The 72,089-nt window shown below is 36.1% G+C and overlaps 1 protein-coding gene across 1 annotated transcript; it reads right to left on the bottom strand.

Moving 5' to 3' along the window:
• Positions 1 to 42,093: 42,093 nt before the first annotated feature.
• Positions 42,094 to 44,856, bottom strand: gas1a (growth arrest-specific 1a). Its single transcript, XM_051110846.1, has one exon. The coding sequence runs from the start codon at positions 44,328 to 44,330 to the stop codon at positions 43,548 to 43,550; it is 783 nt and encodes a 260-aa protein (XP_050966803.1). The 5' UTR covers positions 44,331 to 44,856; the 3' UTR covers positions 42,094 to 43,547.
• Between the last annotated feature and the right edge of the window lie 27,233 nt (positions 44,857 to 72,089).

Here is a 72,089-nt window from a genome sequence, read left to right as displayed (position 1 = left end):
ACATCAACTTTACCTTATGCAGAAAGGCGTTGACTCGCATCTGCTTCCAGTTTAAATCAATGAGCTTTTTTTCTTTTTTTTTTTTTTTTGCACAGCATATATTGTGTATATGTTCAGGCCATATTAACAGAGTTCCCTGTGTTGCAGAGCCAGCAGATATAAACTGTAGTATGCTGGAAAACCTAATTTACCAAAAAGGAAAGTTGCAAGCGAATCCTCATTTTACTCAGCGGCACATAATGTAATAAAATAAAATGACACTGGAAAATATGTTACAGAGCATATTACATCATGCTTGGACATGAATAGAAGCATCATTTAACATTATAATAACACTTGATTTACAAGTCTAGCCCTGCAAATTGTGTGATAAGCAATTATTATTAATTTCGAAATGATAAAATTCTCTGAGCTACCACAACACAGATTGTGCACAACCAGAATCCATTTGGACATCAGTCAGCGCTGTGACCCATGTCAATGTGACATATGGCCCGGCATTAACCTTTGCCTGTAAAGGTGGGATAGTGTCCTGCGGGGTCTCTACGTGGCTCTCTGCCATTCTGAGATGAAGCCATCGATCCATGCCTTTTCAAAGCTTCTTCTTTCAGCCAGACCCTCAGGCCACAGTCTTTAACAGATGGGCCATTCTTCAGAGGCAGCCTTCCCTCAGATGGTGATACAGTCACATAGTTGGGTGTGAGCCCTTTGAGGCAACTGGCTATACCCTCTAATTAGGCAGCTTGATGGCTTCTTTCTCTCATTCTGCAAAGAGCTTGAGAAACCCAGTGGAGAAGACAATAGGAGCAGGTATTTCACAGTGACAATGATTGAAACTTAAGCCCTTTTAAGATGAACACCCAATATCCAGCTAACAAAAATACGTTTCAAGAACATTTTACAAATGTTCTCTTTAAGTGATGCAAACATTATTTTTTGAATGTTCTTATTTTTGAATAACTGTTTTAAAGCTCTAACTTGGTTATACACACACTGGAGAAAATATTAAGAGAATGTTTTATCATTTAGTATGGGAATGCTACTTTTGAATGTTCTCTGAACATTCTCTGAGCATTTTACCATGAGCCATGTTCTTAACAGGATTCTTAACCGGCAAGCTTGAAACATCCAGAAAGCGAAACATATGGAGCTGTAATCATAACTGTGTACGAAAACGATTACAAGTGCTCACTGTTTTACCACCACTGCAGTGATGTACTTATTGGTATTGGTATGTATTTCGTCTCTTGCAAAAAAGTTCCCAAAGGTACGTTTTCATCATGAGATCAGGTAGCAACAACAATGTAGAAATAACATTTTTGTGTTCTCATACATCATTACTAGAAGAACATTACTCAGAGAACCTTACGGAATGTTAACCAAAGTTCTGAGAATTGTTAGGTATGTGCTCAATACCTTTCATAAAATTCCCACAACTTTTTTCTCTTTTTAATTTTCCAAATTTATATGTTCTCACATTCCTTTTCTTTCTTTGCTATAGTTCTCCATTTTGTTTTGCAATCTAATTTGTTCTGCTACTTTTAATTCTACTATTACCATCTAAACTTATTTGAGGTAACAAGGTTCTGGGTTTAAAACAAGTTAAACTCAACTGACAGCATTTGTGCTAGCATATAATGTTAACGGACCAAAAATAAATAAATAATAATAATAATAATTGTGAAGCGCTTACAACAAAAGCTGTCATTTGAGTCATTTTTAGAGAATTTAAAAGCAGAAATGTTGAATTCTGCTTTTTTTGTACTTATTTGAACTTATTATAAACTTTTTTGAGTTGAAATGAAAATTATTAGCCCATTATTTACAGACGAATCCAATCAGAGTTATATTAAAAATTATACTGCCACTCCCAAGCTTTAGAATGGCATAGAAGGGTGCTACTTTTCATCAGTCCAAGGGAAAAAAATGAAGATCAGCCCATTATTTACTCATCTTCCAGGTATCCTTGGGTGTATATGACTTCCTTCTTTCAGACAAATCCGATTGGAGTTATATTAAAAATTATCCTGGCACTTCCAAGCTTTAGAATGGCATAGGTAGGTGTTTCTCTTCACCAGTCCAAAACAAGTCCAATAAAGTGCATCCACTCATAATAAAAAGTGCCTCACATGACTCCATGGGGTAAATAAAGGCCTCCTGTCGTGAATCGATGCATTCTTGAAAGAAAAATATCCATATTTAAAATGTAATAATCACTTTTAATCTAGCTTGCGCCAACTGGTTGTACACAGACGCCACTCTGAGCAGATGGCGTAAAACATTGACGCTGTACGACTAGTCGGTGCAAGCTAGATTAAAGTGACTCTTACGTTTTAAATATGGATATTTTTTTTTTGCTACAGGAGGCCTTTATTAACCCCCCCCCCCCCCCCAGAGCCGTGTGAAGCACTTTTGATTATGGATAGATGAACTTTATTGGACTTGTTTTGGACTGATGAAGAGAAACACCCATCTATGCCATTCTAAAGCTTGGAAGTAACTTCAATTGGATTCGTCTGAAAGAAGGAAGTCATATATACCCAGGACGCCTGAAAGGTGAGTAAATAATGGGCTGAATTTCATTTTTGAGTAAACTATCCCTTTAACAAAAAATATTCTGGGTTTAAAACAAGTTAAACTCAACTGACAACATTTGTGGCAGCATATGATGTTGATGGACTATTAAAAAAACTCTGAAGCATTTTTGGAGAATTTAAAACCAGAAATTATGAATTCTTCAATGTTTTTTTGTTTGTTTGTTTGGTTGGTTTTTTTAACTTATTTGAAATTATTATTATTATTATTATTATTTTTGAGTTAACAAGAAAAATTCCGGGTTTCAAACAAGTTAAACTTAACTAACAAAATTTGTGCAAGCATATGATGTTGATTAACCACAAAAAAAAAAAAAAAAAAAGAAACACTTACAACAAACGTTGTCATTTGAGTCATTTTAGAGAGTATTTGGGGAATTTAAAATGTTCTGAAATGAAGTCTGAAATGTTTACCATTGTTGTAGGCAATATGTTGTCATGACAATGGAAAAAAAAGATTATCAAGCAATTTTTCAAACTGAAATCATGTGGCTACACTATCATTACTGAGTATTTTGTTGTATTTTTTATTTATATATCGGTATCTATGTAAAAGGCCAGTGAACTTAATGAACTGTGCATTGCAATAACACAAATAAGAAAAGGGAGAAACTGAAGCCTGTACTTGTCTAAATGCTAAACGAAACTTGCATGACATCTTTATGACAGATAATTACTGGACAGTATGCATCAGTCAATGATAAGCATGTAGAAACAAAGTTTGTGCTTTTTAAACGATCAAGAGGAGACCAAACCAAGCCAGAGAGGAAAAACAAATCATTTTTCTTGAGCATTTTGAGTTTGTGCCAGCCAAGTGCTTCATTTCAGCTATCTCAAGACAGTTTTCCGACTTTCCAAATTCACTAGGCCCAAGAGATGCGGCGTACCCTGAAAAATATGTCTGAACAAAACCAACAACCTCAAGCAGCGATTGCATTCTAGCAATGTAACCTAAGGCCTACCCGACGCATGGCGGGCCAGCTGGCACTGCAGAAAAGTAACACCACTCAGAGTCGTGAGTAACTCCATCTCCACGCCGCTGCTCAGCAGCACTCCCGTACTCCAGATTCCATTTCAGTCAGCTGCGTGCTGGCTTCCCAGAACCGTATCTGCTTAAATTACTCCTCACAAGCCTCTGCAACATGGCACACGTACAAAATGATAGATCATCCCTCAAATCCTTGCGTCTTTTCTGTCATCCTATATCGCTCTTCCTTTCAGAGGTTTGAGACATACATTGTTCTACAGATCCCCACAGCAGTGATATGTCTGCAACCCCGGTGTCACCTTAAGGTTGTTACGTTGTTATACACAGGGTGAAAAGGTGGTTTGGCTGAAAGTGAGTGTTTGGGAATGGAAAACCTCAGTGCATACGGTATTAGACATCTTAACATGGCTCAGTCTCAATCCTTAAGAACAATAGAGAGCTTTGATTGTGAAATCCACTCTCTCGTAATGGATGCCGCAACCAGCGCCTTAACACTTCCCTTTTTGCTGCGTGGGGATTAGGGAGTGTGTTTTAGTGAGAGTGCTTGTTCTGTGTCAGTACACCTCATGAAGAGAGTCAATGGTGGGAACAGTCCCGCAGAGCAATATCACCTTCTGCTGTGCATTGCATTTACATTACATGGACCGCAAAGTTACACTTTTTTTCAAATGCACAAATTCACATGCATTTACGAAGGCCGGAGAGAATATCTGGATTGCCAGTACACTTACTTTTAACCCTCTATAGTACAGTATTGACTCTTGGCAACATGAACACATTTGGCTTCATGTAACCAAACAACAAATTCAAACTTACTTCACCAAGAAGAACGAAGCCAATAGGTCAAATCATCCACTTACAGGATTTTTGGCTGCTCTTTCAGGAGGTGAGGTAATGTGCTGCCGTGCCATATTTTCCCCTGTGACAGTTGTGTTTTTATAGCCAGTGTTCTTGAATGAAATGTTCATTCAGAATGTTCCAGTGTTCCTACTGGTAATTTGATTATTTATTGATCAATTAAAAGTGTATTCTGATTTGTTATGTTTAAGATGTAACCATTTGTTTGATTTAAAAATATTCACGCTACCTTGAGATCATTATTAATTTCTGTATAAATATAAAAATATGTGTGCGATTTGTAATGCATTCAAAATAGGCACATATATTTCAGTTATTGACTATCAAAATAATTTAAATATAACTAAAATATTGACTACCCAGTCCCATTTTCTTGGTTAAATTACTTTACTACATTACTTACACTATTAGAGAAAAAAAAAAAATCTATTTCATATTTCGACATTAACAATGTAATCAATGTTTATTACATTTATTAAAACCATGTATAAATCTTATCAAGTTAGTGTTTTAAGCATTTTACATTCCAAAATAATAAATCAAGGCAGTAACAATTTAAACAATATATATTATTTGTCAAGCTATTCTTTTTAATAGCTAGCTATTTTTGATTTTTTCAGGATCGTCACTAAGCTAGGTAAATATTGATCACAGACACACAGATTTACTTTCAATTTCACCAAGCTGATTAACTCCCACAGATCATGTTTTCAAGCCATTTTAAGTGTTATTTTGAAACGTGGTTATGTCTAAGTATGCGAGTTGTTTTCTTACTTTTTTAAGTCTTCCCATTAATGCCATTATATTGTTCATTCAGACTGATTTGGGAATGCGGAACATGCACAAACACAAGAGGCGGGATTTATCGCATGAACCAATCACAGCCGATCACAACCAGTCAAAACCAGTCACATTCTCCATTCATTCTCAATTAGTCTGTTAATACTCAATGGGCTCTGGGGAGGTGAGAAAGATGCGGACTCTGTAACTTTACCTGCCGGGGTCGCTGTTTGACAATGTTTTTTTAGAGATTTTTAGTGATTTATACACTTTTTAATGTTATGTTTTGTAATATTGGTGTTTTTATTTTTGTACTACAAAGTTTTTTTCTCTTCCAATATTTTTAGGAGACTGTCTCTGTTGCCTCCTCAGAGGAAAAGCCCCTATACAGTTGCAGCATAAATGAGTACACCCCATCTAAAACTTAAAGGGTTACTCCACCCCAAAATGAAAATTTTGTCATAAATCACTTACCCCCATGTCGTTCCAAACCCATAAAAGCTTTGTTCGTCTTTGGAACACAATTTAAGATATTTTGGATGAAAACCGGAAGGTTTGTGACTGTCCCATTGACTGCCAGGTAAATACCACTGTCAAGACACAGAAAAGTATTAAAGACATTGTCAAAACAGTCCATCTGCCATCAGTGGTTCAATCTGAATTTTATGAAGCGACGAGAATACTTTTTGTACACAAAGAAAAAAAAAAACAATTTGTCTCCTCCGCGTCAATGTGGCACCATTTTGGAGAATATCCGCTGGACGCAAATATATATAGCCTGCTGAATCATACTCAGACTTAATGCTGGCAACAATAGAACCACTTAAGAAAAACTGAGAAACCTGCCAGGAGATTTATTTCTTAACAAGAGGAATACCAAATTATTGTTTTGAGTGTAAAAATATAACAGAAGAAAACAATGGACTTGTGACAAAGCTCCTGAAATAATCAGATCTTCACTTTAAGTTTTCATTTAGTGATGAGTGAGTTTTTGCTAGAAAAAGAGCAGGAAAAATACCATGCAAGTGTCTCGAGCCGGCAAAGGGTATGAAAAGAGTGACACTTTATCTCACAGAGTATGACACAGCTTTCAAAAGTGACATGGATAGTTGTTGTCACCACTAGAATTGCCTATTGTCTCTTCCAAGGCCCATATTTAAGCCCCTGTAGAAACGGGGGGATCTGCACAGATCTGGTTGCGAACTATTGCGAACTACCTGTGAATGCCCAGGGGAGTATATGGGAAGAAGCTGCCAGTACAGTAAGTACATGTTCTTGTTTTTATGGATGCTTCCTTCCCTGTCCCATTTCTTCTCCCTCAGTCCATCAGGTGGGCTTTGCATTAAGTGAATTTCGTGACAGTTCAGAGCGTCTGTTTCACCGGGTCCATGGAGAAGCATGCAAGAACAGCTGAGAACAGACAGTTATACCCACACAAGACACACTGGGTCAGGGTGAACGGAGAAGAGCACAGTTGGTGTCAGACCTCAGAGAGGGAGTCATTTGAAATAAACCGTAAATAAACTTTTAAAATAGAAGGTGAAGTGTTTTGGGAATACTGCATGTAATGCAAGGGGGCGAGATGTTTCATGGGACCTGACAACTATAAAAAGATGAAGTGTTCATCGGAAACATGACCGCCAGTCTCTAAAATTACTGCTTACTCACTTCTTTCCTGGATGTGGAAGGATACCATCATGCATTCACGAGGGATGAGGCCAAAGCAGGCTTTGCAATTAAAGGAAATGTTTACTCATAAATGAACATTTATTCCCATTAGGCCATCTAAGATGTAGATTTGGAGAAATTTAGCATTTAGCATCAATGGATCTTATGCAGTCAATGGGTGCCGTCAGTGAGAGTTCAAACAGCTGATAAAGACATCACAGAAATCCACAAGTAATCCAAATCACTCCATTAGCATCAAAAGTTGCGTGTTTGTAAGATAACAAATCCCTCATTAAGGCATTTTAACTATAAACCATATATATTCCATTATAACTCTTCATTCAATGAAAAGTCCATCTAATGTTGGAAAATTCAAAATCCATTAACATTGGTTTAGAATTGTTTTAGACATTTGTAAATGTGCTTGATCTATGCATATTTCTGTGCATACAGTGCACAGCATAAATGCATCCACCCCCTCTAAAACTTAAATTCAGCAATTACTCTTTACTTAGATAACATGTTAGGGTTCTTTGGAGATAAAATGTAAGAAGAATGTCAAAATTATTCAGGAAAATAAGATATTCTTATCAAAGTTGCAAAAATAAGTACACCCTCCTTAAAGTTACTAAATAAAAATGTTCAGGTTTAAGACCATTTTTGATCAACATGTAAGTAACCAAAATTTTTAAAGACATGTCCTTTCCTGACAATTAAAAGTGTTATATAGCCTACTGAATCATACTCAGACTTAATGCTAGCAACAATGAAACCACTTGGGAGAGAACTGCCAGGTGACTTATTTCTTAGCATAAAAGAGGACAGTAGTACAAGAGGAATGCCAAATTATTGTTTCAAGTGTGAAAATATAGCAGAAGTAACACCGATATTCAAAAACAATGCATTTGTGACAAGGCTCCTGAAATAATCAGGTCTTCACTTTAAGTTTTAATTTAGTGATGAGTGAATTTTTGCTAGAAAAAGCAGGAGAAATACCATGTAAATGTCTCAGAGACAGCAAAAGCTATGAAAAGAGTGACACTTTATCTCACAGAGTACGACACAGCCTGCAGAAGTGACATGCATGGTTGTTGTCACCTCTAGATTTACCCACTGTAGCCAAAGCACAATAAATTTAATTAACCTTTTCAAAGGCCCATATTTACAAAATATAGACTTCTGGGAATCCATAATCTGTCATACTCTACCAAGTCAATCATTTCAGATCCAAAAGCATCCAAAATGTTCTGGTGTTTCTAGAGGAGGAGTACAGTGACAAGTGTCTGGTTCCCACAGTGATGTTCAGTGGTAATAAAGCCCTTATATAGGGATGTGTGAGTGCTGAAGGTGTAAGGAAGTTGTGCTTTATCAATGCTGTCATGAATTTACATACCGCTGTGTGATGTAATACAAAAACTTGAAACAGAAGATGCTACCCTCCCCTCATTCCCTGCGTTGTTGGGCATTTTTTCAACATGACAAGGAAGATATTCATTCTCCCAAGGTGAAAATCATTCAGTGGACATGTATGGACACACAGTGGACACACAGTCTTAACACTCTTGAGCAGTTGTGGGGGATTCTGTAGAGATGATCTGAGCAACACTCCCCATTAAGGATCAGGGCATTTAAGGAGGTCATCCTCCAGGAGTTAAACAGGACAGATGTGGCATTTTGTCATGAACTTGTACTCTCAGTGCCAAGAAGGGTCAGAGCAGTGTACTTGAAGTTCTGGAGGACATACTAAGTACTAGAATATTATACATTTGCTGAATTAAATCAAGGGTGCACTCATTTCTGCAATCCTTCATTTAAACAAAATTGGCTAATTTACTTATTTTACAGAAAATATTGGCGTAATTTTTGTTTGTTTTTATTAATTATATGTTTAATACATTTCAAATTTGCCATCTTTCCATAAATTATATTAGTGATCATTAAGAAAATACATCTTTTATATTTATTCAGAGGGGGTGTACTCATTTATGCTGTGCACTCTATATACACTCTATATATTTTTAAGTGTTACATTTTTAGTTATTTACATTTTAAATAAAACTTTTTTTTCTTTCCCAGTGGTGGTAATGTAAACCACAGAGAGTTTACAGGTCCATTACACAGTTTTTACCGTAGAGTAGACCAGTAAGTGGCTTAGGTAAACAAACCCAGACTTACTGTGGCCCGACTCTTTGCAATGCCACTCATTTTGCCAAGAAAGTAGAGCAGAAAGTGTTTACATCACGGCCTAATGGACTTACATGCATATCTACTCATCTCTTCATTTTTAACTTTATATACTCCACTTGACACTTGAGCCGTCATGGAAATGTTGGCATTTCTCACACTTGATATTGCATGGCTGCTATCATTCATTATCCAAAACTGCTGGAAGGCCTGTAACCAAGGAACAACAGAACATTATTACTCTGAACTGTCAGAAAGACGTGGTCTTGGTGTAGATCTTAATCCTGAAGATCACAAATAGGGAAAATGTGACATGAATTTTAATTCATATGTTAACCTTTCTTTTCAGTACAGCTGTTCATTAAACAATAAATGCAAAAAATGAGCACAACCAGGAAAAGCATGTGAATCAGTGACCAATGAAATGAATCACTCATACCTGTAGCAAAACATCTGATATACATTAAGGTAAAATAGTATTGAGTCTAGAAAAAAAGCAACAGGAGCTTGTAAATGTGAAGGGAAGGATTACCCTCAGGAAAGAAGGACTCCACTTTAATGGCACCTATAAATGACTCAACAACAGTCATCCAGCTGCATGGACATGCATCATATTTTCTCTCTTATTTTCCCCTGGGAGTTTTTTCCTTAGTGTTCCTCAGGGGGTCATGGGGGAAAAAAAACTTTAAGCAAGACGCAAAAAGGATTTGACATTTGGGCAAACCTGAAAAAGGCCTAGCCTGCCAGTTGTCAAGATAAATAAAGCACACATGCACTAAAACCTGGCCATGTCAAGCAGAGTAGATTAGTTTTAAGGAATCAGGTCATAATTTTAACACATGACATCTTACCACTTTCCACAGCCCAGGCAACTTCAAAGGCAGAATATGGTATTTATTGATGGGCCCATAACTCTAGATCTTTTAAAAACGGTCAGGTTTCATTAGACAACGCAAGGAAAATGAAAACCAGATGAGAGTTAGTCCACTGGACTCAACTAAGCCCTAAGGCAGATAGCATAAAGGTAAAGAGATAGTAGATTTAAAAAGCAAATATATAAAGAAGCTATGAGCTAGCTATCAACCAAACAACTTTTAATATTACAATTTGTATATGTAATTATGAGGCAAAAGCAGAAACACTACCTTTTGTAGCAGAGCACATATTTGGTTTCATTTTGACCCTTATAAATAGCTCGGAAAAGATGAGAGTTTACTTTGTGGCAACATAAAACGTCATTGGAGTAGAATACACATAAAAGACTTTTAGAAAATAAATGATCTTAAAACATACTTTTCACACTCTCGCTTTTGTTCAACAATGTCTAACAACTATGTAAACAAGAATTCTGTTATTTTTCTACATGAAAGGCATGAACATTTCCACTTTGAGGTGAAAAATATTTTACACATTAAAAAAAATAACCTTTTATCTTTGTAAGATTAATATTTTAGCTAGCATTACACACACACAGACACACAGGTTCAGGCTGTTATTGATTGGATGGACTGCAATTAGCAGACGGGAGACTAAATGATGGGAGAAATCCAACATACGTCACCAAATAAAAGCCTGTTGTTTCCCCAGAAGGTCAGAGACATTTTGATTGAAAATCATGAGCTCAAATAAATAAATAAAAGTAATAAATAAGAAATAATTAATTAAATAAAAAAACTTATGCACAGATTAACCATTCACAAAAATGCAACACTCCCATTCAAAAGTTTGGGATCAGTAAGATTCAGGGGTCATCAGATGCCCATTTTCCACAAGTTGATATGATTTTTTAGGGTCTTAATGAAAAGTCTGTAATATACTTTGGTTAAAAAATTTTAATGGTTGTGTAAAACTCCCTTTTTACCTTGTCAAAATGAGCTCTGCAAAAATCATCCCATTCTAATGGATTGTTCCTTTAAATGCAAATGAGCTCTACTCACTTCGCCCCCTCTTCTCTCTGTGGAGTGACGAGCTGCTCTAAGAGATTGTTTACTTTAGCCACGCGTTTAGGTGCGAAACTCGCTAATTAGCACGTTATTAGGAAAGGTGATTGCAGAGATTCATAAAAAACCCATATACTCACTTCTGCTGTAAGTGAAGCTGGATCACGAATGATTTGCACGAACATAGACAGATATATATAGATCGGGAGACGCATTCCCTTCACAAACAAATGTAATCCGTCGCATCTTCAGCGGCTCAGATGTCGGGAGTAAATGACAACCACTATGTTCATTATTACATCCAGCAACACAACAGCTCAATCGGAGATATTCTTGTCTAACTTACATCCCTGCTCCGGCATCGAAACAATGGAGGTTGGACTGTTACAGCTGATCAGAGGTAAGACGCTCAGGTCAATCAACTATCGTGGGAGCGGCCTCTGTGGATGTGACGCAACAACGACAGTCATCTGAGAATGGCTTGATTTTTAAAAGGGGATATTATTTTTACAGATTAATTAAAAACCACTGCATGGATTTTTATCATTATAGGGTAGATTTGTACATACACTGCTAACACACATTAATGTTCAATCTTCTTATGCTCAAGGCTACATTTATTTAATCAAAAATACAAAAAAATATTATAAATATATATATATATATATTTATATATAATAACAATTATTATTATATACAATAACAATAATAATTATTATTGTTATTGTAATTATATGATTACAATGTAAAACATTTTTCTTTTTTGTTATACATTAAAATCTAATTTATTCCTGTGATCAAAGCTGAATTTTCAGCATCATTACTCCAGTTTTCAATGTCACATGATCCTTCAGAAACCATTCTAATATGCTGATTATTATCATTGTTGGAAAAAGTTGTGCTGATTAATATTTTTTTTGGAACCTGTAATACTTTTTGTCAGAATACTTTGATGAATAAAAAATTAAAACGAACAGCATTTATTTAAAATTGAAATTTTTTTAACAATATACACCACTGTTCAAAAGTTTGGGGTCAGTACATTTTTATTCTTTCTTTTTTTGAAAGAAAAATTAATACTTTTAGTCAGCGAGGATGTGTTAAATTGATACGTGAACGTGAAAGCAAAAACGTTTATTTTTTATTTTATTGTTAGAATTGATTTATTCATATATTCATAAAAGAATCCTGGATTTAAAAAAGTGTTGCCAAAATAGGTAATTCTAATAATAAATCAGCATATTAGAATTATTTCTGAAGGTGACACTTAAGACTGAAGTAATGGCTGATGTTCAGCATCACAAGAATAAATTATATTTTAAAGTATATTAAAATAGAAACCATTATATTGTAACAACATTTTGCAATATTACCGTTTTGTTTTTTTGTTTTGTTTTTTTGTTTTTTCATCAAATAAATGCAGCTTTAATGAGCATAAGTCATACTGATCCCAAATATTTGAATGGCCAGTTTAAGGTGAATTTTCCTTTTTCCTAATAAAAATCAACAGCAGGACATAAAAGTGCTCAAAGTTGGAGAAACAGCTGAGAATATTTAAAGATGTGAAAAATCAGCAAATATGTATGGCTTGTTTGCGTAAGTACATTAAACAATGGATTTTTTCCCCCCTTCTTTAAAACATATTTGCCCTCATCCCTGTGGAGGCCATGAGTGAGACATGAGTGCAGATCATTATCTTCTTCACCCTTATACATTCCACACACACACAGCGACCATGAGACCGATCCATTCCATCTTACTCTACATGCCAAGAGGATTTTCACAAAACAAACATTGCTGGGAGCTGCTGTTGCCAGAGCTCTGGTTACAGTGTGTATGTAGTAGTACATGTGTATTGCATTCATTTGTCTGTGTCTGTGAGTATTTCCTCCATGTGATCCTCTTTTAGGACCACAGGTTCAGATAGTTGAGGTGTTGGGTCATATTTTGACAGGGCCTCAAAAATGCTTTGGGGGAGATAACAAGATGTTCTTCTAATATCACAACTTGTGTCTCTGGGTTCTGTTATATGCAAGTAAAAACAGACAGAGAGATATCTCACTCTGTCCATCTGTCCTACCCTTTGTTTGTCTGTCCATCTGTCTATTTGTCCATCTATCTGTGCTTCCATCCATCCGTTCATCTGTCCTTCCGTCCATCTGTCTGTCTCTCTGCCCATCTATCCATCTGTCTGTTAGTCCTTCCATCTGTCTGTCGGTCCATCCATCCACCCATTCATTCAACCATCCATCCTCTATACGAGCACAATCTTTATATAAATATTTATAAATTATAACATCTGGAAATTTGTTGATGACAAAATTATTCAGGATTTGTTCAGGAAGTAGAGATGCCCGGCCCAGTGCTCTGAAAGGTGTGGTTGTGCAAATGTTTGCATACACATGCTTTTCTTTATGTATTGTCCTGCTCTCCGTTGCTTTCCCTGGGTGAGACACTTAATGTGTCAAGGCCCTGAGAGGTCCGTTTGAAGTCCAAAGTCCAGCCATATGGACGCAGTTATGAAAATGACTACAGGAGAGGAACTTAAGCACATGATCATCACGTCACAGACATATACAGAGAATGCTGCAGGCCATGATTTCCACCCAAAATTGTTCCTGAATGACTAAGTATTAGCACTTTGACTTCTGAAAAAAAGATTTTCTTTTGATGCTACAAAACATTCAAGCCTGTGTTTTGTTTTGCTTTGTTCATGGTAATAAAATTTGAAAATTCAGTACCTCAGACATCTTGGACGCATTAGATCTAGGATTTTCAGCTTATTATTCACTCACATAGGATGACATTTTAAGGTCATACTTTAAGGTCAGTGAAGTTCTATATGAATCTCATGATATTTAGCTGCTGTCAAAGATGATAATACATGCTCAAAACTAATATGCAGCATTTGAACAATAAAAGGTAGTTCTGTCAAAAAATAAAAATCGTGTCATTCTATCATCATTTCCTCATGTGGTTCTATACCCATAAGACTTTCTTTTGTGGAACACAAAAGTGACCATTCTTGGTCCCCATCCATTTTAAATGTGAAAAAAGAGCAGCTTGCACATCTTTTAGACTTCACACTAGAAAGTAAAGCACATCTGTTTGAAATATGAGGGTGAAAACTCATTTTTGCAAGTCAAAAGTTTACATAAACCTTGCAGAATCTGCAAAATGTTAATTATTTTACCAAAATAAGAGGGATCATGCAAAATGCACATAATTTTCTATTTAGTACTGAACCCTTTCCAACAATGACTATGATTTTGAGAGCCATCTTTTCACACTGAGAAAAAGAAAGGATTTACTTATTTTCTCTTCTAGGAAAACATGTAAGTATCTTCTGTAGCTTCTGAAGGGCAGTACTAAATGAAAAAAAATATATACATGATATTTGGGCAAAATAAGAAAAATGTACACATCTCCATTCTGTTCAAATGTTTTCACCCCCAGCTCTAAATGCAGCGTTTTTCCTTCTGAAGCATCAGTGAGTGTTTGAACCTTCTGTAATAGTTGCATATGAGTCCCTCAGTTGTCCTCAGTGTGAAAAGATGGATTTCAAAATCATACAATTATTGTTGGAAAGGGTTCAAATACACAAAACCCAATGAATTTGTGGGACCTGAAGGATTTTTCTGAAGAACAGCGGGCAGTTTAACTGTTCAGGACAAACAAGGAACTTATGAACAACTATGTATTGTACAGTATTAAGAATCAAGTGTATGTAAACTTTTGAAAGGGGTCATTTTTATAAATTCAATTATTATTTCTTTTGTGGACTATATGTAAACATCTTTTATGTGAAATATCTTATCTAGGTCAGTACTAAATAAAAAATACCATGCATTTAGTATGATCCCTTTTAGTTTGGTAAAATAATAAACATTTTGCAGATTCTACAAGGTGTATGTAAACTTTTGACCTCAACTGTATTTTCTAGTTCAGTTTTAATACATCGACTTAATATCATCAATCAATTATTTTATTTCAGTTATAGATTATATAGATAAGGTATAGATTAGGCATAAATAAAAATCATGAATTGAGGATAAAGAGGAAGTTTGAAACACAGGAGTCACTGGCATTTCTGCATACAGTTAGTGTAGAAGACTAGTCTACTAGTTCCACAGTGTGCTTAAATAACTGCTCCTATGCATGTGAATTACTTGGCATGGCTGCTCTAAACCGCTGGTTTGGCACTGCAGAGATGCTACTAGCTGAATGGTTTATGTGCTTCTCTGTTTGTTTACTGTGGTTTTCAAGTCATAAAAATGAGAGGAGTGTAGCAGGACAGCCCTTCCCTTGCTCTGCCGCGCAATCCCAGTCCTCTCACTTTTTCTCTTTCCGCTCATGCTATCTTTTGCATTTCTTTCCGTCCCCCTTTCTCTTATATAGGATTTTCTTCCAAGCACACGTCCTATCCATATGTACTGGCGCAATCTCAAGCATGCAGTGTGAAATGATTTGACTCGTCTTTGGGCAAATTTGAATCAATTGCTGAGTAACATCAACCCTAGCAACCCTCTCTGTTGCTCAGCAAAACACATCAACAGGTCGTCACATGCGATTTCTGCTGGTCTGTTTCTCAGCAAATTAAACAGCAGACCCAGGCATGTGGACAAAGGAATGCTTACCATATCATATTTGGGTTAAATATGATATGGTATAAAACACTCACTAGTTAAGCACCTCTCATACTTTATTATATGTCGTAGGTGGAAATCTAGTTGTTTGCCTTGGGGAACATATGAAAATGAAAGGTTGTGGTTTCAATCACACTGGTGAAAAAATGAGGCATGGCTTTTCATTTCAGAGGGTTCCCGCTTTGAAAGGCCTCATATCTTCCTTAATAATAGTGAAATGTAAAAATAAGACCTGTCCTTAGGATCCTTCCAATCCAATCCAAAATGTAACGGATAAAGACACACATTCCAAAGTACTTTATCCAATGTCTGGGAAAGGAGTCATCTTTCGCCCTCACGGAATAGCACAGCACAACACACTCAATCTTTGCTCTACATTGTTTCACGTATGACTGTCCTTCTCCGTGTCTTTTTCCCAAACATTAATAAATGTCCAACGTCTGGAAAGCTCAGAACTGTGTCTGCTCTCCGTGATCCCTGGGCCTCCGCCAAGACTGTATATGAGAAGAGTCTTCTGCTCTGGAATGTGTAACGGAAATTGAAAATAGAGTTAGACATTCAAGTGGGAGAGAGGAAATTGAACTAATAAAATAAATGCCTTGCTTCATAAGGCTCAAGTCCAAACATTTTTATTAACTTGCTTAGCTAAAAACAAATCAACTGCAAACTGTTGTGAAGGCAAACTAAATATTCTTGGCCACTTGCAAACCTCTTATTTAATTTCTGATTCAAATGTTGCTTTTGTACTTAAAACTGTTGAATATTAATGTTTTAAAGGGTTAGTTCACCCAAAAAAGAAAATTCTGTTCCAAAGACCTTTGTTCATCTTCAGAACACAAATTAGGATATTTATGATGAAATCAGACATAGACAACAAAGCAGCTGACATTTTTAATGTCCAGAAAGGCAGCTGCAATTTTTCTCCTAGACTTACTTTTCTGAACCAGAATATACAGACAATGAACTAAGACAGATGGACGTGTTATGTCAAAATGCTGGCACCACATGCGTGGTACTCTCGTGAATGCACAAAATCATTGAATAAACTCGTTATTTTTATTTTCTTTGCACACAAAAAGTATTCTAATAGTTTCATAAAATGATGGTTGAACCACTGACTATTTTAAAAATGGACTATTTTAAAAATGTCCTTATTATCTTTCTGGGCCTTAAACATGGCAGTTGCATTGCTGTCTATGCAGGGTCAGAAAGCTCATGGATTTCATCAAAAATACTGAATGAATTGATGTATTAAAGTCTAACAGGTTTGGAACGGTATGAGGGTGAGTATTTGGCAAACTATCCCTTTAAAATCTTTACATTTTATCTTTTGACATTAATAATGTCAAAGCATGATTATTTATTATGTATAATCATAATGAGTCATAAATTTGCATTCCATATGCTTTTTAAACAATATGTATATATAGTATCATGTTTTGTGTTGTCCAATGGATGCTTCAGGAATGCTATGCCTCTTTGCCCCTGAGAAGTCAACATACAAGTTGCAACAACCAACTTCCTATCTCTATATCTCATTGGCATGAAAGTGTAAGCAGTGTCAGTGAATGTGTCAGAGAAGGACAATGGCAACAGGCAAACTCAGTAATGGTTTGGCACTAAATGAGCCTTATTCACATTCAGCTCCAAATAAACATTTTGTTCCAAATAAACACTTTCTTAAAGTCAGTCTGATAACGTCAAAGATAGAGATCACCAGAGAAAAGCTGGAAAAATAAACTGTGAACAGTGATATTAAAGAGAGAGAGAGAGAGAGAGATATTTTATATTTTAACTTTATTATATTATTGCAAAAATAAGAAAACATTAAAAGAAGAAAATTCACTAATAAACAGTGAATAATAACAATGATAATAATGATAATACTAATACTACTAATAATAGTTTACCCAAAAATGAACATTTTGTCATTAATTACTCGCCCTCATGTCATTCCAATCCTGTAAGACCTTAGTTCATCTTTGGAACACAAATTAAGATATTTTTGATGAAATCAAAAGTGTGAATGCGTGGCGGAGACTGACACGGAAGAGAACAAGTCTTTATTTTTGTTTTCTTCCCGCACAAAAAGTATTCTCGTAGCTTCATAACATTAAGGCTGAACCACTGATGTTACATGGACTATTTTAACAGTGTCCTTTCTAACTTTCTGTGCCTTGAACGTGTCAGTTGCGTTGCTGTCTATGCAGGGTCAGAAAGCTCTCAGATTCCATCAAAAATATGGGTTTGGAACGACATGAGGGTTAGTAATTATTGACAGGATTTTCATTTTTGGGTGAACTATCCTTTTAATTATTCAATATTAGAAAAATGAACGTTTAATGCTATATTTATCACGTTCCACTCTGATACTAATTCGACAAGACAGAAATGACTGACTGCTGATTAAGATTTAGTGGCCAAAATGTTGAAAATCACATCCAAAAGTCAGTGTCAGAAGCTTTTGCGGTCTGCAAAAGGACAGGAATGTCCATAAACACAGGGCCGGCCTTCTGCCTAAACTCGAGTGGGGATGCAGCCGGGCTGAATGGGTGTGTAAATCTTCCCTGGAACAGCACAGCACCGTGGGCTAAAGGCTAAAGTCAGCAATCTTGGCAAACATGTTTTCTCTGGAGCCCCTGTGGTGCACAATGACTTGGCTATTCCTCTAGAATGCCCTAAAGACAAACGCTTTGAACACTGTTATCCAATCAGGCACTGGCTAAGACATGCTTCCTGTTTGTTGAGCTTCCTGTTTGCTGCTTATTGCTTAGCCTGAGGTCTCATAGTTGCTAGTATCTTGTCATATCCTCTCTGAAGATAAACTCGGCGCAATTGTTCTAAGCAGCTGTTTCCACTCTTTCTCCACTCCTTGTCAACCTCTTCTTTTCTTTTCTAATCAGATGTTTCCTGATTGGTCAGCTGTGGTTATAATATTAATAGGGATAAGTGGCTTAAATAGTGAGCGGCAAGCCCAAAATAAACAGCTGTGTGGTTCTGGACCTGTCTCCACTGAAGCTCTTCCTATGTGTTGTGGCAGCCAACATAAACTTACTGTAATTATAAAAATTACTGTATATCCGCCTGCTGGAAAATTACATAATGCATGATTTGATTTACAGGTTTTGGTACTCCCTTGGGTTTACGGATGTGTCATATAAATGAAACTGTGATGGCACCATCTAATATTGCTGTTTAAAAGTATTAGTGGTCGTTCAAACACTAAACCGCACTTGAAATAATAAAGTATTTCAGTCATTTCACATGAGCAGCATCTTGTAATGTCTTAAATAATATAAATATAAAAAGTATTGTATTTAACAAACACAAGAAACTTCCACGTGGTGGAAAGGAAATAATGTGTACAGAACTCCTAAAGGGAACAAATAAATGCATTTCAGTGCTTTCTCTCGCAATCATATTGTTGAGTAATCATACTGTTTATAAACTGCCAGCATCAGAAAGCCGCTATTAATATGCAGGGCATTAAAATTGCTTTTGAATGTGCGCTAGGTTTTTGCTTTCAGTTTCATGTTCAGTATCTCAAATCATTCGCCATCGTCCTATCAGTCATCTCTCCTCACTATGTGGCATGTTAAATTTTATGTCCTCTAATAGGGCTAACCATGTCCCTTTAGTGGCTCCATAAGAATGCGTTACTCATTTTCCGTGTCATTCCGAATACGGATTCACTAGTCGGGCACATCCCTCACTGCACACATCTAAATAATAAACATTTTATTCGGTTTAAAATTAAATATTCGATTACAGTTTATAGGGATGTGGTATTTAAAACAGAAATGCGAAAGTGTAAGTGAACTATCCAAGGGCCTGGAGAAACTCTTAAATGAACAAACATATTTAAGAAATCATAATTTAAATGCCCAAAGTAGATTGAGCATACAGCTTGCGGTTAGACTGTTATGCATGACTCTGCATGAATCTAGTTTTAGACTCTGAATACACAATGGATGGACAACCACCAAAGAACTGAAGAAGGTCAGGAAAAAGAAACTCTTATTGTCACTGTTATTCTAGATCATTCTGAGACGGCTGATGTTTTGTCTTGGATGATGTTCAACATCTTTTAGAAGTCTGGGGAAGATGTGTGCCTCTAGTGTGCACTTGGAGAGGTTTAAGCTGTGGGTCAAACCAAAATGTCATCTTTGTGGATAGCTAGTACGAAATTCTAAGCCAGCTGACAACACAAACTGTCCCAACAAGAACATTCAGTGCTTCTAAAACTAACTATGGAAACATGATGACAATACATGAGAGACATGTTAGTGTAAAGTATAAATTTGTCTTCATTATAATGGTTTTTTTTTTTTTTTTGCATGTAAATCCCGAATTAAATCCTGAATTTTTTCAGAAATAGATGAAAAATGTAAACCACTTAAGCACAAAAGTGACAGTAATTAACCACGGCCTGGAAGGGAAATGTCAACAAAAGTGAGAAAATGAAAACTGACATTTTGAACAACTCACCAAACATCTGTAAAGAATTTCTTTGTTTTTAATGATCTGTTTGCTAGCATTTAACATATTTCATCATGGTTTATCTAGTGCAGGCACTACATCTGTATATGTTGAAAGGTGGAGTTAGTATGACGAAGAAAAAAAATATGCCTTTGTGTAAAAAAATCAAAAGAATTAAAATAATAATAATAAAAATTATTCATGACCCTGGCACACAATCTTTAATGGGATAGTTCACCCAAAATTGAAAATTCTGTCATTAATTACTCACCCACATGAAAGACCTTTGTTCATCTTTCAAACACAAATTAAGATATTTTTGATTAAATATGAGAGTTTTCTGACCCTGCCTAAACAGCAACACAACTACAACGTTCAAGGCCTAAAAAGTTAGTAAGGACATTGTTAAAACAGTCCATGTGACATCAGTCGTTCACCAGTAATTTTATGAAGTTACGAGAATACTTTTTGTGCGAAAAGAAAACAAGAAATAACGACTTAATTCATAAAACTTTATAAAATTATGGTTGAACCACTGACACATGGACTATTTTATCGATGTCCTTACTACCTTTCTGGGTCTTGAACATGTCAGTTGCGTTGCCTTCTATGCAGGGTAGAAAGCTCTCTGATCTCATCAAAAATATCTTTATTTGTCTTCTGAAGCAGGGCTGGGTTGATATGGCCAAAAAAAATATCACAGTATTTTTTTTTTCATATCAGTCGATATCGATAATTATCACGATGCCAAATTTTGCTACAATGTGAAAGTTGTAAAAACCAGATGGTTAATTGTGGCTTTAAACTATTCTTGATGGTCAGAACATGACAAACACTTCATGTTTTTATTCTTTACACTTTTTCCAGTCATTTTTCTTTAACAAAATAAATATCTTAATAGAAAGTATTAATGAGTAATATTGTTTCAAATCAAGAAACAGCTTTGTGTTGCCTGATAATGTTAATAATAATATAACATTTTTTGTCTCTACACATTTGATAGTATCTTAAGTTAGGATGCAGATGTAGATTTATGTTCATTATCTTAATCAGTAATATTTATATTTTTTAATTAACCATTGCTTTTCCATAGTATCATCCATAGATCATTATAATAGAAGTTAAAACCACAAATATAGCACCTCAATACCATGGTAAAATGTAATATGGTTCCTAGGTATTTGTATGAAGAACAGTATTTTAAATACATTTAGTATAAATGCATAAACGCTGTAGCTTAATCAATTAAAAAAATGTAATTATATTCCATTACTCCTCCTTCAATACATTTAATTCATGTCTACATTAATAATATAATAAAATTCAACACAAACCCACATTTCTGACACATCGCCCAGTCCTATTCTGAAGATGAACAAAGGTCTTACAGGTTTGGAACGACATGAGAGTGAGTAGTTAATGACAGAATTTTCATTTTTGGGTGAACTAACCCTTTAATAGAGAACATAGTTTACAGTGAAAATGCTCTTTTACATGCTCCTCCACATGTCCGCACAGCTGGCAGAGGCTGCCGCAGACACAAACAGAGGGAGAGCTCCCTAAGCCACTCAATGTTAACAATAATAAACCCAGCACACGGTGCTCACAGGCTGTGGCTACCCGATTACTCAAACATGTGGTCGAGAGTCGGTCTGTGTTAACCATGCAACTGTTGTAAAGTGTGAAAGTTTGTTTAGTACAGTTACTGAACCATAACATTAACACGTTCATTTGTGAATGGAGTTTTAATGCTTGTCAGGTCACTGATGTGACTACAATAAACAAACAGAAGGTAATAATCTCAATCATATTCAAATTGCCTTTTGCATTGCATTAGATGGGATTATTGTGATCAGAGAATTACCTGATTAGGGGATTTCGAAGGATTCCAGCTAAACAGGGCAGATATATGTCATTGACTTACTGTGTACAATGAGTTTAAACTGCATTCAGGCACACAGGGGTTTAGCATAAGATGTATGGGACTTTCATAGCTGTCAAAGCGTTTGGCTTGGGTTAATCTCTTGACTTGCTCCTTGTGCTTGTATTGACATGATTATGTCTTTGAATTTTCCAAGCTAAGTGAGAATTATCCAGTGAACCTGTGGGCTAAAACCACGCACATACTGTACCTGACACATAACATCACAATTATGTTTTACTTAAAAAAACCTGGCTATGTTGCAAAACCCCCTTACGTTCCCACACACCCAGTTCCTCTCCAGACCTCTTCATGAAAACTATTAAAGGACTGTTGACTTTTCTCTCAGCTGGATGTGCTAACACAGACTCCATGTCGAGGTTGAGGGGGAGTTTGGATTGCGCTCTCCATATGGACACAGAGAGATGAAAAGAGAGATGGAGGGATGACCTACTGTGAAGGTGTGAAAGCGAGGACCAAAAGGGAAATTCTCAGCGTGGTGGTTTTGATGGAGGTCGAAGTGACGACGCACACCGAGGCGGCTGAGAGAACTGGACGAAGCTGCATAAATCAGCTGGGTTGTGATATTAAACATGGGTTTGATTTCTACATGTTCTTGAGTTACTGGATCCTTCACTGGACTCTATTTGACTTCATTGTCCAGTAGGGTTGAAAATACATAAATACAGTTGAAACCAGAAGTTTACATACACCTTGCAGAATCTGTAAAATGTTAATTATTTTACCAAAATAAGAGGGATCATACAAAATGTATGTTATTTTTTATTTAGTACTGACCTAAATATATATATCACATAAAGTACATTTATATACGGTCCACAAGAGAAAATAATAGTTGAATTTATACAAATGACCCTGTTTACACGCTTGATTCTTAAAACTGTGTTGTTACCTGAATTAATCCAGAAGAATCCTTCAGGTCCCACAAATTATTTGGTTTTTCAGCTTTTTTTGTGTATTTCAACCCTTTCCTCCAATTACTGTATGATTTTCCATCTTCGCAGACTGAGGACAACTCATATGCAACTATTACAGTCATTGTTGAAAAGGATTTAAATACACAAAAATGCTGAAAAAACAAAGAAATTGTGGGACCTGAAAGATTTGTTTGTTTTTCCTGAAGAACAGCGGACAGTTTAACTGTTCAAGACAAACAAGGGACTCATGAACAACTATCACTAAAAAATAAAAACAGGTAACAACACAGTATTAAGAATCAAGCAAGTGTAAACTTTTTGACGGGTTCATTTTTATAAATTCAACTATTATTTTCTTCTGTGGACTATATGTAAATGTATTTAATGTGAAATATCATATTCAGGTCAGCACTAAATAAAAAATAACATGCATTTTGTATGATCCCTCTTATTTTGGTAAAATAATTAACATTTTGCAGATCCTGCAAGGACTATGTAAGACAAAATACATTCACTTCACACTATCAATATCAATATACCAATAGTAGATCATTGGTGGAGACATATTAAAGGTAAAGTTCAAGTAAATGTCATTTTTACTCACCCCATGGTTAAAACATTTTTCTAAATATGATCTTTTGTTGTGTATTGGATAAGAAAAAGCGATTTGGAACAACATGGATGCAGGCGTTTTCTCTAAAAGGCAAAGGAAGCAGTGCCACCTCAAAATATTGGATTAGAAAAAAATTTGCAGTACAAAAATAAAACAATGCCATTATTACAAAATATAACAATAAGAAGTGTATGAATTGCTCATTTTCGCAACATTGTCCAATAGTGAGACCTGCAGGTAAAGTTACAGCAGGAGTTTGTGTCCCTCTCGCCACCCCTGAGCCCATTGAGTTTTAACAGACCCCCTAAAGTGTGCGGTGAAAGTCACGTGAGAGGAGGCAATGATTGGATATGACTGCTATATTCGGCTGTGATTGGTTCATGTGATAAATCCCACCTCCTGTGTTTGTGCGAGTTCCGCGTTCTCAAATCACTTTGAATGAATATAAATAAACAACTCACACACTTAGATATAACCACTTTGTCATGTCAAAATAAGACTTAAAATGACATGAAAACATGAGAGTTTTTAGTGAGTAGTGAGCTTGGTAAAATTTACAGTAAATCCCTGTCTGTGACCAATATTTACTTTGATGATTATCCAAAAAAATTCAAAAATAGTTAAAAGTTATGTATTAAAAAAATAGCTGAACATAGGTTCACAAATATAATATATATTGTTTAAACTGTTACTGCCTTGAGTTATTATTTTGTAAAATGCTTAAAAACACTAAACTGATGGGATTCATACTTGGCTTCAGTAAATAGAATGTTGATTACATTGTTCATGTGAAACTTACATTTTTGAGTGAACTATCCCTTTAAGTAGTATGTTGTTCCTTTCTAAACAGTTTGTTTAAGGGGTGAGCTGTTTTGGTGCTCTGCACAACTGTTTCCTATCCAACGGCTCAGGGCAGAAGGGTTAAGCACCCCACAGATCTCACAGGCCATCTTAAAGCTTGAGCTGTGAAATGCCTGGAGCAAATGGATACATCCCAAAATAAACAAAAATTAGGAAAACCAAAAGGAGGGGTGAAAACAGGTGCTCCAGAAAGAGCGCTGAAATCAAAGGACGAAAAGGCAAATGTGAACAAATTTGACCCTTTAACCTCTTTATTGCCACCTTATTTGGATAAGCACATTCGAGTGGAGAGGGCTCAGCATCGGTCTGAAAAGCCTTTAAGAAGAAAATAGCCTTTCCTTTCTTCACAAAAAACATTGTTCTCTGCTCTGGATGCTTGTTTGAAATAAAAAGTGCATAGGAATTTTAGTTTTAAACAGCAGAGAGGAATTCTGATTTTATATCAACAACGTGCGTTCAAAGACATGCCTTTTTTACTGACTCACAAGATGGAGTTAAATCTAGTGCTACAGAAGTCTTGCGCTGTTCCTCTAAGCAGATGAACATGTTTTTTGAAGCATGACACATAGAAAAAACATAAGTGTAAAACCAGATGGCCGTGTATCCCCCGTTTGCACTGATCTAGAAACAACTTTCACTTTTCTGATCTTTTAAGCTTTACAGTTATGAGTGAAACACTAAACTGGTTTCAGATCAGTGGAAAAGGGCAACTTCTGAGAGGGTCGCAATGGGATATTGACCTGAGAATCTCATGAGGTTTATCTCTTTTTAAAACTCAGAGGTCATACTACAGTTGCAATAAATGGGAAATAATCCCCTGAGGAATTGTGGGTGCTTTTCACAGTTTTAGCAGGTCCTTGCTCGCTCTTTGGTCCATAACATAACAAAAGCAGCGCACCTTGAGAGGCGGCACGTTATTAAGATGTTTCAAAGAATTGACAGTCAGTAATTCAAAGCAGGTTGGAGGTGCCTCCAATTGAATCTGCTGTTGTGCCCTGGGAGATGAAAGAAAATGTTTTGAAACTTAACTGGAAACTCAAGGCATTTAGATTTTTGGGAATTTAATGTGCTTTAGCAGAAATGACATATTGTCTCAAAAAATGCAAATATTATTTTCCAGGAAATTCTAATAAGTTACAGAAAGTATGAGAGGGTGTGTGTTTGGCTCACAGTTTTAAAGAGAAAAAAAAAGTAAGAAAATGAAAGCAGGAATGACATGGCAGGGCTTACCGAAATCTGTCTCGTATATGCCATCTCTGCCCAAACATTTGTCAGCAGTAAAATGACAGCATGCCATCTGAATGTGTGCTGTGGTTTGTTCCACAACCAAACAAGGAAAGCCAGAAATACATGTAAATTAAAAATGATTTGCAGACTACTAATTGCCAAATGAAAACTTGATTACACTGTAATTAGTTCCCCAATGTAATATTACTTTCATGCCTCTGGCAAGAAATAATTGTTGAGAAAGATTTGTAGGATCTTGTGGTCTTTAATTCTTTCCAAAGATGAAAGGAAAACTTTATGATTAATAACTCTAACTTAGACTTACATATCACATCACAGGTTCATTACAACAAAAATGTCCCATCAGTGAACTCTATGAATTAAACATTTAATTAAAATCTAGTTTTTCAGCATTTCTTGTGCATAAGCACAATCCCCATGCACAAAAAAAGTGTTTAAAGTGTGCTGTGCAGGATTAGAATGGTCTGTTTTGGTGATGCACAGCATATTTCAAGATTTTGGGGGGGAAATGGTGCACTGTTGGTTCTGAATTTAAGCACAGTCATTTATTCTGACTGATTCATAAATCTTTGAATGATAGCTACTCACACATTTTTCATTCCTCTCTTGACCTCTAAATTCTCTTGGTACTTTATTCTCCCATTAAAACTAAAACAGTTAAAAATTAAAGGGATAGTTCACCCAAAAATGAAAATTGTATTATTACTCACCCTCATGTCGTTCCAAACCCATAAGACCTTCGTTCATCTTCAGAACACAAATTAAGATATTTTCAATGAAATCCAAAAGCTTTCTGACCCTGCTTAGACAGCAACATGTGAATGTGTTGCAGAGACTGACAGAGAAGAGAAAAACATTTTTAAAGGAGAAGTCCACTTCCAGAACTACAATTTACAGATAATGTGCTCACCTCCTTGTCATCCATGATGTTCATGTCTTTCTTTCTTCAGTCATAAAGAAATTGTGTTTCTTGAGGAAAACATTTCAGGATTTTTCTCCATTTAATGGACTGATATGGTACCCCGAGTTTGAACGTCCAAAAGGCAGTTTAAATGCAGCTTCAAATGATCCCAAATGCGGTTGTAAATGATCCCAGCCGAGGAAGAAGGGTCTTTTCTAGTGAAACGATCGGTTATTTTAATTTAAAAAATACAATTTATATACATTTAATGTCGAACGCTTGTCTTGTCTTATTCTCCCTGAACTGTGTATTCTGGTTCAAGACAGTTAGGGTATGTCGAAAAAGTCTGACCATATTTTCTCCCTCAACTTCAAAAATCATTTCAAAATCATCCTACATCACTGCAGAAGTACCGACCCAGTCTTTGCAAAGTGAACATGCAAAGAAGATCAAACACCCTTAAAGGAGAACTCCACTTCCAGAACAACAATTTACAAATAATTTACTCACCCCCTTGTCATCCAAAATGTTTATGTCTTTCTGTCTTCAGTCGTGAAGAAATTATGGTTTTTGATTAAAATATTTCAGGATTTTTCTTCATATAATGGACTTCACTGGTGCCCCGATTTTGAACTTCCAAAGGGCTCTAAACAATCCCAGCTGAGGAAAAAGGGTCTTATCCAGCGAAACGTTCAGTCATTTTTTTGGAAAATAAACATTTGTATACTTTTTAAGCACAAAAGCTTGTGTAGCACTAGCTCTGGCATGCGCGTCCACGACGCTACATACTATTGAATTACGTCGAAATGTCAAGCAGAACGTAGGCGGAACTACAGACCCAGTGTTTACAAAGTGAACGCGCAAAAACTAAGGAAGTGCAAGTAAGTCAAATGTTGTTTACAAAGGTATACTGTTTACAAGGTATAACAATGTCGGATGATTCTGAAGTTGTAGGAGAAAATGAGATTTTCGCCATACTCTACCTTTTTGAGCCGGAGTACACAAACAATGAACTTAGACGTGATTCATAGACACGCATCCCAGAGCTAGTGCTACACAAGCTATTGTGCTTAAAAAGTACACAAATTTTTATTTTTCGAAAAAAATGACAGATCGTTTCACTAGATAAGACCCTTCTTCCTTGGCTGGGATCATTTAGAGCCCTTTGAAGCTGCATTTAAACTACATTTTAGAAGTTCAAACTCGGGGCACCATAGAAGTCCATTATACGGAGAAAAATCCTGAAATGTTTTCTTCAAAAAACATAATTTCTTTACGACTGAAGAAAGAAACACATGAACATCTTGGATGACAAGGGGGTGAGTACATTATCTGTAAATTGTTGTTCTGGAAGTGGACTTCTTTAATAAAGTTATTATTTTTGTTTTCTTTGTGCACAAAAAGTATTCTCGTAGCTTCATAAAATTTTACTATTTTAACGATGTCCTTACTATTTTTATAGGCCTTGAGCGTGGTAGTTGTGTTGCTGTACCTTAATTTGTGTTCAGAAGACGAACAAAGGTCTCATGGGTTTGGAATGACATGAGAGTGAGCTCATTTGGGTGAACTATCCCTTTAAGGCCTGAAAGATCTCTAAGCCATAGAACCAGGTATGCTTAAAGCTGACCTATTTGTCTGGCAAATGGACAAAAGTAAAATTATTTTTCTTTTTTCCCCTCATTTGGAAGAGCATTCATCACATTGTGCTTGCACTTTTTCATACAGAGCTAACCTGCTGTAATCTGACTCAATCTAATAAAGCAGCATTGGCACTGGAAGATTTCCAGGGACACAAGACACACACCTGGCTCAAAACCGTGGCCCAGATGCAACAGAACCCCGAGCAGGATGTCAAGAATCTCTGATTAAAATTCCTCATTTTCCCCCCACTCGCTCATCAAGTGTGTTGAGAGAACGAGGTCAGAGTAGGAATAATTGTGTCGGATTCCTCCTTCGTCCTTCATCAAGGTGCCATAATGAAGGCTGAAGGATCCAGGCCAAAGATCTGCTCTCTCATAGCCCAGTATGGGCTGTAAACCAATACTCTTCCAAAAAAGAGAGAGACAGCGTGGGTGCATGGGGGATGGGAGGAGGGGTGAGGGTTGTTTCCTTGGTGACCGAGCCCTTTTAACTTTCAACGCTCTTTGGCAGAGCAGGGCAGTGAAAAAAGGTTTCTGTGAAAGCAACAGCTGTTGTTTCCTCCATTTTTGTTAGGCTCCAAAGTGCAAGAGCATTCTCTTAGTCTAGTCGATAGGGCTGGAAGATAACGGAAAGAAAACAAGTTGAAAGAGCACACTTCTGTTTAACTGATTCATACAAATTAGGGCTGTCAGGATATCAGATCTTCACTGGACAAAATTATTCACAATAACATTATTGCAATATCAGGCAGAGAGTAAGCTTGTAATCATGTACAAAAAGAACACACTGTTGATTGGCACATCCTGCAGAGTGTCTAACACTTCTTTTTTTTATGGAATCCAAAAAACTCCCACACTGATGAGTTAACTTTTCTTGGGTCCGGATAGTGTGTCTCGTTTTCGTCTGTCATCTCTTCCAACATGATACTGTTTGCCAGTAGTAGCTACACACTGTGTTGTCATCATCTTTTATCTGCTTGACAACAATTGGCAATCAGCATTAAAGGGATAGTTCACCCAAAAATGAACATTCTGTCATTAATTACTCACCCTTCTGTCGTTCCAAACCAAGACCTTTCCCATTCATCTTCGGAACACAAATTAAATATTTTTGATTGAATCCAAGAGCTTTCTGACCCTGCATAGACAGCAACTACGTTTAAGGCCCAGAAAGGTAGTAAGGACATTGTTAAAATAGTTCATGTGACATCAGTGATTCAATTGTAATTCTATAAAGCTAGAAGAATACTTTTTATGTATAGTTTTTATGTAATAATTACTTCTCCACACGCATGCATTGTGGTAGTCTCATGAACGTGCAGCAAAGACTGACACAGAAGAGAAGAAATTGTTGGATAAAGCCTCTATAAAGTTTTTCGTTAAAGTTGTCTTTGTACACAAAAAGTATTCTCGTAGGTTCAAAAAATGAAGGTTGAACCACTGATGTCACGTGGACTATTTTATCAATGTCCTTACTACCTTCTGGGCCATGAGCGTGGAGAAAACTCTCGAATTATTTAAAAATATTTTAATTTGTGTTCTGAAGATGAATGAAGGTCCCACGGGTCTGGAACGACATGAGGGTGAGTAAACTATCATTTTTGAGTGAACTATCCCTTTAAGGTCCAATACCACCACATGCACTCTAAAAATGCTGGGTTAAAAACAACCCAACTTGGGCTATTTGGCAACCCAGCACTGGGTAAATATTGGACAGAACACAAGGGTTACTTTACCCAGCTGGTTGGGTTAAATGTTTTTACCAAACATGCTGGGTTATTTTATTTAAGTCAACTATTGTTTAAAAATTGTTATATTGCTGGCTTAAACTGGACTGGAACTTATAAAAACACACAGAATTGCTAGAGGCAACAGCAATTATCAAAAGATGAACAGGTATTATTAAGCAAGAACACATGGACAAAATACAAGACAAATTGAATTTATTTGGGTAAGTACAGCATAGTTTACAATATTATATACATTAAGACTCGTTTAACAAGCATTTTAGACATAAAAAATGTAACATTTAAAAGTAGAATTTTAATAGTGTATTAAATTGTTCTCTGTAATCGCTTTTTACCAAACTATTGCTAATTCTCATGCCGGTGTGTTGCTGAAATCTGAGCCGTTGAAGGGCTGCTGTTTGCTGGGGTAACTGCAAATTTAAGACCATGGCCTCGCATTTCACTCATAGCTAAAAGATGCTGTGACTGATTCCAAAACCTGCCCATAAACAAACAGTACTGACATTAGAGAACATAATTTTATTTTAACATCAAATTAAATTAAATTCAGTACTATAATGAATAAAATCCATTTATTTTATGCAAGGCATAAAATAACTGACATCTCGTCCTTATGTTGCGTTGCGTAAAATAATATAATTTACATCACACTAAAAACTTTTGAAAATGTTTACAAACCTTTATTTCGCTGCAGAAGTGCACCAAATCGACAGTTTTAAGAACTGCTCTCTCCTGTAGAGGACTCAAAAAGCCTGCGCTCTGACTGTAACTCTGCAGCTGGGTTGTTTCATCAGAGACAGGCTTAACCCAGCGGTTAGGTAGAAAAAAATAACCCAGCGTTAATGACCCAGTAACCTGTGCAAAGAAATATTAAAAATAACCCAATAAAATGACCCAGTGGGCTGAGCCCAGCATTTTTTAGAGTTAATTCTGCTGAAAAACAGGAGGAGGCAATAAGCAGATAAGTTTCATATTTTATGAATTATTTCCATCAAAATGAAAACACATTACTTAAAGTATATCAGTACATTCCGATGATTCACTCACTCGCCTCCAACCAAAGAAATGTGTTAACAAATGACTCAGTTTGTAACTGTGAGGCAAATAAAAAACAGATCTAGGCTCAATTCATTTTTAGCAGAAACATAGTGTTGCACTGAATAATACTGATAAACAGGTTTTAGTTTCATCATCACTCCTGGCTTGTTTTGTAGATCCAGCATGAAGTCAACGCCGTTTTCCAAAACTTTTTTGGGACAAACAAAAAGGTTGCGGTTAGCACATTGTCTGGGAAAGAGCCAACTGGAGCAGGTTTATCAAGGAAAGTGATTATGAAAGAAAAATGGGAACTAGAGTCCAAACATTTTCTTTCCCAATCAGCTCTGTCCTGAGGGGATGTAGAGAGAGAGCACAAATAGGCTGTTATTTTGGCTCCTGCCTTGACAGGAGGGAGAGAGGGAGGGTGAAGGGGTCCATATATGTGTCCATGAGGAAGGATGGAGGGAATATTTGAGCCTCTCTGCTGCAGTTGTTGCCCGTTGGGAGCAGGTCTGATTCAAGGCAGCTGGCCCCAGAGCTATAGGTATCGCTCTTCTCATATTTGCTGTGGGTTTCTGGCGATTTTCATTGCCCACGGCAGCCAAAGCTCTTACGTCTTTCTTTTTTTTCTTCTCCAGACCGTTGATCTTTAACTTCCTGCCTTTCTTTCTGTCCACTATAAGAAGCCAAATGTACCCTTACTGTACAGAAGAACGCTTGTGCAGTTGGATCCAGAGAACAGTCAATCTGACATTTAACTGCTGTTCAGAAAACCTTAAATCTATTCATTAAATAAATAGTTAATGTATTAAATAATCTGTCAGATAGATAGATAGGTAGATTTAGTTTTAAAAAGGTACGTAGGTCAGTTTACAAATTAACATATTTAAAAAAAAGCACTTAAAATTTAAAACATATTTTCCACTTGAAAATAAAATAAACATTTAGAGAGCTTTCTGAAAAAAAAAAAACATTGCTTGTTGAGATTAAAAGCATTAACCATGCAATAAAATATTTGGCAGTGTTGCCAAGTCCGCATTTTCCAGCGGAATTGGGCTACTTCAAGTGATTGAAGCAACCCAAAAAATGTGATATTTATCCCCTGGAATGTGAATTTTACCAGGGGAACCCCACCAAAAAATATGTATTTTACCTCGACAAATGCAATTTTTAATGGGGAGGTTTTGAGTAGCAATTAAAAAAAAAGTAGGTTTTGTTGTGAAAACCTGGCAACCCTGATATTTGGTAATACTTTACAATAAGGTGTTATTTGTTAACAAACAATGAACAATACATTTATTACAATATTTATTCATCTTTGTTAATGTTAGTTAATAAAAATATAGTTGTTCATTATTTGTTCATGTTAGTTCACAAAGCATTAACTAATGTTCACAAACACGTGTTTTTAATAATGCATTAGTAAATCCACAAATTATTAATAAACTCTTTAGAAGTACACTCTTAAAAATATAGGTGCTTTAAAAGGTTCTTTACAGTGATGCCATACAAGAACCATTTTTGGTTCCACAAAGATTTATTCAGTCAAAGGTTCTTCAAAGAACCATTTCTTTCTTACCTTTTCGTAATCTGAAGAACCTTCTTTCGCCACAAAGAACCTTTTGTGAAACAGAAAGGTTCTTCAGATGATAAAGGTTCTTTATGGAACCATTTAAACAAAAAAGGTACTTCTATGGCACCTTTATTTTTAAGAGTGTATGGGTCATTCTTAGTTCATGTTAACTACTGAACCTTATTTTAAAGTGTTACCAAATATTTTTTAAGATGAAGCTGGACCTGGGTATTTTGAAGTAGGAGTCTTAAATACACAAAATTCCCATATAAATAGGAGAGTTAAAGGACTTGCAACCCTGATGTATGTCAATAATAGTGACCAGGTCAACAAACACAAAAAACACAAACAAAATACATAAGCAAAGTTTTTAGTTTGTTTGTTTGTTGTTCATTGTTTTTTGTGATTTAAAATTGTGAACTTCTATGAAAATTCCTTAAAGTTCGAAATCTATTATTGGGTTTTGTGTTAAAATATTCAATTCAAACTGAATTCATTATGCCGAGGGCCTATTTGTGTTTGGTATACAAAGCCACTTAAATCTGCGCAGCATTTTAACATATTTATAACCCCTGTGTGCACTCGCTCTCACGTAAACACTCTCTCTCAGATTGTACCAAGTCAGTAACCCAAACCATGGGTACTCTGGCATGGCCTTTGCCATGAAAAGAGACAACATAATGGGGGAAATGAATGTGTGAAGGATGAATTCTTTGAGGAAAACAACTGGGTGCAATTTGGCCCATGGCCCTGGGGGTCGACTTAATAGAGTGAAACCCCCAGCCCCCATTCAGTTTCTGAGAGACTATTAACTCTTAACAACTCCCTTGCTAGGGCTTCATTATTTATTCTGTTCAAGCTTTTCTTTACTCCTTCCCTTTCTCTGTTTGTGTTCTCCATTTTATTGTCTTTGATTGATATTGCACTTAGTTAATCATTTGATGTTGTTCTGTTTTGTAATTCATGGTGACCGCTGCCGAGTGCGCTCTTGACTTTATGTAGGCTGTTTGAAACGTCTGGCAATAAAGCATAATCGCTTGCTTTAAAACAAAGTTTGTAGGTTTCCTGGGAAGTTAACGCAACAAGTAAGAACTGGATCTCAATGAAACACAAATACTCGATTCAAATAGAGTGCTACCATATACACATACACAGCTCTGGCTTACACTTTCAGTGTAATGATTTTTGAATAAAAGTAAATAAAACAATGATTATTTGAGTATGTTTTACTCTAAAATTCAATGTGTAACTTGCTGTTTCTTTATATTTGTTTGTGAAATTTACTAGCAATTTCTGAGTGAAAACTTTTTTTTTTTTCCAATGGTAGGAACATTGTTCAGTTCACAAAACAAATTGAACTTAGGTAATAAATTCTACATACCAAGACACATACTCTAAGAAGAATTTCCATCCCTTTGGCATTTATTTTGGGAATGTGAGAATTAATAGGTTAACGTGTAAATCAAAGGTGTTATCTAGAGTTATAGGTGAGTTAGTCTGTAATCTAACAGCAGGGTAAACTGTCTGGTTTGAAAAGTACAGATGAGTAATGGAATGTTCCAGAAACCCTCAAGAGTGATTCATCTAGACATCAATTCACATCACATGATGTACGTAATATAGATAGAAATTTCTATTTAGAACACACAGTGACTCCAGAAGATATTTGCAAACTTTTGGACACTTAAGTCACACAAGTTTAACCCTTTAACTGTCACTCCCATTTTTTAAAACAGACATAAACATGCACTATCCAGACTTACATTTTTAAAGTTCATAAATGAAAACATTTTGTAATATGAGTTTGATGTACATTTTCCATGGTAGTGCAATGTCTGATTTTAAAATGCCTTTCAAATGATGAATTTTGAGATTTTAAGTTTTGAACTGATAAAAGTTGCACTCTTGACATATATTAATCTATTACTTTTCCTACATAATTTCTATCATAAAAATATGGTAAAATATCTATTTAGGAGTCTTAGACCTTTCCAACAATGTGTAGTTTGCCATGATTAGATTAGATTTATTTGTAATATGGTAAAGTAAACTTGAAAGGGTTAAAGGGTTAAATAAATGTGACCCTGGACCACAAAACCATAAGTAGCACGGTTATATTTGTAGCATGTATGGGTCAAAATGATCGACTTTTCTGTTATGCAAAAAATCATTAAGTTAAGATCATGTTCCATGAAGATATTTTGTAAATTTTCTACATTAAATATATCAAAACTTAATTTTTGATTAGTAATATGCATTGCTAAGAACTTCATTTCGACAACTTTAAACTTTAAAAGGACAACTTTTGTTGCACCCTCAGATTTCAGATTTTCAAGTAGTTGTCTCTCAGCCAAATATTGTCCTGTCCCAACAAACCATACACCAATGGAAAGCTTATTTATTCACAATGTATAAATCTCAATTTCAAAAAAATTACCCTTATGACTGGTTTTGTGGTCCAGGGTCACAAATAAATACAGGCATTAAATACATACATACACTGTACATAAATAAATATTAAACACCAAATGGTAATGGTATCTGCAAGCAAATGATGCCAATACATCTTCTACTTTTTTATTAGTATTACTGATTTAGCCAGCTCTTAACATATAGTTGTAAAATTAAAATATATATATATATATATATATATATATATATATGTATTTTGCTTATTCAATATTCAAAATTCTACTATAGCCACTGATACAACTACACTGTAAAAGACAATTTGTGGAGTCAACTTATACAATAATTTGTAACCTGGCTGCCTTAAAATTTTAAGTTCAGTAAACTCAAAAAAGTTTATTCAGCTTGAAATGTTAAATTTCAAGTGAAAACTTATTGAGTTGAATCAATTTAAGTTGAATCAATTTGAGTTGAATCAATTTAAAATTTTAAGGCAGCTGGGTTACTTACCCATCTGTTAAGTTTAGCAAACACAAATATCTAAGTTGTTACTTAGTACAACTTAACATTTCAAGTTAAATAAACTTATTTTAGTTGACTGAACTTAAAATTTTAAGGCAGCAGGGTAACAAATTATTTTAAGCTGACTCAACAAATTTGTTATTTTTTACAGTGTAGAATATTAGGGTGAGGTGATAATACATATGTGACCCTGGACCACAAAACCAGTCATGAGGGTCAATTTTAGAGATTTATACATCATCAAAAATCTAAATTTTGAGAAAATTGCCTTTAAAATTGTTCAAATGAAGTTCTTAGCAATGCGTATTACTAATCAAAAATTGTGTTTTTATATATTAACGGTAGGAAATTTACAAAATATCTTTATGGAACATGATCCTTACTTAATGTCCTAATGAATTTTAGCATAAAAGAAAAATTGATAATTTTGACCCATACAATGTATTTTTGGCTATTGCTACAAATGTGCTATTTAAGACTGGTTTTGTGGTCCAGGCTGACAAATAATAAAGAGAGAAAATAAGGGGAAAAAGGAAAATCCTTTTTTGTTAATCCTTTGTACACACAAACACACACATCCAAATGAAGTGAAACAACCTAAACATGCTAAAAACATTTAAACGCAGAAGTGCCATCTCATTCGGTGTGCAGTCGAGCCTTTCATTCCTTAAACAGTGCTGCTGCTTGTTTACTTTCATCTCTTTAGGGGTTAAATCTCTAAAAACACATACCAACACACACGGTTGTCTGCTCTCTTGAGGCAGAGGGATGATCAATAGGAAACTGCCACTGATGACTTGTTTCTTTAAATCAGGCCTATAAATCCTTCTGGTCACTTGCTTCAATAGGAGTGAAGCTGGGATGAAGAGCGAGTTGCTCTTCAGGGTCAGTGGAGCCATTGAATTTAAAAAGGCCCTCCACAGCAGGCTGCTCCTCGCAGCTGCCCTGTGACCGTGGAAATTAAGTTATGCCCCGTGTCAGCAAGTTTTCTTCTTCTTTTGGACACCCTTTCTACCTCGATCGATCCCCTCAGTGCTCATTTTTTCACATTTCTCCTATTCGTATTTATGAGAGAGTCTGTAGACACAAGGAGAGACTCTGGAGTCGTAGCTGGAGTATTCAGTGTTGGTAAATAGACATAATGGGCAACGATAGGACAGAATGAGGTATTGTGTGGTTGTAAGTGAGAAGGCCCGCAGCGCTCTTGGTCAATGTTAAGTCAATGGCCTCTCGTCGAAAAACACAAACACACACAACAGGTCTGCAGGGCTCAAGTGGAAAACCTCCTCTTTTCCTCATTTTCCTCCACCCTCTTCATTCGCTCAGCCTCTGTGTCCTTCCTCCTTCGACATGCGCTTGTGTTTTGCTTGTCTGTGGGATAGTTTATTTGTCCTGTGGTCGGATGAAGAAGCTGGATGATGACTCCTGCTTCTGCGGGTGCAAGCGTGTGTCTGAAACAGCTGCTTGCTGCCAACAATTCAGAGCAGGCCGTGTTATGCCTGATCATTTGAATACTGGGTCAGACACTCAGTGAAGAGGTTATGCAGCGTTAGGTAATCCTAAAAATCATCTGAAAGATAAGCTTTTTAATTAATCGCATAATGTTGACGGCTAAACAAAATAACTCAGCATTATTTATCTGAATGCCACGATGACAGAGGAATCCGCAAGAGAATGCGACTCTCGCGCCAGCTTTCTGCTTTTGAATGTTATTTCTCATACCCAAAGATTATAATTCTTTACAGATTTAGTGCTGTTTCTCATTCCCTGGAACCATTACCCAGCATTCCTTTCTCTTTACCCAGTTTAGGGGTTTCTCTTCTTGCGTCTGCACGTTTCCCTCCCCTGCGCTGCCTGTCAGAAGGATTTTATGGCTGTTGGTACAAAAAATGGGCTATGGGCTGCTCTAGTAAAAAACACCTCTCCCTCCATCACCTCATTATCCTCCTGAGTGAAAACAAGCGGCCAAACGTCTGCTTCATCTGCCATTATTCCCTTAAGAGTGATCGAAGTTCTGGCGTTCTACTAGCGCCAACTGTTACAGCACGAATGAATTACTTCACTATTCTCATTTACCTGTTTAGTTGTTTAATAAACTTCATAGTAGGAATGAAGAGTAATAAAATATTCATACAATTTGCTTCTCAAGAGCTCGGCCGTAACATATGGACACTGAACTTTTGTCACTTAAACAGCTCAACACAAATGTCATATGAATTATTAGTATGAAATAATGCCTTGCAAGCTTGTATTATTATGTTGCCTATGTACAATCACATGTACATTGTTTTTTTAAAGCAATTTTTTATAGCTTTGTGAAACCATCCCACATAAAACATTTGCATGACAGGCTGAATGAGGAATTTTCTGAAGACAGTTCCCCTCGGAAATACATTCATGTAAATCCCAATTGTATCACAATTTGTTTAACAGTTGAGGTCAAAAGTTTACATACACCTTTGCAGAATCTGCAAAATGTTAATTATTTTACCAAAATAAGAGGGATCATACAAAATGCATGCAATTTTTTTATTCAGTACTGACCTGAATAAGATATTTCTCATAAAAGATGTTCACAAATACTCTACAAGAGAAAATAACAGGCTGAATATATAAAAAATGACCCCATTTAAAAGTTTACATATGCTTGATTCTTAATACTGTGTTGTCACCTGAATGATCCACAGCTGTTTTGTTTTTTGTTTTTGTTTAGTGATAGAGTCCCTAGTTTGACCTGAACAGTTAAACTACCCACTGTTCTTCAGAAATATCCATCAGGTCCCACAAATTTTGGTGTTTTTCAACATTTTTGTGTATTTGAACCCTTTCCAACAATGACTGTATGATTTTGAGATCCATCTTTTGATGCTGAGGACAACTGAGGGACTCATATGCAACTATTACAGAAGGTTCAAACAATCACTGATGCTTCAGAAGGAAACACGATGCATTAAGAGCAGGGGGGGTGAAAACTTTTGAACTGAATGAAGATGTATACATTTTTCTTATTTTGCCTAAATATCTTCTTTTTTTTCATTTAGTACTGCCCTTCAGAAGATATAGAAGATACTTACATGTATTCCAGAAGACAATTTAATTTACACTGATCTTCGAATTTAAAAGTTTTCACCTCATCAGTGAGCATTTGAACCTTCTGTAATAGTTGCATATGGGTACCTCAGTTGTCCTCAGTGTGAAAAGATGGATCTCAAAATCATACAGCTATTGTTGGAAAGGGTTCAAATACACAAAAATGTTAAAAAACCAAAGAATTTGTGGGACCTAAAGGATTTTTTTCTGATGAACAGCAGGCAGTTTAACTGTTCAGGACAAACAAGGGACTCATGAACAACTATCACCAAACAAAAAAACCCCCAACAAAACAGTAACAACACAATATTAAGAATCAAGTGTATGTAAACTTTTGAACAGGGACGTTTTTATAAATTCAACTATTATTTTACTCTTGTGGGCTATATATAAACATCCTTTATGTGCAATATCTTATTCAAGTCAATACTAAATAAAAAATAACATGCATTTTGTATGATCCCTCTTATTTTGATAAAATAATTAACATTTTGGAGTCTGCAAGGTGTATGTAATTCTCACATTTTTTGTAACCTGAAACCCTTTAAGTTTTTACTGGAGGCACCCCCTGAGATTTTAAGTCAATATATGCATGTCATAATTCACTTTTAACAGGTGTTTTTATTTAGATTTTTTTAAACATTTTATTTCAATTTTATATTTTATGATTTAATTACTAGCTTTTCATTGAATTTCATCGTTTGGGAAACCCTGAACTATGGTAACACCATTTCAAATTGTCTTTGCCATCTAGAAAGAACAAACATGCTTCATTTTCACCATAGCTCATGTCAGTGTTTACAACAACGCTAACAAAAATGGTAGAAGTTGTTTCCAGCGTTCCAACAATATAAGAACAGGACATTAAGCTTGCTCTATTGCACTAAATACAGGGTTCAGATTTAGAAGATGCCCTTAGCGAATTCTCAGGTAAGTGATCTCTTTGTGACCAGCTTAATCCTGAGCTTTCGCACCCAGGCAAATGCGGCAGACCCCTCGAGAGAGCCAGGACACAGGTCTTTTTACTCATTTCAAAGAGCCGTGAACTCAACAAAGGTCTTCCATGATGAAATCAAAGTGGCAGCTCGGGGAAGAAAAAACCCCTGATTTGTCTCTAAAGACCAAAGAACAAAGAAAAAACAGTTTCTTCAAATCTAAAAAGGGAACATATGAACAGCACTGTTGGAAAAAGAAAAGAACAGTCAAAAATATATACAGAACAGCTAGTAAACAAACAAAGCGTTTAAGCTCACACCATCCGTCTTATCATTTAGAAAACAACTGTTACTTAGGAAAAAGACTACAGGGGGCCTCAACCAGCAATTTAGCTATTAAATACCTTGTGCTAACTTTAAAGGATTAGTCTAAATCCTTCCCAACGAGCTTTCCATTTCAATGCTCAGCCCAGGCTCAGCCATACCAACTGTCTACATGTCTCATCACTTATCACATAATTTCTCAAGAGTTTGACATCGATTATTCTTCAGTCTAACCTATGCTTGAGCACTACGACAACAGTATTGAAATCTTATGAGCTAAGGGAATAGTTGCAAAATGTTGCTGAAATATAACTCGAAAGGCCCGCTGTGAGATTTCCTGTCGTTTTCCCGTACCTCTTGGACGTGGAACAATTTTTTTTGCCAAGAGGTAATTGAAAACACAACAAGCGAAGTGTACAGCCTTAAGACAATTGGTGCATTATCTAAAATAATAATAAAGGAACTATTAAAGTGAAATTACATTTTGTTTTTTGAACTTTCACTGAATGTGAACAATGAAAAATCGAAATAGATTTTTGAAACACCTAATTTGTTCTATTGTCTTTCTCATATAAACCCTAACCATCAAACCTCAAACCGTACAACATTGAAGATTAAAGACATCAGATGCAAACGCATTACTTTGAAATACACTTCCATGGCAGTTCTCTCCTCCGCTTTCACCCACAATGCCACTGCAGGAGAGTTACAGCCAAAAAATCCATCTTTTTATTGAAGAGGCCACAGTGACATGACTAGTTTAGATGCTCGATTTCAATTGTTCCATGCTATTGGCCATTCTGAGTGCTCTCTCATTATTTCATACGGTACATGCTGGGCTCTATTGCATGGACTGAAACTGAGCGCGAGAGGGAAAAAAACGTGGTCTTCGACTACCCCCCAAAGATGATGAAGTACATAGGCAGCAGTGGGGACTGCATAGAGTATGTGGACCGGGGGCCAGCGGATCTTTCCCACATGCTACCCCGTGGTTCGGCTCTGAAGAGGTGTCAGCGAGCTCTAGAGGAATGAAGTGCCTGGGCATTGTGTTGTTGAACTATTATGTGCTTAACATTACCATGACAAAAGTGCCACTCGACTTCTCCTTCATTCAGCTGGCTGAAGGGCCCTTGTCCCCACTCTAATAAAACATTTTGCAACCATCACCCCCATTTGAAGACCCTGGTGACAAGAGTGGGAGAATAAGAGTGGTGGGTTTTAACAGCATGGAGCTGAGAGACAGAGAGAGGCCTAGCTGAACATGATTAAATGACACGGAGGCAACAATATATGCATATATGCACTCTCAAGCCTCAGATGAAAACCCACAAACATGTCATTTTTTTTTTTTGTTTCGTGGAAAACGTTTACCAACAAGCAAGCCATTGCGTCAGAGAACTTGGCACAGATTTGTTCATGTGTAAAATGGAAATACACACAACAGCAATTACAATCTAAAGGATGTTTCACTTAAAATTACAGTAGTTCTCTAGACATATTTCACCATTTACAAAACCAGCTTAGGTGCTTGTACGATACATGTGCTGTATCATTTATTCCAGATATATACTTTTATGTTCAGTCTGTTTTTATTAAGATGGTTACAGCAAAGGTCACCAGTCACACTGCAGATTTAACATTTGCTTTTTGGAAAAAGTCAAATCAATGATCACTGTAAAGTTCAAGTTTACTCATATCCTGCACTGCCCACACATTTCAACTGGCTTTCCATTTCAGTATCTAAAAAGATCAATCCACTCATCCAAGATAATCAATGTGCGGTTTGTGTTGTTCTGCTACTGTTTCCCTGTTAGTTTAGAAGAACTAAAGTCCTGCTTTATAATTGCTGTAGTGGCGTGCAGACAAAAGGCCTTTAAACAAACACAGTGATTGAAAAATAAATAAACCTCTGTCTGTCTTGGCCCAGATGCAACACGGACACCCCAGGGAAAAGCCACTCGCGCTTTTGTGTTCACATTCTAAAGATATCCAAATATCAGAGTTTATGCCTTCAGCAAACACTTCTGTTTGCTAAGTCGTGTGTCGGTGCTTCAAGCCCCTTATGTGTTTGATACTTAATCTGTTCCTGAAAAGCTGTACTGCACTAGCTAGCATATTCTAGGTTTAGCGTCGGAATCCATGCACTTCGTGATGACAATGAAATGTGACAGATAAAAAAAATTACACATAGCCAGTTTGAGTCTTTGTACTTTAGTTTTTATGCCTTCTATAAAAAGAACATCACTGAGGCAGTCATACAGTGGATTTAGACATTTCTACACAGTAAATAGTTCATCTTAGATAACAATTAAAAGATTCTCTGAAAATCTGTACACTGTACAATATCTTAAAAGAAAAATAATTACAACAAACGTTTAACTTCCCTTTAAAGCTGGAATCATCACCCTTTGTTTCGAAAGTTACTTTATGACAAAAATAAAGTTCTCTCTCTTGAATCTCTAGGACTTTCAGAAGATGTAGCAAACGGTACTAGCTAATATAGAGATCTACTCCTTATTCATTCCAGCATCCCAAACCCTTTTTACAGAAGTTACTTATCCAAAGTCATTTATAAAAATACTTTACATATTTAAAAAATCTAGTTTTACATTGGCAGTGCACAGTTTTATAATTACAACTTTCGCTGTTAAAATGTCTAGGTAACAAAATAAACTTTTTCTATATCTTTAAGGAAATAAATTTGTCTTACAAAATAGGCAAGTTGGTGTTTAAGGCAGTTGACTGACCTAAAGTACTTTGTATCCCTGCTTTTAACTTCAGAATCAGAACTTTAGCTTGATAGTTAAAACTTTCATTAGACAAGGCATCGTTCACCTGGGCCGAATCTGTAACTGTAAATTTGCATAGTGAATCAAAACACATTTACAATGTGACAATTTCTGGATAAGGACTGCACCTCAGTGTCACACAAAGCTTAACTTGTACTCTTTGGAGAAAAATCACGTCAAGCTGTGTTTACACTTATTCCTTAAACTAACTCATTTTTATTTTTATGTCACTAGTACTTTTTTTATTTGCTAGCAAGTAATCCAACAATGACTTTTTCTTTAGGAATTAGTATTTATTCATTATTTACTTGTAATTTTGCTATTAGTCACTATTACAAGTCACGTCAAGTAACTAACACATTGTTACTGGTATGAAATTTACAATTTTTAGCATTAAATTCTATGTGGAGCTGGTTTCAGAAGCTATTCAAACATATTTTTAAGTACTACTAACGCACTAGTCGTGCATTTTTTTATTTAATTTAAAGTCTGTTTATTTTTTTGGCTACAAAAGTAGCTACTCTGACTTGTCATAACATATGATCAGTAAAAGCAGCAGTAACTAGTGAGATAAAACGGTTTACTAGAAAAAAAAAATGGATAGATACTAGTAACTACTAGGAAAGCTACTAGTAACTTAAAAAAACAAGTACTAGGATCTAATGAACACCTAATGAAAGTTGAAAATGATAGTCACTATTGGATTACTTGCTATACATAAAAATAAATACTGGGTCGTTTTAAGGCATAAATGTTTAAACAGCAAGCCATAAACGAAGTGGAAAGCAGGAGAAAAAATGACAAAATGCACTATTCCCGAACAGCCGTTGGAGCAGATCATTAACTCGACTTCAAAGTGATCAAGGAAGCGGCACTAGAGCCAAAATGGATGCCACCAGAGTCAAAACAGAACATGCCACAAAAGCAGAACCTGTGTTCCTCGTGGGCTCTGGTTCTGGGTAATCCTCATCATCGGGCTCATCATCGTCCAAGCCGCTGGAGCCTTCTTCATCCACGGGGGGAGAGTCAAAGCAAAGCGTTTTCATACTATTTTTGATAAACTCGCAGATAGTCCGCTCTGAGCCATCACAGACGCAAGTATCCAGGAGTTGAGCTTTGGGAAGTTTGCGCATGTACGCGATGACATTGCGGCATGGGTTCGAGCAGCTGGAGCCGCTGAAGAGTTTCCCGCAGTGGAGTAAATAATCGCCCATGGCGCTTCGGCACTGGATGTCCTTCTCGCACTGGCGCCGGGCTTCGGTGCAGCCCATGCTGCTGGTTTTGGGCAAGCACGGCTCGATGGCTCGTTTGATCTCCCGGCAGCGGGGGTCCGAGGCGCAGCTGCAGTCCTCCAGCGCCGGGCCGCTCTTGGTCAGGTTGAGTTGCACCAGCGACGAGATGCAGTGGCTGGGACACTTCTTCCTCTGGCCGCTCAGGATCGAGTCGCAGGCGTGCAAATACTGGTCGTAAGCGTAATGACACTCGGGCTCCGACTGGCAGTTCAATATCGCTTGCCAGCAGATCAACCGACGGCCGTGGTGGTTGGAGGAGGCGATGGAAAAACAACTGAAACACACAAGCACACAAGCGAAGGGCCAAATTAATGTGTGAGCGCCACGAACCAAACCTGCACGAGTTGCCATATCGAAGTCCGTAATCGTTTGGCTGGCGTCAGGTCAGTTTTAAACATGCATATTTCATATTTCCATTGCATCTAGTGAGGGAAAAATCCCTCAGCTTAGATGTATGCAAGGTCCATCCAAAAGAAAAAGTTGGTTCCACAATTGCGGTGAATCTATAAAGACATTTTCCTGTAATCCATGTTCTCAAGAAGGAGCCTGAATTGCGAAAAGTGCTATTTCCAGCAAACGCGTCGTTCACTCCATCTCCCCGGTTCGTGTCCGTGTGACAGTGCGGTGATTCCTCCTTCCACCTCTTGTCTTTCTTGTGGGCAGAAGTGAGGAGCTCAAGAGCTCGTCCTCTCGCGTCTCTCGCTCACATCCGAATGCGCTCGCAAGCTTCTAACATCACGCTTTCCCGAACGAACTGATACATTCACGGGCGTACGCTTGTCGTCCGTCATTAAGTACGCATCGGGACGCGAACAGATAATAACACGCCGTTCAAATTCACACACTGGCCCCTTTCTGACCCGCTAGTTTTGCTTTATCCATTCTACTCCTGCGGAAGTTTTAGGGATTCCTATTGGTCAGACCGTTTGTTGTTGCAAATCTCGACGTCAAGTAAGGGGCGGGAGAATGGGGGTGGGGCATGATGGGTCAGGAATGGTCTTCTCTCCAAAAGGTTTGGATTACCTCAAAGCAGAACGCGAGTACTATACTGTAGTTGCTCAGACTTTGTCGAACATGTATGACGTGCGTTCTTGGGCAGCATCAGTGATGATTTTCTGACTGTGCATGAATACTTCATCAAAGAGATTTCGTTTTTAGCAAGAACCGGCCGCTTCAAGAACAAGAACTAAATTTTTGCACTAATTAGCCTAGTGGTTTTCAGCTCCTCTGAGACAGAGTCAAACTCGTTTCAGTTCTTTAAAAGCAGTATGCAAATTGTTTAATGACTTTTTGGTAACACTTTACAATAAGGTGTCATTTGTTAACATTAGTTAAACAATGAACAATACATTTATTACAGTATTTATTCATCTTTGTTAACATCAGTTCATAAAAATACAGTTGTTCTTGTTCATGTTAGTTCACAGTGCATTAACTAATGTTAACAAACACAACAATTTTAATAATGCATTAGTAAATCTTGAAATTAACATGAACTAAGATTAATAAATGCTGTAGAAGTGTTGCTCATTCTTATCTCCTGTTAACTAATGTTGTTAACTAATGAACCTTATTGTAAAGTGTTACAGCTTTTTTTTTTTTTTTTTTTTTCAAAAAAAGAATTTTAATTAGCTGCTAAATTAAAAATAAAAGTAAATAAGATAATTTGTTGTGAGTCAGTAAGATTTCTTCATGTTTTTCTTTTAGGCTCACCATGAATTTATTATTTATTAGATTAAAAATAAATGTATTTGTGTTATGACAAAGCTGACTTTTCAGCAGCCATTACTCCAGTCTTCAGCGTCATATGATCCTTCACAAAGCATTAGAATATAAAGTTGAAAACAGTTATGCTGCACAGTATTTTTGTGAAAGCCATCATTTTTTCCCTCAGGATTCTTTGATAAATAGGAAGTTACAGAATAGCATTTGTTTAAAATAAAAATCTTTTGTGATATTGCTATGTATTTACTGTCACCTTTAATCAACTTAATACATACTTGCTGAAACAAATTAAAACAAAAACCTTGGACCACAAAACCAGTCATAAGGGTCTGAGAGATTGAGATTTGAATATCTGGAATATGAGGATGCAAAAAAAAAAAAAAAAAAAAAAATCAAAATACTGATCAAATCAGCTTTAAAGTTGTCCAAATAAAGTTCTTAGCAATGCATATTACTAATCATAAATTAAGTTTATATATATTTACGGTAGGAAATTTACAAAATATCTTTATGGAATATGATTTTTACTTAATATCCTAATGATTTTTGGCATAAAAGAAAATTCAATAATTTTAACCCATACAATGTATTGTTGGCTATCGCTACAAATATACCCACGCTAAGGCTGGTCCACGGTCACATATGTATACAGCATATAGTATGTACACACAGTATAGTATATTACAGAGGGCAAACAAGAGACTTCTGTGAAGTAACTTCTAAATTAGAGTCAATTGTTTATGAGTCTTAAGTCAACCCTTAAGTCAATCTTCGCACAACTCAAGTGTAGGTTTCCATCCATGCCCATTAAATCTAACTACATATGGTTTTTCATGAAGGAATGTAACAAATGTGTTGTGGAAAGTAAGTTTTCTGTTATCAGATGTCACTGCATCTGTAATGTATTTATTTCAAGAAATATATAATTAACATTTGGCCTTTGCTAAAATACAAAGCTGTTACCATGCCAGATTGCATTTTATAAGTTTTTGTCCTTCTAGACAAGATCTTATGAAATAAATTCCTACATTTCACAGCAAATTGAAAATGCATTTTGGGCGAATGTCATTTCAGCTTGATCCAGGCATGGAATGTGTTTGAAAATGATAGTTCCTGGCTCACTGCACCGTGTCTGGTCAATTACAGTAGAAAAAAAAGAGACATTGGCAAACAGCAGCAACATCGACTCGGCTTCAGATATAAAATATACCCGTGAGCTGCAAAAAAAAAGAGGTGGACTCCTTATGTGTAAAATGATAACATGCAAGTTCACACTTGAACATGAAAAGGGGGCATTTGCTGATGCTTAGGACAGAGGATCAGTGGGTCCACCTATAGCACAAAGAGGGTTTGTGTTTCAAACACTACTCTGGAGTTAGGAATGTACCTTTAGGCCACTGTGCACCAAGCTTCTGACCCTAAACAATGAACTCAATGTCAGTTACGGATGGTCAGATCTGACAGTGACGTTTTTGCACCAGCTCCAGGTGATGGATGTAGGGAACTCTATACCCCATGAGTCAAACGTCTTGAGAACACAATGATTTGATGTAGAGATAGTAGTTGCTTCACTCTGTATCTAACAGTGAGTGAGAGCAACAAGTAATTATTCCAGCTTTACCAAACACCATTCTTCCCATTTTCTTTTAATACCTGAATCCACTGCAGTAACAGCTTCATTTAGAGATCTAAACAGAGGGAGGAAAACATTTATAAACAACTGTTTTCTTTGGCAGGCTGAATTTAAATAAGCCAGATGCTCTTGCAAGAAAGAGCTGCATGCCTTTACTTTAAATGGGGATTCATTTAAATTAACAGCATACAGCTTTAAATGGGGATACATGCCTCAATAATAAATTAATGGCAAACACAATGAACTCGCAGCACAAATGACGTCCTTCCATGCTCATTATAAGAGAAACATCAATTGGGAAACATTATTAACTTGACTTGCTTATGATACCATGCTGTATTAAAATAATATACAATAACAATACAGAATTTTTGAGCAGCGCTTTGGAAAATTTTGGATGTGTTGATACAGCAAAAGTAAAGCACACAGAATCTATTTATACAGATATGTTTATTCCTGTGAGAACATTATTATTATTGGTTAAAAGGTTAATTGAAATGATTTCTTCTTATTCCACATTCTAAAATATTAGGGTATGTTGATGTTTGTTGCTTAATATTTTATTTTAGAATCAAATGTTACCAGTTATCATGCAATTACTAAGACAAAGGTGAAAATCAGATTTTGATTATAATTTTATAGCTCAACATGTACTGCCAATTTAAAATGTTTTAAAATATATAACACACTTTATATGGCTAAAAGAATGTGCCCAAGGTCTTTATTTTTTGGACTAATCTAAGAATACCTTTCTTACACTTTTGGAGACCTTAATGAGAAACAGATTCCTTACAATAATCCGTGGGGTGCTGTTGCCAAATTCCTGACCCTGATGGATGACCCCAAACAAAAACTCGCCCGTGCTGTAATTAGAATAAGCTCACATCATTTTTTCCCTTTTTCATTGTATCATGGCAGTAGTGGAGGACCGATATTCACATAGCAAAACACTGAAATCATACTGCCAGAACATGAACTCTATTGAAAAACAGGGCTATCAGTACTACAACGTACCAACATATTTTGAAAAAACAAATTGTTTGTACATTTTCATCCATTAATCGTTTAAACATTAAGGATTCAGCAGGACTTGGTCAAATGTCTATCCATTTTTTCTTGCCAAATATGCTGCACAGTTTTAGCGCCATTCAACAACTCTAAACAAATACTTAAGTATTACTAATGTAATTCTCTGACATATTTTGGAACCATCCTATATGGATCAAACATAAATTCTTAAAAAACCTACTGGATCTCCCAACAATTAAACCGAAAATGTTGAAGTTTCAGTTTATACAGTTGGATCTTAATTGATTCTTAGTGGGTTCTTATAGGATTGGTTCCAAATTATGATCGAAATTATAATGATATTTCCACAGGAAGTTGTGGCACAGCACAGCTGCTCTTGGTTTTATTGGGGCTCTAAACACACCAACAACTGCTGTTAGCGCCATGATAGAGATATAGACAGCTGCCCTATACTGTTGTCCAGAACTGTTTAGAAATGAGCTGCTGCTGAAGTCGACCGAGAAATAAGATTTAAAATGCAACATAACATAAGCAGGGGCTGGATTCACAAAAATCTTCTTAGGAAATAAGAAATGTCTTAAGATAAATTAAAAGATGTTCGTAAGAATGTTCTTAAGTGCTGTTCTTCTGTTCTTGAAAAATTCTTAAAGGAGAAGTTCACTTCCAGAACAAACATAGTGACGAAAATAGTGTGTGTGCGAACATATTTGAGAATTTAAAAGAGAAGTTCACTTCCAGAACAAAAATTTACAGATAATTTAATTTTAATTTACAGATAATTTACTCACTCCCTTGTCATCCAAGATGTTCATGTCTTTCTTTCTTTAGAACAATCTTATGACATTCTTAAGAAGAATTTTTGGTAATACAAAATGCTCTTAACTTATTTCACTCCACTCCCCTAGAGTTAAATGGGGTCATCGGATGCAAACTTCACTTTTACATGTTGTTTGAACATTAATGTGTGTTGGCAGTGTATGTACACATCTACCCTATAGTGATAAAAATTATAATTTAATTTAATTAATTTAATTAATCTGTAAAAATAATATCCCCTTTTTCAAATCGAGCCATTCTCAGATGCCTGTCAGTGTGGCGTCACACCCACAAAGGCCGCTCCCACGATAGTTGATTGACATGAGCGTTTTACCTCAGATCGGCTGTAACTGTTGAAGAATCATATCAACTTGTGGAAAATGGACATCCGATGACCCCTTTAAACAGCTGAGTTTTACCGCTTTCGAATCCATTCAGCCGATCTCTGGGTCTGGCGGTAGCACTTTTAGCATAGCTTAGCATACATCATTGAATCTGATTAAACCGATAGTATCTTGCTCAAAAATGACCATATATAATGACAATATTTTTCCTATTTAAAACTTGACTCTTCTGTAGTTACATCGTGTACTAAGACTGACGGAAAATGAAAAGTTGCAATTTTCTAGGCAGATATGGCTAGGAACTATACTCTCATTTCGGCGTAATAATCAAGGAACTTTGCTTGCCGTATAATGGGTGCAGCAGGCGCAATGATATTACACAATGCCTGAAAGTGAAGTTTGTGTAGATGCAGAGTTGCACCCGGCAGAGTCGACAGCTGCGTAATATTATTGCGCCTGCTGCACCCATGGTACAGCAGCAAAGTTCCTTGATTATTACGCTGAAATTAGAGTAGTTCCTAGCCATATCGACCTAAAAAATCGCAACTTTTCATTTTTCGCCCGTCTTTGTACACAATGTAACTACAGAAGAGTCAAATTTTAAATAGGAAAAATACTGAAACTCTTTGGTCATTTTTGAGCGAGATGCTAACGGTCTAATCGGATTCAAAGATCTATGCTAAGCTATGCTAAAAGTGCTACCACCAGACCCGGAGATCGGCTGAATGGATTCGAAAATGGTAAAACTCAACTGTTTAACTCTAGGGGGAGTTAGAAAATGAGCCTATTTTCCAAAAAAGTGGAGTGTTCCTTTAATTTAAAAAATAAGAAGAAAATGGCAGTTAGGAATACTTCTTGTAAAATAATGTTTTGTGAATGTTTTCACTCTTTTTCATGAATAATACAAAACCTAACACTACACCACTGAGCTTTTCAGGGAGTATAATCTGTATCTCTGTGGAGTGTCCACTGGAATCCAGCCATCAGTATCGCAGTCAGGGAGGATGTTGACTAAAAACCTCATTCACTCTCATTCCATTCCAGCATTGCCACATCAGCTGCCATCCCATTTTCTGACTGACACCAGATAGGAGGACAGATATCTTGCCAAGTCCTGTTTGAACCCATGGTCATGTCAACTCCCTTGATCAGCGCTCACACACACACACTCACAGACCAGCTGTTCCAACACATGGCCCCCTTGCCTTTCCATACTACAAGTGACTATTTATACAGGCCTAAGGGCCCGTCATACCACTGCAAAGAGGGGAAGAATGCCATGTGTGCATATGGGGCCGGCCAATAAAGACATAACCCCTCACAGACATGACCTTAATCCAACAAACATGGAGTGCAGCATGGAAGAATTTTACTGCGTGAGACACAACAAAGCCTGACAGTAAAAACGAGTGGCAACCGCAAACATTCTTTATGGGCATTAATGATATTTAGAAATCAAAGAGCACCGCTAAAGTCACGCAAACGCTTGTTCGTTCAGAATTTAATTAAAACTCTGGATACGAGGTCAGGTGTACAAATAATTCAAATGAGTAATTCCTTATAACTTGCACTAAATTGTTGGCCCGTGTTGTTTCCCACACCCAGATGTAATTATGCACTCTGCTATTCTTTCATAATAGTTAATTCGCCAATTTGTTGATGTTTTTGGCAAGCTGCGTTCATTACATGAATACTTCAAAAGCATATTAGTATAAAATATTCACAGCCAAATCAAATATAACCACACCTGTCAAGCTGTGGCTGTGGTGGGAAGATGTTCTCTGAATTTCTGAAGCCCGTTTCAAACACCTTGTCTGCCCTGTACTGGAGTTTCAAAGAGGCATAGCTTGTAAAACACAAGCTCGCTGAACCTTCAGTAACCTTGTGGCGGTAAAGGGTAAGTGTCAAAAATGGCATGCAGGACTCCACCTCCACAATCAGCCCAACTATCACCCTATCCTTTCGCCCTCTGAACCCAAAAAGCCTGGCCTGACTATGGAGATGTAAAGAACGTGCGAAACCTTTAGCATGATTCCCCCTTTTGGTATATTACATCCATGGCCCCTGAGTGTTATGAGGCCACTTTGTTGAAGCGATCACTGTGGGCCTGAACGCTGGCCACCGCAATGCTTAGACTAACTGAATGACACAATGGTTTCTTCTCTAAATAAACAGATGTGGGGAGACTGTTAAAACTCCTAGCCCCCTTTTCTCTCTGCCAGAATTTTTTCCCTTCACTCCCATCTGCGAGCTGTAAGAGCAATTTCTCGCTCTCTTCTCCTCTGAGAAATGCTAAGTTTTCGTTCTGGGCAGCTGTAGAGCTGAGCCCTTCCCTTCTTATTTTACCGCTTTGATTAGATGATATCAGCTATCACTTCGGGGCCGCATAATTGCATCTCACTAGCTTTCTCTCTTTCGTTTTTCTTTCCCACAGGCACATGCTAAAGAAATTGCATATGTCAAGCCCTCGAGCAATACATTTTCTGTTTTAGGTTACAACAACAGTCACATTCTCTATCTAAGAGTCTTCTAATGTGATTTACCTGTTGCTAAGAGCATTTAGGAGAGGGTAATGACTATATGGTAATAGAGAGAAAAGGGGATACAGACACAGTATCATTCAGAAGTCTGGGGTTATTAAATTTGTGTGTGTGTGTGAAAAAGAAATTAATACTATTATTCAGCACAGCAGTGATGCATTAATTTGACCAAAAGTGACAGTAAAGATATTCATAATATTACATGAAGATTTCGAATTAAATTAAATGCTGAATTTAAAGTTTCTGCACTGTAATAATAAGAAATGTTTTTGAGCAGCATCATGTGACTGGAGTAATGATGCTGAAAATTCAGTTTTCACCACACAGAAATCAATTACAGTTTAATATATATTCAAATAGAGTTAGCTATAAGTTATATTTTTACAATATAACCTTTTATTGTATTTTTGAATAAATAAATGAAGAGCATAAGAGCTCACCAAACTTTTTTTGTAATGTATGTCTTAAAACAATAACAAAACACTTTATAAAACACACTATGTGTGTTATTACAGTGCGGTTCAAAAGTTTGGGATTAGTAAGATTTTTCATGTTTTTTTTTTTTTTTTTTTGTATTCTCTTAAGCTCATCAAGGCTGCATTTACTTGATCAAAATACAGAAAATAAAACAGTAATAATAATGGTTTTCTATTTTAATATATTTTAAAATAGAATTAATTCTTGTGATGCAAAGCTGAATTTTCATCAGCCTTTACTCCAGTCTTCAGTGTCACGTGATCCTTCAAAAATCATTCTAATATACCCATTTATTGTTAACATTAACAGCTGCACTGTTTAATTTATTTATTTATGCATTTTGTAACCTTCTGATGAATAAAAAATTAAAAAGAACAGCATTTATTCAAAATAGAATTATTTTCTAACAATGTAAGTGTCTATCACTTTTTTATCAATTTAACAAATCCTTGGTGAACAAAAGTATTAATTTCTTTAAAAAAGAAAAGAAAAAGAAATAATAAAAATGTACAGACCAAAAACTTTTAAATGTTTTTTTTTTTTTTTTTTTTTTTTTTCACAAAAAAAACTATTTTAATTAATGCTGTTCTTTTTAATTTTCCTGAAAAATAACACGTCCCAACAAAATATTAAGCAGCAAAGCTGTTTTAAACATTGATAATAAATCATCATATTAGAATGATTTCTGAAGGACCATGTGACACTGAAGACTGGAGTAATGATGCTGACAGTTCAGCTTTGCATCACAGAAATAAATTACATTTTAAAATATATTTGCCTAGAAAACAGTTATTTTACATTTGAAATAATATTTCACAGCATTACTGTTTTTTCTGTATTTTTGATCAAATAAATGCAGCCTTGATGAGCATAAGAATCTTACAGATCCCGATCTTTTGAACGTCAGTGTATATATGCATCGAAATTAATGTTTTGTTCCAACTGTGTTCCTGTTGCTCTAGATTATTAGGAAGCAGAACAATAAGTCTTTCAGAAAATGTAAAAAACCTTGGTAAAGTCATGCAGTTGCAATGGATACACACAATCAGTTAATAACTCTGCAATCCACAATCATCTATAAAAATACAATTGTCGTAACTCCCATGAGAGGCCTGTGAATCATCAAAATAGCTCTGGGTTAGGAAATTTTGTGAGAACGTGCTTTTTCAGTCACTATGAAGTCATATTATGCATTAAGCTGAATCAATTCAAAACAGCGGCACTGTTAAATAGCAATTAGACATTTAATATCTGGTTATTCCTGGAATTACACAGGCAAATTATTGTGTAGGGTTATTACAGGATAGCCTAGAATAATAGGGTGGGTTTGCATGTGTTGTTCTGTATGTGTATGATTATCAGATCCTGACTGGTTTCTCTGTTATCTGTACAACCCTCAGCCCAACTAATCTATTCTCTGGTCTCCAGCTTTAAGCATAACCATGTGTATAAAAAGCAAGACTGTGCCTGCAAAACATTTCATTATTTTGACATATGATGATTCTAGCTCTAAACAGAGTCTCAGGTTAATAATAGGCAGCTGGGCAGTTATGACACTTTCTAGCTGCCACTATCTTAAACTTACTATGTGGAAAATTGAGAACGAATAAGCTTTAAACACTTTACTTGACATCTTTATATATAATGCATTATAAAAGCATTTTAACACATGAGTAATTATAAGCATAGTTAGAATACATAATACTTATCTATTTTTTTACACCTTTAAAAAGTATAATACATTAAAACTAATGACAAACAACCAGATGTAGATGCAGCAACAAAGGAATCTCCAAATAATGCATTTTAACAATTATTTTTGAAATGAAATAATGCATTGCCATTTAATGTAAATTATGAATACCTATAAGGCTTCAAATAAAGCGTTACAGAATTTATGCAGCTTTCATCAGATGCCGTTTCTTTCAGCTCCTCTAAATATGTTGCCTATGTGTCTGCTATTGACAGGGATGAAAGGAAATATGCAGGAAAGTGTCATGCAACAGTAAAATTTTACTGCATCCATTAATAAAGCTGTTTTTAATTATAACCAGATGTGACCTTATTAGCCAAGTAATAAATTCACAACTGCATAAATCTCACTCAGAGAAATTGCATGCTCAGCATTCACACCGCACAGCGTTTTATGAATCCTATTTGTTACTATTATAAATAATCAGGAATGCAAGCTGTCGCTAATCAATAGGAAAAACACTCTTTAAAGAAACCTTGCAAGAAACAGATGCTCATTTGCAATACACGCCTAAAATTCCCACACAACACTCATCACTTCACTCTCAGCTGAGCTCAGTTAATGACAACATATCTAGATGCTGGTATTTTGCAATAATGCACTCATTAGTGTCTGGTTTCTGCAAGTAATGCCATTGCTTATGACTCTGGAGTCCCACAGATGTCTTCAGACATATTCATCACTTCAAGCCTAAAGGTCACTGCTCAGTAATCCATCGGGAACTTGCTTCTTTTCCTCCCGGAGTATGGTTCAGGCTGAGGTTACAAACATCACACTAGATTTATGTTCAGGGAGGTTGCACTTTTCTACCATGGGTTGTAATGTTGTGTGATTGCCCTGTCATGGTTGCCCGTGGTAGTACATGGTTTTTAAAATCAGCTTGTCAAGTTTTAAGGCCTTATGGAAGACATGCTATCTTTATTACACTGAGAACTTACTTTGCGAAAGTGTCGGTTTTAGTAAATAACAGAACATTTGCAAATAACTGAAACTAATTTAATCAACCAAGTTGTTTTTTTTTTTCAAATGTACTCACCTATATGGAGTGCCATCTATATTAGCGATGTATATTAAATTTTAGAAATTAAAAAAATCAATTTTAGATGACATCAATGAATGAGTAGTTTAATTCATGGTCATGTTGTATTAATTTGTACAAATTAGTTTTAGTTTTAGTTAAATAAATAGTGGTTAAATTAAGCAATAAATATGTTAAATTTCTATATTATTTTGCCAATCATTTAAATACTACAAATGGAAATCACATACATAATGTATTAGGGGTCAACGATATGTGTTTTTCAGGGCCGATGCCGATACCAACTATTATATTATGAACTGATATGTATTTCTGGTGTATAAATGAAAATTGATGTCAAAATTAATAATAGCAAAGGCTCTGACAAAAACTTTCTTTAAATGTTTTAAAATTATTTTATCTGCAAAACGGTTTTCAAAATTACCGATACCGATAACCATAAAAATGCTATAACCAGTCGACCCCTACATATATGTATATGTATATACATTATGTATATACATTACAAAAAGATATTCTTATTTTAAATGTTGTATTTTTTTTTAATTAACTTTAAGTGATGGAAATATGACAACAAAGGTCACTTCAATGTAAAAATAATGTAAAAAATATCAAAGAAAAAAACACTTTTTTTTCTTTTTGTTTAGTGATGGCTGTTCATGAGTCCCTTGTTTGTCCTGAATAGTTAAACTCCCTGCTCTTCTTCAGAAATATCCTTCAGGTCCCACAAATTCTTTGGTTTTCGACATATTTGTGTATTTGAACCCTTTCCAACAATGACTGTATGATTTTGAGATCCATCTTTTCACACTGAGGGTAACTGAGGGACTCATATGCAACTATTACAGAAGGTTTAAACACTCACATGATGCTTCAGAAGGAAATCCAATCTGTTAAGAGCGGGGGGTGAAAACATTTGAACAAAATGAAGACGTGTACATTTGTCTTATTTTGCCTAAATATCATATTTTTTCGTTTAGCACTGCCCTTCAGAAGCTACAGAAGATACTTACATGTTTTCACCCCCCGGCTCTTAATGTATTGTGTTTCCTTCGGGAGCATCAGTGAGTGTTTGAACCTTCTGTAATAGTTGCAAATAAGCCACTCAGTTGTCCTCATTGTGAAAAGATGAATCTGAAAATCATACATTCGTTGTTGGAAAGGGTTCAAATACACAAAAATGCTGAAAAACTACAGAACTTTGTTTTCCTAAAGGATTTTCTGAAGAACAGTGGGCAGTTTAACTGTTCAGGACAAAAAAACAGCTGTATATCATTCAGGTAACAACACAGTATTAAGAATCAAGCATATTTAAACTTTTGAACGGGGTCGTTTAAAAAAAAAATCAACTATTATTTTCTCTTGTGGACATATTTTTTGTAAACGTATTTTATGTGAAATATCCTATTTAGGTCAGTACTAAATAAAAAATAACATGCATAAAATAATTAACATTGTGCAGATTCTGCAAGGTGTATGCAAACTTTTGACCTCAACTGTAAATGGGTATGCATAATTAAATATGTACCAATAACTAATAAAAAAATGTTAGCTAATAACTAATACCTATATATCATGCATCCCTAATAATTATACAGATAAATATAATAATATAGACACATTAACCTTAACAACAAATAAATGCTAGAGATTTTTTAAATAAGTTGTCACGTTTGTGGAACTTCTCTACCACATGAAGACGTCTCATAGACACTGTTTGGTTACTATTAACTAGAATGTACTTTTTTATGATGTACCTTTGGCCTGCTCTCAGAAACATTAACAACAAATGAATATTATTTGAGAAATAAATGTGATTATTTACCGTACATTGTGTTGTTTCTCTTCTAAACACAAGAAACAGTCAAACTAAACACTGCAGGAACCTGCCAATTCTTTCCAATGGTCATGGTTTTCAGTGCCTGCAGCATCATGGTTGCTTGGTGCTCAAAACAAACAATAGGCCTATAACAGAAGATCATTATTAGAGACACTTATCATCCAGTCAAAAGAACAGATGATATCAGTTTGGGTTTGTCCTTACATAAATGCTACTTTCTGAGCATTACAACTCATAAATATTATAAACATGCCAGTGCTGTTGTAACATGTTCAAACAACAACGCTAAACATATCATAGCCTCTGTCTGTCAAGAATTATCTCCATATCTTTATGTGTTTACTTTAAAATGGCATTTGTTTTATGGTTTTGCAGTGAAGCATGCTTGGGTAACAGTGCACTGCAAAAAATATGTTTTATCAAGAAAATAATCAATATTAATGGATGTTGGGTTTGGCAAAACACAGCAGACAATGTTACTGATAAGATAAGCAGGTCAAGATCAACAGTTTGGCATAGTCACTGACAGCCTTATTATGTTCAAGAAAAACAACTGAAAATTTTGTGTACAGAAAACACACAAATGTCTAATCACATGCAGGTGTCTATGCATCGTCTGACCTAACTGAGTCCTGATCAAATTGTATAAATACAGATCCATAAAGATCTTTTTTTACACACTCATACAAGCTATTATTCACTCAAAAAATACATGCACAGCATCCCGGTGGTCTTTCCTCTCAGAGAACACTATAATCACAACCTCCCAAGTACTGACACACACACCTCTCTTCACTCCTTAAGGAATCAGACCACCTTCAGCCTCTGATATACATACTAGCGCTGCTCATAAACAATGGAAAGCTCAGCTGCTCTCGTCTCCTGTAAGCAATGGGAATTGTACTGTGATGCAAGCATTAGTCACTGGAAGATTTCTGTCACCAGTCATTAATTCTAAGGAGAAACAAAAGTATTCAGGGGACTAATACGGGTCAGTTTCCAACATACTCGGATCTGTCAGTGCGCAAATTCACAAAAACCTTCCCTCTCATGAACCGAAAGTTAATGTCCTGTTTGTGGAGCATGAAACTAGCACTTTTGAGTACTGACCTGAACACTTGCGCTCATGCAAGTAGCCATGCAAGTGCTCTGCTGAGAGTTTAGGACGACTGTTTAGCACCATCCGTCTCGCTCTCCCTGCCTGCCTCAGAATACTATAACCACTTGAGCTGAGACCGCAATAAAAACATAGCAGTATGATTTGGGTTCGCAGTAGACGCAGTGCCCTGCCGCTAGACACTTGTGGAATGTTTGCATTGTGGCCTCCTGTGGAGACTATTAATTGGCCTCATGTTATGATCTTGCCCCAGGACAAGGCATCCTATTGGCAAAGCTCCATTTAATTGAGTCAGACTGTGTGAGACCACCACTGTTACAAGATGAAAAACATCAATCATGTCAGTATTAATACATAATATTGTAAAAACCTTACCAGACTGAAAAATGCTCTCATAGTAATTGTGACCAACATAACTGTAGGCCGCTCAAAGCTAGAACAGTCATATGGAAACACATTTTGAATGTTATTTTGCCTAAACATTTACCTTATGCTTTTAATTTGTAGATTTGCCAAATGTTGCTTTACTTGTAATTCACCTCATTTTTCCCATAAGAGCAGTCGTGGCCACTTGTAAATTTAATGTGCAAGGCTTCCAGTCTCATTGCCCTGGTGAAAAAAACAGCATACGCTGGTAGGTATGTTTTGATGCTGGTTTAAGCTGGTCCTTAGCTGGTTTATCCTGGTTTAAGATGGTCCTTTGCTGGTTTATGCTGGTCATGTTGCTGGTCAAGGACCAGCATAAACCAGCAAAGGGCCAGCATAAACCAACAAAGGACCAGCTTAAACCAGCAAAGGACCATCTTAAACCAGCAAAGGACCAGTTTAAACCAGCAAAGAACCAGCATAAACCAACAAAGGACCAGCTTAAACCAGCAAAGGACCATCTTAAACCGGCAAAGGACCAGCATAAACCAACAAAGGACCAGCTTAAACCAGCAAAGGACGAGCATAAACCAGCAAAGGACCATCTTAAACCAGCAAAGGACCAGCTTAAACCAGCAAAGGACGAGCATACACCAGCAAAGGACCATCTTAAACCAGCAAATGACCATCTTAAACCAGCAAAGGACCAGCTTAAACCAGCAAAGGACGAGCATACACCAGCAAAGGACCATCTTAAACCAGCAAAGGACCAGCTTAAACCAGCAAAGGACCAGCTTAAACCAGCAAAGGACCAGCATAAACCAGCAAAGGACCATCTTAAACCAGCAAAGGACCATCTTAAACCAGCAAAGGACCAGCTTAAACCAGCTTTAAAACACACCTAGCAGCATATGCTGTTTTTTTCACCAGGGCAACTATTTTTAGCTGTACGCAACAGCTCGTATTGCTGCTTGATACTGCATACTAGTGTGTCTTGCCAGATATTATAATGTATTATCTTAATTACGAACACATTGGTTTGTAGTGAAACAGTTTACCGTTTACTGCACTTTGTTATTCTTTTTGCTATTTCCTTACAGCGGCTAATGAACCATTTCCTTTAGTTGTTATCGTCAGCAGGGCGCCATCTCTTGGGGGAATAGCCAGGAGCAGTAAAATACTTAAGTAATAATTGACTAAAAAATATTTTCTGTACTCATCCAAAATATTTCATAAATCATGTGTGATGAAAAAAAATCTGTTTAGAATTAAAACCAGCTGATTCGCGAATAAATCATTCTTTTGAATCAGTTCATTCTATGAATCGACTCGGTCTATGCAAAGCGGTCTAACGGTTCGCGGTTCAAATCAGACGCATTCAGACAGTTCACTCGCACACTGAATCGTTTGGAGCGGCATATCCCCATAAATATTACGCGAAACGAAATGACCAGATCGCTGGATTACATGAACCTGCAAATGCTTCCTTTCGATTGACAGCGATGAATTCTGTTTCAACACTTGCATTTGAAGCTTGTGAATGACTCATGCAATTAAAGACATTTTCCGGTCAGAAGTGTCAAACAAACAAACAGTACACCGTAGGTCAGTATCAAAGTGAAACATTGCATTACCATTTTTCATAGACATGCACTATATTGCACTATACATATATATACCCTGGTGAAAAAAACAGCATATGCTGGTTAGGTATGTTTTGAAGCTGGTTTATGCTGGTCCTTTGCTTTGCTGGTCCTTTGCTGGTTTATGCTGGTCCTTGACCAGCAACATGACCAGCATAAACCAGCTAAGGACCAGCTTAAACCAGCATCAAAACATACCTACCAGCATATGGTGGTTTTTTCACCAGGGTATATATATTTATATACCATTATAGCATTGCTACTGACAGCCTTATTATGTTCAAGATAAATAACAGGTACTCCTGTGTAAAGGAAATACACAAATCTATAATCACCAGTGTTGGGGAAAGTTACTTTTAAAAGTAATACACTACAATATTGCGTTACTCCCTAAAAAATTAACTAATTACGTTACTTAGTTACTTTTTATGGAAAGTAATGAGTTATGTTACTTTTGCGTTACTTCACATTACTTTTTAATATAAAAAAATATATTTTTAGCAAATGTAAAAGCCTTTTTACACCATTTCATGCATATTTTGTGCCCAAACATACACACCACACACTGACTAAAATTCGAAATTGAAAAAGCATAATAGGATGCCTTTAAAGAACTTTTTTGAACTTAAGCACCACATTTTTAGAAAGCTGTGTTTTGCACCCAATGCTACAGAGATGCCAAGTGTGAGCACAACATTCAAACATGTCCATGTCCAAGAACCGTTTTACCAATTCATTGTTTTTTTTTTTGTTGTTTTTTTTTTTGCGAGTGAGATGAATTAATGCATATTCACATTTAGTCTAGAACTACATGTAACATCTTTAAACATGACACACATCGCAATTTCTCTCAGCGTGGGGACAGGAGACTGTCAGTCAATAAATGGGAAAACAAAGTAACTGGCATTACTTATTTGAAAAAGTAACTCAGATATTTTCTTGTAAATTAAAAAAGTAATGCATTACTTTACTAGTTACTTGAAAAAAGTAATCGTTACTTGTGATGCGTAACCCCCAACCCTGATAATAACATGCATCTTCAACAGATTGTTCAAATGCAGATCAAAAAAGATTTTAATACTCAAGTATCCGAGGTTTTATCTTTTTTTTCACACACACTTATACAAGCTTTTATTCACTCAAAAAGCTGTGCACATCCTCCTGGTGGTCTTTCCTCAGAGAATACTTTAATCACAACCTCCCAAGCACTGACACACACACACACACCTCTCTTCACTCCTTAAGGAATCAGACCACCTTCAGCCTATGCACTGTACCATGGGTATGTTTTTAATCTATGAGTTCAGTTGTGAAGTGAGGGAATCAAATCAAAGTTCTGTTCATTCCTAAAGACACAAGTCTGTTAAAAGATGTAATGTCCCAGTGCACATACTGTATCTTGTAACAACTTTTATCTCAAATGTACCATCATAAATTTTGCAGACCAAGCACAAAAGTGAAAGTCTGTCTGTGGTGTATTTACATTTTACTTGTAAGCAATCTGTCTGTTGATTTTAATGAAGATATTAGTTGCAGTGTGATTTAGATGGTTCGCACAGCTGTCCACAGCCTGTCATGGCAGATTCCTCCGTCTTTGGCCTAAGAAGCAGATCTAATTTGAGTTTTAACACCAGGCATGACATCACTGCCTATAACAAGCATTGACCCCCACCCCCATCAACAGCTAGATGAAATCGATATGCCTAGAATAAGAATGCCTCCCGCTCATTATATTATTTTGAGAACTAAATGCTGTCATTAAATAAAGATTTAAATATTGGGCCAAACTTTTTATAAAAGTCAAGCACTTAAAAATTCTAAAATCCAGTGAACAGTGAAGATTGTGGCAAGTTTATTCACACTGAGGGTAAATTCAATTCGAAGCCATACATCACAATAGGTTTAAATCAGCCGATTCCCAGCTTTTGATGCATAAATTACCTCAGTGTTCAAAATTCAGTCGTGAGGATGTGCGCTACTCAGGATCCAATGATCACAATCAATAAAATTACTTCCTTAAAAAGGTAAGAGCCTTGCAAAAAGCCCTTTGTGAAGTTTTTTTGTTGCTCGGTTTCATTTGGAACAATACTTCAAGGAGCGCACCCTTCCTGTAGTGCCTTTCAAGTGTGCAAAAATACAACTGTGCCCCTTGTGTTTGTTGGCATATCTTTGTATGGCTGGGTTTTGGTGAGTGATTGCGGTCTAAATCAATGAAACCTGGCGGAAGTTAGCAAAATGGTAAAATGCACTTACAGCACCTTTAATTTCTGTTGCCTTATTGTTCCATGAGCCAACTCGGAAGGGCAAGCAGGTGTTCTTCTCCATGGAAAGCAAAGGTTTATGTCTTTAGCCTCAGGGACTTTGGGCGTACGTGAAAAGAGTGAGCTTTACACCCTTGGCCCCTAGCTGGGTTTTAACTTGGTGGAATGCACTGTGGCGTTGCAGTGGCCTGCTGGGGGATATTTAACAACCCCTGGAGAGAAATTTGATTCACTAGCTTGTCCTTAAACAACAATCTTTTTGATACAACATGTACAACAGCCAGTTGCTTGAACATTATCCATGCAGATGGTGGGGAAATTATTATTTTGTCCCCAACTTTATTATTCCATTTGGCTGTAACGCGAGCACGATTTGTAAAGAAGGGAATCGCACAGTCTAGTGCGGTTTCCAAGGAGAAGCAAATAGACACAGTGGTGAGTGTAAGAGTATTTGACGGTGCCTTCATGTAAAAAATACAAGAGACAGATTCTGTTGATGTCTAGAGACTGAAAGTCTAGTGAGTTAGTCTCGGTGAACAAAATGGTGGGCTTATACACACACACACACATATTCAAACACAGTTCCTTCAGAGCTCCAGGAAAACAGAGCCGCCACTGGACGAGGAATCCCAGCCAATCTGAGATAACACTGGAACAATCCAGACCTTCTTCTGTCCTGTCGGGCTTACTTACCATCACTCTTTAGGGCTCAATGAAGATGGATGAGGCTAGCAGAGGCACAGTTTGTCTGTCAACGTGGAGGCGTGTGGACGGGGCAGATGACTGGATAATATCAGACTGAAGGTTTCTCTGCCTGTTGTCCAACAGCCTCCTATGCCCCCCCCCCATCTTAGTTCTTCAGCTCACAGGATTTAGAGTCTTGCATAAGCACAGAGGTCAGTTACTGCTGCCTGGCACACAATTACACAGTCACCCTTTCTGTTTCTGGTGAGGCAATTGATGGTGTAGCACATGTTAGTTTAGATAAGGATGTGAAGACTAATCAAGATTAGCGCTGCTGTTAGTTCTCACCATTATGCAGTATTGTATTCTGCTTCAGTTTCAAACAGGATTTAGATAAAATAACTGTTGAAACATGATGAAACATATGATGGCAGATTAAGCTACACTAAACACATCTGTAGTTTTTTTTTTCACTTCCCAAAAATAGGATCTGAAAGTGCAATGAACGTTTTTTTTTTTTCTTTTAAAAAAGGAGAGGCATAAACTTTAAGTCATAGTTTATAGCCCAAATAAAAAATATATAAGTTGTTTTACTATCTCTTGATTTCACATGCTTCTTAAAGGGATAGTTCACCCTCATGTCGTTCCAAACCTGTAAGAATTTCATTCATCCTCAGGACACAAATTAAGATATTTTAGGTAAAATCATTTGAACCGAAATCAACAAATAATTGAACCATTTGTGCCAGGCTTGGGAGAAAGGTATTGTAATAATACAAATTATGTGGAAAAAAATGTGTTTTTCGAACCGCCAATCAGGAGAGCATGTTCTAGTACACCCCCAAAACAAAATCAAGACTTTGTAAAAGAGCATAATAGGACCCCTTTAAAAAACATGTCTCTTTTTCTCTGTTCAACTCATGTCTCATATTTTTCAATGAAAAAGTACATTCCATGTAAACACCTCCAAGGCTAGTTCTAGAACAAGTGGAGGTGTGGTTTGACATTGATTATAATTGTTGGATGCTGTCAAGAAGGCCAAGACGATGGAAAAAAAGAAAATGTCTTTTAAATGTTCATAGAGTAATTTTTTTATTAGATTATTGTTTATAGTTCTCAGGGGGGAAAAATCGTGCTTATTTGTGAAAAGTGGCTTTTAGACCCTATAAAGTGTTTTTAGGACTTGTCAGGAAGAGGAGTTCTGCAAGAAGTAGTATGTTTTCATTATACATTTAATGCTTTTATTACAAAAGCTAGATTTCTCAGGGTGTGATTTATAGGCTTCAGTTTTTAAATGGTTCTGACATTTATAATCAGTAGTATATTTGCTAATTAAACGAATAGGTGCCAAGAAATGTTCACAACATGTGTTCCAAACTATTTGCGTTTTATTGCGATTTCAGTTGTTTTAGCCTTTGGGACAGCATATTTTCAGTGTCATGGTAACAATTTGTAATGGCATTGGATAAGTTGATTTAAATGAAGCTGTCAGCATGCAAGACTTTGGATGGGTCAGGGGAGTTAGTGTACCGTGGCCCCTCTGTGCTATCCCAAAAGAGCCGAGGCCCCAGCTTTCATCACTCAGTAAGGAGGTCCTAGCACGTCTCCTCAAGGACCTCTGCTCTTAAGCAATCTAGCCAACACTCTGTCCAAAAGACCTTTATCATGAAAGCATATTCAGAGGTTGAGTAAGCTTTTTTGGCCTCCTCCATCTCTTTGAACTTGAGATAAGGTGGCCTCCACATGGTCACCATGTGTCTTTCTATCCGGTTTTACTCTTTGTGTCTGGATGGAGACCACAAGAGCCCTGGAGATCTTCTGCACTTAATATTGAGTAAGTCTGAAGTATTCTCTGATGTCCAATAGCTGGAATGTTGATGGATGTTTTTTGGCGTTTTTTGGATGGGTCACTGTGATCTAAAATATATTATCAGTTAATTCAAAACTTTCTTCTTTCTAGCATATGGCAAATATATGACCCTGGACCACAAAACCAGTCATATGTAGCACGGGTATATCTGTAGAAATAGCCAAAAATACATTGTGGGTAAAAATGATAAAAAAAATATATATATATGCCAATAATCATCAGGATATTAAATAAAGAAAAGCATCCATGAAAATATTTTGTAAATTTCCTACTGTAAATTTATCAAAACTTAATTTTTGATTAGTAATATGCATTGCTAAAAACCTCATTTGGACAACTTTAAAGGCGATTTTCTCAATATTTAGATTTTTTTGCACCCTCAGATTCCAGATTTTCAAATAGTTGTATCTTGGCCAAATATTGTCCTATCCTAACAAACCATACATCAGTGAAATTATTTATGCTTTTAACTGATGTATAAATCGATGTGTAAATATGTCTTGTGGTCCAGGGTCATATATGAGTTTGATTGTTTCAGTGGCTGTGTAAAAGTATGCATTTTTGATTACTCACAATCTTCATTTGAACATACACACTGCGTCCAAAATCGCATACTTCCCTACTATATAGTATGCAAAAAACAGTATGTGAGGCAAGTAGTATGTCTGAATCCATTGTATTAAAAAAAAAGGGGTGAAAAATGACTGGAAAACTTGTTCCACCCTGAGTCTGAAGTTTGCGTTCGATGGACACTTACTCTCCCATGAGGCCACGGGAGTAGGGATGGGTATCGTTAAGATTTTAACGGTATTACTGCTCTTACCAATACTGCTTATCGATCCAGTACTTTAACGGTATTCTTAACAGTACTTTTTGTTTTAGGCTTATATAGGCTATATATAAACAAAACAAATTAAACATTAACATTGCTTCATATTGTGTAAAATAAATAATATTTAATAAAATGTATATAAAACATCAATTTGTAAATGCACCAGTGTGCAGGGTTTTTTTACACGCAGAAATTGATTTTGGTGTGCATATTATACGCAGTTTTAGGCGTTTATATGACACGCAGTTTTGACGTGCACATGATATGCAATGGCTTGGGGTGCATATTATACGTAGTTTTGGCGTACATATAATACGCACCTACCCCACACTCCTAATCCTAACCATTGCGTATTATATGTGAATACTCTTCAAGCCAGCCACTTTGACATATTTGTGTATGTGTTTGAACGTTTGGACGCACACTCAAAGCCCAAAGTGTAATTTGCTTGTCCATTTTGGAGCGCGCACACACAGTTCAGCCTGGGAAACAGCATCTCCAACAATTACTGTGATTTCAACGTTTTATCAAACATGTCCCACAATTTATCAACAGTAAGGATTGCATTTTACAACAATCACCGATTGTACTGATTCCAACGTTAACTTTGGTTTTTACGGAGGAACGAATGCGCACCACTGTAAAGGTAAAGAAGTTGAAAGAATATTTTACCTCATCTTTTTTTTTATGATCCTTGAAAGCTAACATCGAAACCAACAATAAACTTTGCTTAATATCACATGCAGCCACAGGCCTAAAGTGTAAGCAGACGTTTGATTGTTTAGTTCTGTTCTCTGTCATTACAGTTCAACAGGGCTTTCATTTTGGTGAGCGTGATCTCTGCTCTGAATTGCAAACTGCATCATAGATGTCCTAATATTGGTGCATATAAAAACAGCTGGTGACTCTGGAGAGATAGAAGTTGCAACATAATGTATATATAGCAGTAATAAATGGATGTGTATTTTCTTAAACTCTCCAGTACGGATAGCAGAACCGTTTACGGCAGAGCTTATTGATACTGCGGTCTTTTATAATTTAACACTGGGGCCAATTTAATACCGGGTTTCAGTACCCATCTCTGCATGGGAGAGGATTTATGAATGGCAGAGAAGCAATGCAATTGATGCAGGTAGGTCATCTGACAGTAACATCATGGCGGATGTAGTACATCTGAATTCCATTTATACTACCCATATTCATACTATATAGAAAATATTTTTTAACGGTCATGAAGTAAATTCAAATTCAAATGGATCTGCTCAGACAATACACGATTTTAGACTTTTGAATCAGAAACAACCTCTGCAGTCACATTAACTAACAAGCGACTCTTATTAGTTGGCCCTTTTAATGGATTCTCCTAAAGAACTCCTAAAGCACTTTTAAATCTGTCTAAAAATAAATATATATAACAATGTTGTTCAAAAGTTTGGGATCAGTAAGATTTTTAATGTTTTTTTAAGAATTCTTGTATCCTCATCAAAGTTCCATTTATTTGATCAAAAATACAACAAACAAAAAAAAAAGTAATATGGTGTATTACTGTTTTATAGTGTATAATATAAATGTATAGTTTTACATTTATTTTATGTATAGTTTAAAATAACGATTTTCTATTTTATTACATTTTAAAATATAATTTATTCCTGTGATGCAAAGCTGAGTTTTCATCAGTCACATGATCCTTCAGAAATCATTCTAATATGCAGTTTCATTATTTTTATGATAAATTTTAGAAACAGTTGTGCTGCTTAATATTCTTTTGGAACCTGTGATTCTTGATGAATAAAAAAGTTAAAAAGAACAGCATTCATTCAAAATAGAAATCTTTTCTAACAATATACGCAGGTCTTTGCTATCACTTTTTATCAGTTTAACATATCATTAGTGAATAAAATTATTAATTTCTTATAAAAAAAAAAAATAAAATTGGTCCTAAAATAAATGCTGTTCTTTGAAACGTTTTATTTATTAAAGAATAAAAAACAAATATTTAAGCAGCACAACTTTTTTCAACATTGATAATAAATCAGCATATTAAAATGATTTCTGAAGGATCATGTGACACTGAAGACTGGAGTAATGGCTGCTGAAAATGTAGCTTTGATCACAGGAATAAATTACATTTTAAAATATATTCACATAGAAAACAGTTATTTTAATCTGAAATAATATTTCACAATGTTAATGTTTTTTTCTGTATTTTTGATCAAATAAACGCATTCTTGATGAGCTTGATGAGCTAGGAAACTCCTTTAACAAAATCTTACTGCTCCCAAACTTTTGAACGACAACGTGTATATTTATTTAAAATCAGAAGAGTCAAAACATTTTTGATCCTATATAATTTACAGCATTTGCTGGAAGATAATCTCTTTCATGTAAGCAAATATTTTTATTTATTCAATTTATTTTCAATATATTGTCTTTTTGGACTAAAAAGAAAGTTTTGAGTTTTGAGCAAATTACAGTATGTAGTACATTGATTTAAAAATAAAATAGGACATTTGACTTCTCAGGGTATGATTTGTGTAGGCTTCAGTTATTAAATGGCTTAGACAAGTAATATTTAAAAATTAAATGGATAAATGCCAAGGAATGTTGACAAAATGTTTTTTTTTTTTTTTTTTTTTTACAGAATTAGCTGTTAGAGATAATCTCTCGCATACAAATACCATACATACAAACATATATTAATATTCCTCAATTTCAGATAAAAAATCCAGAAAACAGGATATGTTTTAGAACTATGAATGTCTTTATCTAACAATTTCCTGCTCTGTGACACAGGCCAGTTTTCCTGCAGATGCATTTGGGATTGAAAGTCGACCCCCTTGAGTCCTGAGACAGTTAACAGAATTCCTTTTGGCTCTCTGGTGAGGTTGAGGCCTGCTTTCCCCATCAGAGCATAGTGAGGGAGAAAAGAGCAGGCCCCTCCCACCAGAGCGCAGTGCTGATTTACCGCAGAAGGCCGTACCTGACAGCAGCAGCTGGCCCTGCACTCTGACAGATGGGGCCATGTCACCTTCAGGATCCCTCTAGAGCTCCTCTGCACTCAGCATTTCTGTCAACACTCAATATGATGGGCTAATTTTACTGAGGTCCAACAGACATGCACGTACCCGCCCATCTCCAAAGCTAACCCCGTGCACCAGAATGCCAGTTGGCTAAAAAGCAAACGCCTACAAAATAAGGCCCCAGGCATCTGCACCAAGGTGAAATACAATCTGACACACGGAGGCCAATCATAAAATAACTGGACGCTAATTTGGTTTCTGCAAATTTGAATTTATGCTTAAACAAAAACAACTAAGAGTAAGAGTATCACTTGGCAGACAATATGGGAACCAAGTTTCTGATTCAGCATTTATATAACATTCCGACAGACACAAAACAGTGTGCTTGGAGACAAAACAGGAAACAAAACACGGTCCAACAGAAAATAAATTTCCATTCCATCACAAATCAAAACCCGAAGCAAGCCTTCATGGAAAAAGGTAAACTGGGTTGAAAAAAAAAAAAAAAAAAAAAGGGAAAAAAGAAATATGCAACACAAACGACCATTCCAGAGAGGCAAGAGACGCTAATGCACAAACCATGAGGTGGCTGTGGGTTGTGTCCTTAAATTTCAAGGGGAATGTGCAGCGGTTAATTTGCAGAACATGACAACAGTTGGTGTTGCCTGAGAGATTGACAGAGTCTGCGTCTGGAACTGTGAAAGTTAAATCATCACAATCAGCCTTTTTCCCCACAATATACAACTGTTTGAAGCTTACGAATAGTGCTGAATTATTTTATTTGTGGTTATCTCTTGCATATTAAGTCCAGATGTTCAGCTGAGAAGACCTCTGAGGTTTGGGAAAGGAAGGAAAATGAAGTGTTACCTCTTTTCAGGAGACACTGGCCTTCTTCACCTTGGATAGTTTTTGCCCTGAGGTTTTGGAGCAACAAAAACATTTTTCATCTGTAGTTTGGCCTTTGTTGCCATGTGAATTTCTTATCATAATGTTGAATTAGTTTCATATCTAACTGGCTGAAAGCTGAAAGAAAATGGCTGGTAATGGGAAAGTTATAGTTTTGTTTTTGCCTACTTAATTAGTTGTTGGTCCAGCATAGTTACTAAGTTCCGAAACCTTTTTACTAAAACAGCATTAAAGGATTAGTTCACTTCCAGAATAAAAATTCCCTGATGATTTCCTGAAATTAAGGTTTTTGAGGAAAACACTCCAGGATTTTTCTCCATATAGTGGACTTTAATGGGAGCCAACGGGTTGAAGGTCCAAGGATGAAGAACTAACCACGCGTGACCTTTCCAACATGATAACGTAATGCGTGAAGAGACACATTCAGAGCGCAGAGCTAGTGCAAGATGAGCATTTGTGTTTAAAAAGCATATACTTTTTCTCTTTTTTGAAAATGACCAATCGTTTTGCTAGGTAAGACCATTATTCCTCAGCTGGGATTGTGTAGAGCCCTTTGAAGCTGCATTGAAACTGCAATTTGGACCTTCAACCTGTTGGCTTTCTTTGAAGTCCACTATATAGAGAAAAATCATGGAATGTTTTCCTCAAAAACCTTAATTTCTTTTCGACTGATAAAAGAAAGACATGAACATCTTGGATGATATGGGGTGAGTAAATTAACAGGAAATTTTTATGTAGGGTTTGCACTTATGTCACAGTTTGGTCAGTTACTCGGATGCCCAGCCATACTGGAGATACTTGGATGTAAACAACATGGATTGCACGGTTAATGTACTACTGACAGTGTTGGGAAGGTTACTTTGGAAATGTAATAAGTTACAGATTACAAGTTACTTTATTTAAAATGTAATAAGTAGTGTAACTTTTCAATTACTTTATTAAAGTAATGTAACATTACTTTTAATTACTTTTTGATTACTTTTCTAAATTTCAAATTTTTTCAACTGTTAATCATTTTGAAACATTTAAACCAGGCAGAGTTAAACTTACAGTAGCGTTCAACACTGATTACTGTCAGACTTTTAAAATCCTTTATCACTTGAATTAAGATTATAATAAGTAAGGGATAATATACATCTTTATTTTGCGTTAACAATTGTCTGAATGTACATTATCCCACTTATTACTCAGCTGCTTGATAGATTATTAGATGTTTCGTGTCAAAATTATTAGATATGAAACACTGATCTGAGTTGAAATATTTGAACACAAAGCTTCCATGAAGAAATCAATTGCAAGCAAATGGCAAGTTCAAACTAGACATTTTAGGGATACAGTGCTGTCATACCAGTTTTCTTACACAACATTTCACCACATAAATAATTAAGTAGTAGTACTAGTTTGTTAGTTAACTTATAATCCATTACAATGTACAAAAAAAATAAATAAATAAATGGCAGCAGCTGCGTTTGTATGAAACAACAGAGCAAGTCCACGATACCAGGATGACAGAATTAAGAAATTGTACACATAATATTGAATTAAGCTTTAATATTTTATTAGCTAACAAAACGCAAAGCTTCCGCCAAGAAAAATTATCAAGCATATAGCACTGACTTTTTTTTTACTTATATTTTTGGGCTTTTTATGCCTTTTATTGTGATAGGACAGTAGAGCGATGACAGGAAAGAGCTGGGAGGAGAGAGAGGAGCGGGATCGGCAAAGGATCTCGAGACGGGAATCGAACTCGGGTCACCGTGAGCGCAGTTGCGCTATATGTCATAACAAGATCATAATATAAATAACATCATAACAAGAAATAGCTATGATACTGGGTTTAAAATCAAATGTTTGCATAGTTATGACAGAAAACACTAGCATCTAACAATGCCTTGGAAAAAACAATCTTAAAAAATAAAGCTTATGCATAAACCCAAATAGGAAATAAAACAGTTATCGAATAAGCATGTGTCCTGTTCTGTGTCCTAAACTCCTGAAACATTGGTGTCTCATTTTAGAGCAGCCAATGCAATTTAAAAGAAGTCAATTAAATCTGTAAGTGGGGGTGGGTGTGTGAAAAAATTCAGATGTAATCCCTTTTGTAATCACTGGCATTTTTCAAAAGTAACTAATTTAATTACATATTTTTTCTCAGTAACTGTAACTAATTACAATTACATTTATTTTGTAATTAAATTACGTAATTCCGTTACAT

This window comes from Labeo rohita, chromosome 5, assembly GCF_022985175.1.
Source record: "Labeo rohita strain BAU-BD-2019 chromosome 5, IGBB_LRoh.1.0, whole genome shotgun sequence".
Lineage (NCBI taxonomy): Eukaryota > Metazoa > Chordata > Actinopteri > Cypriniformes > Cyprinidae > Labeo > Labeo rohita.
Note: the sequence above shows the minus strand (reverse complement) of the source record. Positions and strands in the feature narration are given on the sequence as shown.

Bases quoted from the DNA above. Each gene is read 5' to 3' on its own strand.
- gas1a (XM_051110846.1), bottom strand. From the start codon at position 44,330: ATGGCAACTCGTGCAGGTTTGGTTCGTGGCGCTCACACATTAATTTGG.